Here is a 72,089-nt window from a genome sequence, read left to right on the forward strand (position 1 = left end):
ATTTCTTCCCTGCTCGACAATTATAAAATGATCAATTTTATAACACCACATTTTAAAAGCAAACCACTAAATTGTATTATTTAACTTACCCATAATCTCTTTTTGATGCAAAAACTGAATTGTATAACGACATTTCATCCTTCTTCACCTTGTCACTCATTCTAACAATCCTTTCAACAAAAGGTGATTTTCCATATACAGGTACCTTTTGATCTCTTTTTCCCCCTTTTTCCATTGACATCATCTTCCTCACATACCTCAACTGTTTCCAAGATTTTCTTTTCTCTTTTTTTTCTTTTTTATAACTTTCCAACACAGCCTCATCTGTCATTTTAATTGCTGTTGCCAACACTTCAGGATGCTCCAAGAATTGTGAACAGGTTAGATTATCTGTATTATCTACCTTATCCATATTAGGTGTACTGAATCCTCCACCATCATCCTTCTTTTCCCCATGAACTACCAATCATCTAACTGGAGAGAATCCTGCATCTTTACCACCATCTGCCTCTCCTTTGTTACTATGACCATCAAAACTAGCTTCATTATATTTCATTCCTCCAGTCTCTGCAGTATTCACTTCTTTGAACATTTTTTCATTTTTTTCACACCACTCCTTCAAGATCAAGCTGTCTGGCAATTTCTCAATTCCATGTTTTAGAGCTTTTTCAATATTCTTCTTTTCGGACAATATTACTCCATAGCTATGCTCGATAACAGCCACGTATGCCTGTAATTTTTATATTAACATATCATTATTAATATTCTAAAACCATTAATGTTCCACTTTCCAAATAACTCAATAACTATATATCAAATCATACAATTTAAATCAACCACGTATGCGTTTATGTTTCATATTAACTTATCATTTTTTACAATTCTGAAAGAAATAATATTCCATATTCTTAGTGAATTCATAGCTCACCTCCTCGTCACCATAATCCCTCATCATCCCGTCCAACATCTCATCTTCATCAACCATTCCATCATCATCACCAATATCTTCAAAGTTTTCCGGTAACTGCCTACCAAACCCCCCCAGCACTAATCTCCAACTTCTCTATTTTTTCAAGTAAAGCACCCGTAACATTTCTAACAAACGGTAACCTTTTCACTATCTTCAAACCTGTGAACTTCATACTATATACATACACCAGCTACATCAAAAAGATTAAAATTCATTAATTAATTCATTATACATATTCCTGTTGTAAAGTAAAGTAAATATTTAATATAGACAACAATATTACCGTCAAAACGAGTATAGGTCCACTGTAATAGCATGTCTTATCATCTCTTCTCCACAGTTGTTTTCTTCTTACCAAACAATCTAGAATATACTTGCACCAATCAATTTTAGAGAAGTCTTTTACCAAGACCAACTTATTCACAACATTAATTTGATTGGTACCACTCAAAGTTGATTCAGCAAATGTGTTAATGAAAAGGGTCAGGAAATTCAGCCTAAACACAAGACTGTCTTGCTTTGTGTTTTTGATCCTTTTCAGGTATTCTTCACCATTGAACCCTTTTTTATCATATTGTCCTTTCCATTCTTGCAGAACTTCATTATCTTTATCACAACTACTCATGCTCAGAAAGTCTTCCCCCACATTTGGTAAACCCAATATGTCATGCACTGTGTCTTTCGTAATTGTTATGACCATATTTTCCAGAACTAGACGGCTACTATCTGGATCATAGTGATCTAACAGATAGTAGTTAAGTAAACCCGGAGTAGTGTCTATGTCAATATGAAGAAGTGAACCAAATCCCATTGACACAATCCCATTTTTCTGTGCGGGTGACATTACTTTCACAGCTAAACTTATCCTTCCAGGAGTCATCCTAGTTGCAAGTCTTCTATAACCTTCTGGATGGTCCTTGCTTATTTTTCTGACCTTCCCCTCCATTGTTTTGATTTTATCATTTTCATGTTCTACTTTTCCTTTCTTTCTCTTTGGACTTTTCTTTGAATGTGCATCTTGCACTACCTTTTTCCTTTTTACAACCTTTTCCTTATCTTCCATATCCACACCAATTTTAGCATTTTCATTGTCTTTCTTTGCCCCACTAATACTCTCCATAAAAATCTCATTTAAACCTCTTGGTTTTTTCCTTTCACTACTTGCCTCCGTCGATTTCTTATTGTCCTTAACATATGTATTTCTAGCAGAACCTTTCCTTTTCAGCCTTCCTACACTTGTGCTGTCAATTTGTATTGTGTCTTTTTTTATCTTTGTTAACATTTGTTGTATCACACAAACACAATTACTAATCGTCTAATACAACTTCAATAGAATAATAAACTCTATATTAGCCATATCAGAATCATATAGTTGAACTCATTAATTACAAGCACTTATGATCTAACCTGACTTCCCAGATTCTACATTGTTCTTTCCATGTTCTGATCTTGAAGTTGTTTTCCTCTGTTTCTTTGTTTTGCTTGATCCAACAATATTCATATTATTTGGTCCACTTTCGACACCTTCTGCTTCATTAATTAACAAGAAATACATATTGGCTATCAACATTTTCTAAAATTTTTGTTATTTTCCTTCATCAACCAAAAAAATTAAATCTACATGTAGGTTGAGTACTGATATTCTCTTTAACGGGTGTTGATCTTGTACGGTAGTTCCTTCTCACATTTGTTTGGCTTGTAGTATCAACATTAATTGGGACTGGATCAGCTTCTGCAACAACTAATGAAATGAATGATTAAAGTCGATTAATAATAGTTTTCAAAGTAACCAGCCATACTTCATTACCTATAAAAACTAAAAGTATTATATAAGTGTTCATTCTGTAAGAATGAGACACAAATCCAAAACCTGTTTCTACCAGAATTAAAACCAAATAGTAAATACAAATAAATTAAATCATCAAAAATCACAGTAATAAAAACATATACATTTACTTAATAGCAATCTCCAGATTAACCACTCACAATCCAATCTATATGACCCCTATATACACTTAGTTCTGTTACAATTCAGTAAGCATGTACACACTTACCCTTACAATGATTCTATTAGAATTTTAATTCTTGGGCTCAAATTCTACCAGAATGCTAATAAGTATAATGTACACACATACACTTCTGTTACAATGATTCTATTAGAATTTTACTTCTTTTCATTCTGTAAGAATGCAACATACATAAGTATAATGTTTATATTACAATTAAAGCCACAGCTTTGCTACAAAAAAACTAAACCATCAAATATCACAGTAACAAACACAGAGAAACAAACACATATACAAATACTCAATATTAATCCCCATATGAACATTAATTTTTAAAGATTGTCTGAGAATTAGATTTATTTAACCACTACATCCCCTTCTCATGTTCCACATTCTTTACGAATTTAACACATTTAATTAAACTAATTATGTTAGAATTACATACACACTGTACATACAACTAAACTGCAACATCAAAATAATAGGAATAAAACTACAAATTATAAAAACAAAAAAACCAAATAAAATAAAACAATACAACATTATATTACAAAATTCTATCATAACATAAAGACCTTGAAAGATTTATGCATTTTTTTTAAAAAATATCTCAAAATACTAAAAAAAATTTCAGTAACAAACAAAACCTTCACACCCTAAATTACCACAACAGCAACTACATTGACTCCTTTTACATATTTAGTATTCTGGAAGAATGCATGTCATATAAAATCAACAAACAAATGTCACATAAAATCAACGAACAATCTTTTAGTTCTTACAGAATATCCTCATGACTGACTTATATCACAAATACAACAACATATTTCTAAGAAAAAAATGGACAGAAACAACATCGTTTTTGGCGGTTACAAGACACAAAAAAAAAATACACAATCACAGACCCTGTTCTTGAAGAATGACATTACCATATCTATAAAGTAAAAATTTTTACTTAGTTTGTAAATCCCCAATTTCAGAAAACCCTAATGAAAAAAATACTCCATTTTTACAGACTTTTGTTCTGTGTTACTTAAACGAACTTAACAACCACATGCATCTACTTCATTGTTCAAAAATTCCAAAAGAATGTTCTGTAATCAAACGATTACCTTAAAAAAACTAAACAAAAATTACCTCTAGGCGGAGTAACGAAATCATCATCGTCTTCATCTAGATTCAAAACTGTTGCTTGTGTGTTCTTAAATTTCGATTTGAAAGAAGTCGTCCTTGTATTCCTCATTGTACTGCAATTTCTTTTTTTTCGAACGATCACAGTGCAATTCTTTGAACAATTTTCAAGAATATAACACTTTATACTAAGAAAACAACAGAATCTACCGCTATTTTCGGTTGATTATAGAAGATATACATTGATTTCGTGTTCCGATACAGAGGGTAGTGGAATCCGGATTTATGCGAACTTGTAGGGATTATGCGGGAAGTTATGAAAATAGAGCAGTTTCCTATTTTAATGGAGATGACAAATGTACACATATACCCTTCCTGATCCCTTTTCTTTAAATGTGAAGACTTTTTCATTTATTAGATATCAATTTAATGATAATCATTTTCATTTAAAAATTAAATATTTCATTGGCCCACAATTAGTAATACAATAACACAATAAATAGTGTTAACAAAATAACCTAAGCCTATATATATATATATATATATATATATATATATATATATATATATATATATATATATATATATATATAGACACACACTTAAAGGCATATAAGCTTAGATACGCAAACTCACCATAATATGTCGTTTTGTTTTATATATTTATTAGAATGTTCTTAAACTTCAACACTTAACTTGATTAACTTTCAAGATTTTTGAAATTTCACTATTATCTTCCTCTTACATTATATATTTTTGCCGAACACCTACTAAGCTATATATATATATATATATATATATATATATATATATATATATATATATATATATATATATATGGGAGTGAATATACCCTTAAGCATATATTCACTTAGGTACCCAAACTCATCATACTACATCGTTTTGTATCTAAGTGAATATATATGCTTAAGGGTATATTCACTCCCATATATATATATATATATAATATATATATATATATATATATATATATATATATACTAGCCGTTTACCCGCGCCAAACGACGGGTGCGAATAGTTTTTTTTAGAAATTAGTGTACTCAGAAACATGTTATATTTTAAGTAACAAATCGTTGATTCATATTGTTATCGGTCTGTTTTGTAACAACAGATAGTTTTGAGACGACGATTAGAATCATTTCAACGAGAATAGTTTCAAACTCAAATGACTAAAGGAATGGTTGGTTTGATTACGCTTCAAATTTTTCCCCAGCAATGATTAACCTGAAAAACCAAGATTTTTTTATTTTTTTAATGCTGATGATTGAGAAATTTTACGATATATTAGGATTTTCAATACTAAAATATTTTTAAGATGTATAACTTTTTATTAAAAAAAATTATACATATTACAATAACATTTTATTTTGAAGTATGATAGTTTAATGAAAATAAAAACTATAAGTTATACAAATATACATATAAACCAAAAATAGTAACATACTTTCGTTTTGTCCTATTACATCATAGTAGTTTGAAAAAATCAACCCAAATATAGCAGTCTCATCCAATTACAAAGAAAATGAGTGGATTGTTCGAAATACAATGTTCTAATATTAAAAAATGAAAGTACTATGCTATAATTGGGTAAAAGTTTCACAGTATTATGCCAACGTGATAAGAAAATATAAAAAACTGGAAAAAGTAAAAAAAAAAAAAAAAAGACAATGTTAAAAGACGCTGAAAGTGCTATAATAAACAATGAAAATGTAAATACATTGTTATTTTTTACATTAAGTCGTGAAAGAATACAAGAAATAGCAATCTACTATCATTTACACTTGTTTATTGTAGCACTTACTTTGATTTCGTCCTATTACAGCATTGCAGATTATAAATCTACCCAAATTATAACAACATTATCCAAATACAAACTTACAAAGTAATTTTCATTATTATAAACTTATAATTGTGAATTTTCATAATACAATGTCCTAAAAAGAAGATATTGAAACTACAATGATGCAATAGGAAAAAAAAAAAGGAAAGTAAGATGCCATAATAAACAAAAAATGAAGTACATTGCTACTTCTTGAATTTACCCCTAAAACTAATAAAAATGGCCCAACTTCTATATTTTGCATGTGCTCCTTTTATGTACAACATACTCACTTCACCATAATGATCAAGAGACTACAATATTAAAAAAAACTATGTCACATGTAATACCCAGAAAAAAGAATTTAAAAATGAGGATATACAATCAGTAAATACCTGCTTACATTGCCAGATAAAGATGCCAGCTTCCAAAATTTCCATGACAACCTAGTTACCACAACCATGATCCCCTCCCTTCCATCAAATCAAAAACCAGTAGCAACAAACTATCCATATCTTCATTATAAAAAATATACAACACAGGCCTATTCGGTCATAGAATTCAATTCCAATACTACCTTGTTTGTTTAAGTAACTAAAATATCCTTCATAAACCCCAAAATAAAAAAAATAAAAAAATGATTAACAATTGTTAGTCTGAATAAAAAAAAACTTCAATATTCAACAAAAAGGCAGAAAAAAAAAGTAAAATATGACCCCTATGCCCTGACTATGATTCCTCATAATTAATAATGGGTATCTTCAATAATCCTTCATAAATCCCTATATTTCTCAACTATGAAAAGGGAGCATATAAAAGTGCATTTTTTACCAAAAGAGATAGCTAAAAACTTTGCTACCATTAATTTAACTTTAGAAGGTAAAATCATAAGATAAAGGTAATCAAAATAAATAAATTAGACCATTTTGCTTCTTTATCCATTGAGAACCACATCATCCTTGATCCTTTAAAAATCATATTACTCATCATCCTTTCCTCCATAAATGGATTTCAATTATGAATGGATGTTACCTGAACAATCAAGGCCCAAAAAAATTTGGTTAAAAAAGAAAAAAACTTAATAGTATACACAGATGCATCTTTGAAGGTGTACATACCAACCACAACATAAGATAGGAGCATCGGCACCCAATTTAATAAACATATGATACAACAAATATATGGTTTGTAGAGCTATTCAAACACATAAAATCACATAGTTCCATAGGTGACCCACTTGTAGAGCTAATATTCCCCAACAAACAATTACGTATACCTTAAATTTAATCTGATCTCTAGAGCTCTACCAATCACACAATCGCCTTATTTGACCCTTCATATGATGTAAGCATACTTCATACCGCATAACCTTAAAAAAAGAACCTTGTGATTAAACTCGAAGCCAAACAAGTTGGATTGCTATCAAAAATTGCATCAGGTTACCAATTAGACACCTAAGTTAGGATAAACATGCAACAACTACCACAATACCAACATAATGTCATGTATAGTTCTCCTTGCTTTCATTCATCAAATATAGTTTAATCCGGAGAAGGAGAAAGAGAAGGGGGACACATTTGCTTAATCAATTCCACCAATTGATCCATAATTCACCTACGCATGAATTAAGATCCTCTATCAGTGGGTCAATTTCAACATCAGAAGTCAACCTAATTCCATAGAGCATATAACCTTTTCACAATCCCTACATATAAATCCGACAATTTTGCTTTGGTAACTTGACCTACTCATAAATATGGTGGTGCAAAAATCAGAAAGATGTTGGAATGAAAATCATATGAAAACTCTATAACAGTCTACCTAGGTTTCAAATGGGGAACATAGAAAAGACAATGGTGCGATGATTGTTGTGGTTATCGTGCATCAACCCAGTTCGTAGTTCATCGTTAGGTATGGCGTAAACCACAGCCATTGCCCCAACTTTGAAAGTTGTTATATCAATTTTCCCCAACGCTCCTCGCAAATGCACGGTGGGTGGCTGTTGATGGGTTAACGTATGTTTGTAAACATGATGTATTTGAATTAAGAAATGGAAGATTTTGAACATAATAATAAATGTAACCTCAGTTCTTTTTCAAAAAAAAAAATAACAGGTGAAACTCTTCATCTTCAACTTTCTGTATATCTACCCTGCAATCAATTGAAACAAAAAAAATTCATTAGCAGAAACCCAAGAAGACAATATATCTGAATGACCACTGCATTTCATGGTGGTTGTGAAAGTAGAGGGTGGGACGGTGGCGGCAGTAGAGAGTGGTGAATAGTTGTGACGGTGGAGGCAGTAGAGAGTGGTGTGGATTTAACGATTAATAAAAAAAAACTACACAGAATCTCACAAAGAAAATATGGTTTAATTCTTAAAATCAATCGAGATTGTCATAAAGCTTACCAATGATATGAGAAACAAAATAAAAGCACATGAAAAAACTATTTAGCAAAACAGTTTACCCTCTCATAGAAAAAAACATAGAGGATAATGGAGGCGTTTCTGTTGCACACAATGTTTAAGATTAACACAATAACTCATAAGGAGGTAAATGGAAGAACCCAAAACGAAAGGAAAAGATAACTTCAGGAGGTAAATGGAAGAACCCATCGTATAGGTCTTATGGTCACTTTAAAATGTAGTGTCTGTATGATATGAAAACATGTGGTCGTATTATAAAATTGTGGCAAATGTGTACAGAAATTTTTTCCTTAAATATCCAATATTGTAGCGTTAAACCGTCAATAGACACATTTATTTAGTAACTGTGGTGACTGTATATCACCAACTTGCGACATTCATGATGTTTTAGTGTAGTTGTTTTTTTATATTGTCACACAGTTTAAATTTTGTTAAGACTATTGTGTATCTTTTGTAAACATGTAATTACGGTGAGCATGACCATGTTTGCTAAATGGCCACATGTAATTAATTCCATAAGTGGTGAATTGCTAATAATTAGTCACAAAAAACAATCAATTTTTGTGATTATAGCCTATCGTATAGAGACACACAATTAAGTGAAATACAATCATAAGTATTATAAAGACACACATTTTGTTAAAATTAAGGAGTATTCGGTATCGTAATAAGACTATTGGGTATATTTTAGATACATATAATTACAGTGAACATGACCATGTTCGGTAAATGGACACATATAATTAATTTTGTAAGTGACGATTTGCTAGTATTTAGTCACAACAACAATCAATTATGGTATTTATTTGCCACATAAATTGTTTTGATATTGTTATTGTTTAACTTAGTCACAAAAACTTTAGAATAAACATCATTTTAAAACAACTGTAGACTCATAATTCTTGTATATTATGGCTATTGTTAACCATTTAGCCACACGTTAAAAAATGATGTAAACTAACCATTGTATAATTTTAGAGACATTGAAAACCTATAAAACATGGCCAAATTTATATTAAAGCCACTTTAATTTAATATTTACTGTTACTTTTTCTACAATTTTAGACACATCAAAATAATTTAAATTAAAGTAACCAAACCCAACAATATGAAACAAAAGCAAAATTCATAATTTGATATTAGTAATAATTGAAATCCAAATCCATACATTAAATTCCTAATTAAAATACCAAAAAAAAATTGTTCTAATTTCAAGAATTTAAATAATGGTAAAAAAATCAAACACATCATAAACCAAAACCTAAACATAACTAGGTATTCTTCTTATTTGTATTGCTCCTTGTCTTCTTGAGAAGGGCATCAGATGATATGTAAGTTGGTTTCCTTTTCTTTGAGTTTTGATGTTGATGTTCTTGATGTGATATAATTTCTGGTACCTATAACAACAACATTGAAACAAAAAAAATGAGTTCATCAAAAACTTAGTATACTACTTTATGAAGAAAATAAAGTGTAATGCACAAAGTAGTGAACATAATTAAACAAACCTTTGACTCGGTTTGCACAAGGTATTTTGGCCATGGAACAAAACTTTTATATGCATCCTCAAATAATGTGAATTCTCCAGTTTTATGGGGTAGAAATGCTTGTTTTATTACCACTTCATCAATGGAAACTTTATAGCAATCATCTTGTAGAGGAACTCCATGAATGAATTGTCTTTCTGATGATAAGTGAATGGTACCACGAGCAACGATGTTCCTTTTATACAGATGTGATATACTACACTTGATTGGCTACAATGATAAGTAATAATATAATCAGAAAAAAAAAGGACAGAAATGTATATTCAACATGTAAAAAATACTTACCTGGTGAAGGGGTTTATTTGGTGAAACTGTTGGTATGTCAGGATTGATAGTGGAAGTCTTAGAGTCAACAGCTTTTCTGGTGGGTTTTGTATTTGCCTAATATAAAGTTTTAAGACATATATGTAAAATTATATTTTAATATAAAAAATAAATTAAAAGTGTTGAAAACTGTAAAGTTAGTATATACTACTGTTGCAGATTTCATGGAAATCAATTGTGTATCGGGAGTTGCAGTTGCAGAGTTGGATTGAACTTGTTTCTTGGTGGGTTTTGAAATAACCTAAATAAGTTAAAGTCCCAAGTGAAAAAACAGACATTAGTACCAAAAAAAGTATATCAATGATGATCTTATAAGATGATAACATACTGGTGTTATAGGTTCTGATGGTTCCTTGGTTTTGAGACTAACAGGAGTTGTTTCACTACTTTCAACAATCTTGTCACTTGAAATACCCTAGCAAATATAAAGAAACATGGAAAATGTCTAAAGGAAATGCAATTTACAAGTAACATTGAAAATACATGTTGTTAATAAGATTACTTACAACTGTATGAGACAGATTTGGAAAGTCAGCTCCTTTTGCATTAAGATGAGCCAAAACTAGCTTTAGTGTTTTATCTTGTTCATTAACCTTTGTAGACAAAGCCTTGAGTTCAGCATCTTTTTTCTCAAGCTCAAGTTTTCCATTATGCAGTGCAACTTTAAGATCTTTAATTTCTTCCTTAGATGATCCTTTGCTGCGAGGAACATTGAAATATCTGTTGTAAGTGACTCCTGTGCCGACACCCTTTAAAAATCCTCCCTTTTCCTTGCCAAAAACTAAGGTCATGGCATCCGTGCCTGGTTCAACATTTACTTGTCCTTCTTTTATCTGCTTTTCTTGTTCCATCTAGCACACAAAATATTAATAATTATTGTCCTAATAAAACTGATTAAAATCTTTACAGTAACAGTAATAAAAAAAGTTTATTGAAGTTACTAGTTTATCCGCCATGAGTTTAACATCTTCATCCTTAAAGTCTCCTTTACTTTCACGTCCTTTACACCACATAATTGACCTTGGGGGCATTTCTTCCTTTGAAATCACTTTCTCTTCGATCTTGATAAAAAAATTAAATTGTAAACAATATAAAGTAAAATTCTGTTAAGTACAATGCTATGAAGGTAATATAATGGATCATATTGCTAAAAACAAAGCTTACCAACTTCCGCCTAAGAGTAGTATACCCCCTCGTCCCATCCGATGAGCGTACTTTGACATCTTTCGCGCTTTGATAGTCTTTTGCGACACAGCCTGTCAAAAAAAAGATTTGTCAAGCACTTTTTGGTAATTTTATGATAAATAAATGAAGAAGTTTTGGGAAAAAGTTGTAACATTAAACTCTTCAGTATGCGTATATGTCACGAATTTGTTCCAATCATCTTTTTCAGTAATTATTGCACGATATCGAACAGGGATTTCTCCAAGATTTTTGGAATTGCCTAGATGTGGCTTGATGTAAGCTGCATACAATTTCCTTCTGAAGTTTCGTAGAAGGATACCAAGCCTATTCATCACAAATTGTTTTCCAGTTTCATCAACTTCAAAATAGCGCTAAAATGAAACAATAATGAATTTGTTAGTATTTAATACATGATTTGTAAATAAAATATGAGATGCAGTTAAAAAAGGTGAAAAAAATATTTACTGTAATCTCTTCCCAAAGTTTGTCCTTCACTTCCGGTTTTACTTTCTTCCAGCAAAGAGCACTTAATCCCACCTTCTCGCGGACAAGATCTCCCAAATAACTAACAAACACTGCATTATTCTTCCCTGTAAACTTACCGAATTCAACAAACTTGACACGTTTTTTTCTACCACCAAAATTGACATACTCGGTCTTCAGCTTTGGCAATCGAGTCAGGCCCCTCTTCCTAGGTGACCTTGTAGGAACTGTGCTTTGGATTTCTTCTTCCGAATCTGAATGGCTATTGTAGTCAATGTCCTTATTTTCACCATCTTCTGTGTCCGATTCATAAACTTGGGTTCCATCATCTTGCTCATATTCCATATCATAGTCGGGCATATCCTCATGTTGTTCCTAGTTCACCTCCATGATTCTTCTGTTGACATGAAACATATGAAATAAGTTTGATTAATTATTTGTTTAATAAAAAGGTATGACTAACTTATATTGCATACAAAATTTCATATACACATTTCATCGAACATTTGGTGTGCAACAAGCATAGTAATATGAAGAATCAAAAAAAATTTGTTTTATGTATAATCCCCTAATCAATACAATCAATAACATTGACACCTACTATAAACCCATTTCGGTCCTAAATCCGTACCAACACCCTTACATGACATTGTAACGATCAACCCGCACCACCAACCGACCACATAGGACCCATCCACCTACTATAAACCCATTTCGGTCCTAAACCCGTACCAACACCCATACATGACATTATAACGATCAACCCGTACCACCAACCGACCACATGGGACCCGTACACCTACTATAAACCCACTTCGGTCGTAAACCCGTACCAACACCCCTACATGACATTGTAACGATCAACGCGTACCACCAACCGACCACATGGGACCCGTCCACCTACTATAAACCCATTTCGGTCCTAAACCCGTACCAACACCTCCACCTGACATTGTAACGATCAACCCGTACCACCAACCGACCACATGGGACCCGTCCACCTACTATAAACCCATTTCGGTCCTAAACCCGTACCAACACCCCTACATGACATTGTAACGATCAACTCATACCACCAACCGACCACATGGGACCCGTACACCTACTATAAACCCATTTCGGTCCTAAACCCTGTACCAACACCCCTACATGACATTGTAACGATCAAACTGTACCACCAACCGACCACATGGGACCCGTCCACCTACTATAAACCCATTTCGGTCCTAAACCCGTACCAACACCGCTACATGACATTGTAACGATCAACCCGTACCACCAACCGACCATATGGGACCCGTCCAACTACTATAAACCCATTTTGGTCCTAAACCAGTACCAACGCCCCTACATGACATTGTAACGATCAACCCGTACCACCAACCGACCACATGGGACCCGTCCACCTACTATAAACCCATTTCGGTCCTAAACTCGTACCAACGCCCCTACATGACATTGTAAGGATCAACCCGTACCACCAACCGACCACATGGGACCCGTCCACCAACTATAAACACATTTCGGTCCTAAACCGGTACCAACACCCCTACATGACATTGTAACGATCAACCCGTACCACCAACCGACCACATGGGACCCGTACACCTACTATAAACCCATTTCGGTCCTAAATCCGTACCAACACCCCTACATGACATTGTAACGATCAACCCGTACCACCAACTGACCACATGGGACCTGTCCACCTACTATAAACCCATTTCGGTCCTAAACCCGTACCAACACCCCTACCTGACATTGTAACGATCATGTCGTACCACCAACCGACCACATGGGACCCTTCCACCAGGTATAAACCCATTTCGGTCCTAAACCCGTACCAACACCCCTACATGACATTGTAACGATCAACCCGTACCACCAACCCACCATATGGGACCCGTCCACCTACTATAAACCCATTTCGGTCGTAAACCCATACCAACGCCCCTACATGACATTGTAACGATCAACCTGTACCACCAACCGATCACATGGGATCCGTCCACCTACTATAAACCCAATTCGGTCCTAAACCCGTACTAACGCCCCTACATGACATTGTAACGATCAACCCGTACCACCAACCGACCACATGGGACCCGTCCACCTACTATAAAACCATTTCGGTCCTAAACCCGTACCAACACCCCTACATGACATTGTAATGATCAACCCGTACCACCAACCGACCATTTGGGACCCGTACACCTACTAAAAACCCATTTCGGTCCTAAACCCGTACCAACACCCCTACATGACATTGTAACGATCAACCCGTACCACCAACGGACACATGGGCCCCGTCCACCTACTATAAACCCATTTCGGTCCTAAACTCGTACCAACACCCCTACCTGACATTGTAAAGATCAACCCGAACCACCAACCGACCACATGGGACCCGTCCTCCTACTATAAACCCATTTCGGTCCTAAACCCGTACCAACACTGTCATACCCCGAAACCGATGGCGGAAACGTTCCGGGGCGGAGTGACGTCATGTAGAGTATCACAACCAATGTACATAGCAAGCATAATAAACACAACCATTACATTACATGAGAAAGTTTTACATTTGTTTGAAAATAAAGTACTACAAGTTTTTCTTAGATACATTTGTTAGAACAAAAGTGAAGACGAGTCTTCTATATGCTCCGTCTTCTCCAAAAGTTAGTGGGAGTACCTGTCTATGGATGCCCTGAGAATACAAGCAGTTTTAAAATATCAGCAAAAAGTTGGTGAGTTCATAAGCGGTTTGTTTTCTGAAAAAGAAGATTTAGTTTCTTTTAGTTTCATGAACAGTTGATATCCAAGAAAATCTCATATTTTCTTATATGTAAGTTAATTTGAATAGGCTATGAAAACCATAAGTTATGACCCTGGAATTACTATCCAGTACGAAAGTAGGCAGTTTTAATACATAAAACTGTATATTAGATCCCTGGAATACCATCCAGTACGAAAGTAGGTAGTTTTAATACCTAAAACTATTAGATTAGATCCCTGGAATATCATCCAGTACGAAAGTAGGTAGTTTTAATACATGAAACTATTAGATTAGATCCCTGGAATACCATCCAGTGTGAAAGTAGGTAGTTTTAATACATAAAACTATAGTTGGAATAAAGTAAGAAAAATCCGTAACCAAGTTGGTTTGTTAAATACGTATTGTGAGCCGTATAACCATACTGATATGACCCGTGACCTCCTTGACGTTCTTCAGGCGTCGATCGATTTACAAAATTTGTCACCCCAGGCGTGCCCGCCTAACTGTAGCTAACAGTTTAGGTGTGGGATTGTCAGTCCCGAATAGATCTATCCACAAATTTCACGTTCTCCCTCCAGGAGACTCTGGTTATACTTCCGGTGAGGGTTTATTGGTATCCCGAAGGATATAACGAAGATAAGTCTCACAAGCTAGTATTTACAGATTTTCAGATGATTCAATCGTTTTCGAGTTTCGAATTAGTTTGGAACATAGTAGAGTATGAATAATTAAATACAACATAATTATTTAGCATGATACTCTAGATTAGACATAGATAAACTAAATCAAACATAGTTTATATTTTTGACTTTGCATGAAATCGAAATTCGTATAACAAGTGGTAAAGATCCCCAAATTATTCCCATAATAATTTGCACATTTTGATAAGTTTTTCCCCATTTAGATTGGAAAGGTTTGATAAGTTCCATACAGTTTTAAGAAAACTATGTAATTATATTTAGAAAATATCCCTTATGCTCTGCCTATTACAAGAGGGATAATGTAACATAAGTTCATCGGAGAATCGTATAATTACATCAGTTTCTTTCAAGTTATGGAAACCTTTATGATTTTTCTTGTATTCCCCCCATGAAAACATGAAAAACTTGGAAAAGGTGTAGGGGTATGAACTCACCTGACGAGAATGTACCGAGTAGGATGCTAGAAGGCAACTTAGGACTTGAACACGCGTGAGGTTCCTATGTAACATGAAGAGATACATAATTGTATCTAATTAGACTTTGATTTACTAAGATAGCAGGATAATACACTCCGAGGCATGAAAACACTTCAATTCAAGTGTTAGGGATGGTACAGGTTGTATCTAAGGAGTATAGGGCCTAGATAAGGTGTTTACTCTTCAAGTGTAAACCCTTAGGGGAGTTTACGGTCCAAAGACCACATCCCCCATGAGTTTACGGCCGTAAACTCATGAGTGGTGTGTTCTTGGTTGATCAATGACCTTATCTTGCACACGGGAAGGTTCTAAGGTTGATTCCATGGCTTAGGAAGTGATCGGGACATGAAATGGCCTAGGAATTAGGGTTTACGGTCCTTGGACCACCCTTGGGGAGTTTACGGTCGTAAACTCATGGGTTTACGGTCCTTGGACCACCCTTGGGGAGTTTACGGTCGTAAACTCATGGGTTTACGGCCGTAAACCCACCCTTGTCCATGTTTGTCCATTTTCCATGTGTTTTGGTGGTTTGTAGGCCATTCATGCAAGTTCTAGACTCAAATACAAGCCATGCAAAGTGTTTGGAGCATTATAACACCCTTGGAAGGTGTTTACGGTTTTGGGAGACGTTCCCAAACCGTAAACTCAAGTTTATGCTCATTTGGACATGTTTTAGGGTTCTAAGATCATCTAAGCAAGTTTTGAGGCCATTAGTCATGCATTGGAAGGGTTAAGGAGCATCAAAACCCCATGAAAGGGTGTTTACGGTTCGTGAACATTCAAGAATCGTAAACTCATGTTCATGGCCAAAAATTCATGATCTTGTGGTTCTAACTCCATGCATGTAAGGATCTAAGCATTAGAAGAGGTTTGGAAGGGTTTTGGGGCTTCAAAAACCCCCATTGAAGGAGTTTACGGTTTTTGGGAGGCTCCCCAAACCGTAAACACGAGTTTTTGATGCATTTGAGAGTTTAAGACATGGATTTGCATGCATGTTAGGATAAGCAACTAGTTAGGAAGGATCACTTACCAATTTGGAGCTTGAAAGTGAAGATTCTTGAGAGAGTTCGATTTCTAGAGAGAGAGTAGAGAGAGAAAGTTGAAGTGTGGGAAAAGCTCAAATGGTGGTCACTCCACCCTTTTATGTGTCTAGAGTTAGTGACCCGGTGGGAATACACCCAATACGGACATTAAACGGAGCTTAATATTTTACCCGGGTAAATGACCATTACCCGTATTAGTCGTAGTCTAGAAATTTTCAAAAGATTATTTAGAGTGTTTTCACTCAAATAAATATTTTGTTTCAATACATAGGAAATAATAATAATAATTCTAAATGAATTATTTAATTTGAAAGTGAACGGAAAAACCCAAAATAAAATAAATTTTATTAACGGCATGGGTTATGTTAACGGAATATCTTTCGGGTTGTCACAAACACCCCTACATGACATTGTAACGATCAACCTGTACCACCAACCGACCACATGGGACCCGTACACCTACTATAACCCCATTTCGGTCCTAAACCCTGTACCAACACCCCAACATGACATTGTAACGATCAACCCGTACCACCAACCGACCACATGGGACCCATCCACCTACTATAAACCCATTTCGGTCCTAGACCCGTACCAACGCCACTACATGACATTGTAACGATAAACCTGTACCACCAACCGACCACATGGGACTCATCCGCCGACTATAAACCCATTTCAGTCCTAAACCCTTACCAACGCCCCTACATGACATTGTAACGATCAACCCGTACCACCAACCGACCACATGGGACCCGTCCACCTATTATAAACCCATTTCGGTCCTAAACCCGTACCAACGCCCCTACATCACATTGTAACGATCAACCTGTACCACGAACCGACCACATGGGACCCGTCCACCTAGTATAAACCCATTTCAGTCCTAAACCCGTACCAACGCCCCTACATGACATTGTAACGATCAACCCGTACCACCAACCGACTACATGGGACCCGTCCACCTACTATAAACCCATTTCGGCCCTAAACCCGTACAAACACCCCTACATGACATTGTAACGATCAACTCGTACCACCAACCGACCACATGGGACCCGTACACCTACTATAAACCCATTTCGGTCCTAAACCCGTACCAACACCCCTACATGACATTGTAACGATCAACCTGTACCACCAACCGACCACATGGGACCCGTACACCTACTATAAACCCATTTCGATCGTAAACCCATACCAACACCCCTACATGACATTGTAACGATCAATGCGTACCACCAACCGACCACATGGGACCCGTCCACCTACTATAAACCCATTTCGGTCCTAAACCCGTACCAACACCCCCACCTGACATTGTAACGATCAACCCGTACCACCAACCGACCACATGGGACCCGTCCACCTACTATAAACCCATTTCGGTCCTAAACCCGTACCAACAACCCTACATGACATTGTAACAACCAACTCGTACCACCAACCGACCACATGGGACCCGTACACATACTATAAACCCATTTCGGTCCTAAACCCTGTACCAACACCACTACATGACATTGTAACGATCAAAATGTACCACCAACCGACCACATGGGACACGTCCACCTACTATAAACCCATTTCGGTCCTAAACCCGTACCAACACCACTATATGACATTGTAACGATCAACCCGTACCACCAACCGACCACATGGGACCCGTCGAACTACTATAAACCCATTTTGGTCCTAAACCAGTACCAACGCCCCTACATGACATTGTAACGATCAACCCGTACCACCAACCGACCACATGGGACCCGTCCACCTACTATAAAACCATTTCGGTCCTAAACCCGTACCAACACCCCTACATGACATTGTAACGATCAACCCGTACCACCAACCGATCACTTGGGACCCGTCCACCTACTATAAACCCATTTCGGTCCTAAACCCGTACCAACACCCCTACATGACATTAGACCATTTTGCTTCTTTATCCATTGAGAACCACATCATCCTTGATCCTTTAAAAATCATATTACTCATCATCCTTTCCTCCATAAATGGATTTCAATTATGAATGGATGTTACCTGAACAATCAAGGCCCAAAAAAATTTGGTTAAAAAAGAAAAAAACTTAATAGTATACACAGATGCATCTTTGAAGGTGTACATACCAACCACAACATAAGATAGGAGCATCGGCACCCAATTTAATAAACATATGATACAACAAATATATGGTTTGTAGAGCTATTCAAACACATAAAATCACATAGTTCCATAGGTGACCCACTTGTAGAGCTAATATTCCCCAACAAACAATTACGTATACCTTAAATTTAATCTGATCTCTAGAGCTCTACCAATCACACAATCGCCTTATTTGACCCTTCATATGATGTAAGCATACTTCATACCGCATAACCTTAAAAAAAGAACCTTGTGATTAAACTCGAAGCCAAACAAGTTGGATTGCTATCAAAAATTGCATCAGGTTACCAATTAGACACCTAAGTTAGGATAAACATGCAACAACTACCACAATACCAACATAATGTCATGTATAGTTCTCCTTGCTTTCATTCATCAAATATAGTTTAATCCGGAGAAGGAGAAAGAGAAGGGGGACACATTTGCTTAATCAATTCCACCAATTGATCCATAATTCACCTACGCATGAATTAAGATCCTCTATCAGTGGGTCAATTTCAACATCAGAAGTCAACCTAATTCCATAGAGCATATAACCTTTTCACAATCCCTACATATAAATCCGACAATTTTGCTTTGGTAACTTGACCTACTCATAAATATGGTGGTGCAAAAATCAGAAAGATGTTGGAATGAAAATCATATGAAAACTCTATAACAGTCTACCTAGGTTTCAAATGGGGAACATAGAAAAGACAATGGTGCGATGATTGTTGTGGTTATCGTGCATCAACCCAGTTCGTAGTTCATCGTTAGGTATGGCGTAAACCACAGCCATTGCCCCAACTTTGAAAGTTGTTATATCAATTTTCCCCAACGCTCCTCGCAAATGCACGGTGGGTGGCTGTTGATGGGTTAACGTATGTTTGTAAACATGATGTATTTGAATTAAGAAATGGAAGATTTTGAACATAATAATAAATGTAACCTCAGTTCTTTTTCAAAAAAAAAAATAACAGGTGAAACTCTTCGTCTTCAACTTTCTGTATATCTACCCTGCAATCAATTGAAACAAAAAAAATTCATTAGCAGAAACCCAAGAAGACAATATATCTGAATGACCACTGCATTTCATGGTGGTTGTGAAAGTAGAGGGTGGGACGGTGGCGGCAGTAGAGAGTGGTGAATAGTTGTGACGGTGGAGGCAGTAGAGAGTGGTGTGGATTTAACGATTAATAAAAAAAAACTACACAGAATCTCACAAAGAAAATATGGTTAATTCTTAAAATCAATCGAGATTGTCATAAAGCTTACCAATGATATGAGAAACAAAATAAAAGCACATGAAAAAACTATTTAGCAAAACAGTTTACCCTCTCATAGAAAAAAACATAGAGGATAATGGAGGCGTTTCTGTTGCACACAATGTTTAAGATTAACACAATAAACTCATAAGGAGGTAAATGGAAGAACCCAAAACGAAAGGAAAAGATAACTTCAGGAGGTAAATGGAAGAACCCATCGTATAGGTCTTATGGTCACTTTAAAATGTAGTGTCTGTATGATATGAAAACATGTGGTCGTATTATAAAATTGTGGCAAATGTGTACGGAAATTTTTTCCTTAAATATCCAATATTGTAGCGTTAAACCGTCAATAGACACATTTATTTAGTAACTGTGGTGACTGTATATCACCAACTTGCGACATTCATGATGTTTTAGTGTAGTTGTTTTTTTATATTGTCACACAGTTTAAATTTTGTTAAGACTATTGTGTATCTTTTGTAAACATGTAATTACGGTGAGCATGACCATGTTTGCTAAATGGCCACATGTAATTAATTCCATAAGTGGTGAATTGCTAATAATTAGTCACAAAAAACAATCAATTTTTGTGATTATAGCCTATCGTATAGAGACACACAATTAAGTGAAATACAATCATAAGTATTATAAAGACACACATTTTGTTAAAATTAAGGAGTATTCGGTATCGTAATAAGACTATTGGGTATATTTTAGATACATATAATTACAGTGAACATGACCATGTTCGGTAAATGGACACATATAATTAATTTTGTAAGTGACGATTTGCTAGTATTTAGTCACAACAACAATCAATTATGGTATTTATTTGCCACATAAATTGTTTTGATATTGTTATTGTTTAACTTAGTCACAAAAACTTTAGAATAAACATCATTTTAAAACAACTGTAGACTCATAATTCTTGTATATTATGGCTATTGTTAACCATTTAGCCACACGTTAAAAAATGATGTAAACTAACCATTGTATAATTTTAGAGACATTGAAAACCTATAAAACATGGCCAAATTTATATTAAAGCCACTTTAATTTAATATTTACTGTTACTTTTTCTACAATTTTAGACACATCAAAATAATTTAAATTAAAGTAACCAAACCCAACAATATGAAACAAAAGCAAAATTCATAATTTGATATTAGTAATAATTGAAATCCAAATCCATACATTAAATTCCTAATTAAAATACCAAAAAAAAATTGTTCTAATTTCAAGAATTTAAATAATGGTAAAAAAATCAAACACATCATAAACCAAAACCTAAACATAACTAGGTATTCTTCTTATTTGTATTGCTCCTTGTCTTCTTGAGAAGGGCATCAGATGATATGTAAGTTGGTTTCCTTTTCTTTGAGTTTTGATGTTGATGTTCTTGATGTGATATAATTTCTGGTACCTATAACAACAACATTGAAACAAAAAAAATGAGTTCATCAAAAACTTAGTATACTACTTTATGAAGAAAATAAAGTGTAATGCACAAAGTAGTGAACATAATTAAACAAACCTTTGACTCGGTTTGCACAAGGTATTTTGGCCATGGAACAAAACTTTTATATGCATCCTCAAATAATGTGAATTCTCCAGTTTTATGGGGTAGAAATGCTTGTTTTATTACCACTTCATCAATGGAAACTTTATAGCAATCATCTTGTAGAGGAACTCCATGAATGAATTGTCTTTCTGATGATAAGTGAATGGTACCACGAGCAACGATGTTCCTTTTATACAGATGTGATATACTACACTTGATTGGCTACAATGATAAGTAATAATATAATCAGAAAAAAAAAGGACAGAAATGTATATTCAACATGTAAAAAATACTTACCTGGTGAAGGGGTTTATTTGGTGAAACTGTTGGTATGTCAGGATTGATAGTGGAAGTCTTAGAGTCAACAGCTTTTCTGGTGGGTTTTGTATTTGCCTAATATAAAGTTTTAAGACATATATGTAAAATTATATTTTAATATAAAAAATAAATTAAAAGTGTTGAAAACTGTAAAGTTAGTATATACTACTGTTGCAGATTTCATGGAAATCAATTGTGTATCGGGAGTTGCAGTTGCAGAGTTGGATTGAACTTGTTTCTTGGTGGGTTTTGAAATAACCTAAATAAGTTAAAGTCCCAAGTGAAAAAACAGACATTAGTACCAAAAAAAGTATATCAATGATGATCTTATAAGATGATAACATACTGGTGTTATAGGTTCTGATGGTTCCTTGGTTTTGAGACTAACAGGAGTTGTTTCACTACTTTCAACAATCTTGTCACTTGAAATACCCTAGCAAATATAAAGAAACATGGAAAATGTCTAAAGGAAATGCAATTTACAAGTAACATTGAAAATACATGTTGTTAATAAGATTACTTACAACTGTATGAGACAGATTTGGAAAGTCAGCTCCTTTTGCATTAAGATGAGCCAAAACTAGCTTTAGTGTTTTATCTTGTTCATTAACCTTTGTAGACAAAGCCTTGAGTTCAGCATCTTTTTTCTCAAGCTCAAGTTTTCCATTATGCAGTGCAACTTTAAGATCTTTAATTTCTTCCTTAGATGATCCTTTGCTGCGAGGAACATTGAAATATCTGTTGTAAGTGACTCCTGTGCCGACACCCTTTAAAAATCCTCCCTTTTCCTTGCCAAAAACTAAGGTCATGGCATCCGTGCCTGGTTCAACATTTACTTGTCCTTCTTTTATCTGCTTTTCTTGTTCCATCTAGCACACAAAATATTAATAATTATTGTCCTAATAAAACTGATTAAAATCTTTACAGTAACAGTAATAAAAAAAGTTTATTGAAGTTACTAGTTTATCCGCCATGAGTTTAACATCTTCATCCTTAAAGTCTCCTTTACTTTCACGTCCTTTACACCACATAATTGACCTTGGGGGCATTTCTTCCTTTGAAATCACTTTCTCTTCGATCTTGATAAAAAAATTAAATTGTAAACAATATAAAGTAAAATTCTGTTAAGTACAATGCTATGAAGGTAATATAATGGATCATATTGCTAAAAACAAAGCTTACCAACTTCCGCCTAAGAGTAGTATACCCCCTCGTCCCATCCGATGAGCGTACTTTGACATCTTTCGCGCTTTGATAGTCTTTTGCGACACAGCCTGTCAAAAAAAAGATTTGTCAAGCACTTTTTGGTAATTTTATGATAAATAAATGAAGAAGTTTTGGGAAAAAGTTGTAACATTAAACTCTTCAGTATGCGTATATGTCACGAATTTGTTCCAATCATCTTTTTCAGTAATTATTGCACGATATCGAACAGGGATTTCTCCAAGATTTTTGGAATTGCCTAGATGTGGCTTGATGTAAGCTGCATACAATTTCCTTCTGAAGTTTCGTAGAAGGATACCAAGCCTATTCATCACAAATTGTTTTCCAGTTTCATCAACTTCAAAATAGCGCTAAAATGAAACAATAATGAATTTGTTAGTATTTAATACATGATTTGTAAATAAAATATGAGATGCAGTTAAAAAAGGTGAAAAAAATATTTACTGTAATCTCTTCCCAAAGTTTGTCCTTCACTTCCGGTTTTACTTTCTTCCAGCAAAGAGCACTTAATCCCACCTTCTCGCGGACAAGATCTCCCAAATAACTAACAAACACTGCATTATTCTTCCCTGTAAACTTACCGAATTCAACAAACTTGACACGTTTTTTTCTACCACCAAAATTGACATACTCGGTCTTCAGCTTTGGCAATCGAGTCAGGCCCCTCTTCCTAGGTGACCTTGTAGGAACTGTGCTTTGGATTTCTTCTTCCGAATCTGAATGGCTATTGTAGTCAATGTCCTTATTTTCACCATCTTCTGTGTCCGATTCATAAACTTGGGTTCCATCATCTTGCTCATATTCCATATCATAGTCGGGCATATCCTCATGTTGTTCCTAGTTCACCTCCATGATTCTTCTGTTGACATGAAACATATGAAATAAGTTTGATTAATTATTTGTTTAATAAAAAGGTATGACTAACTTATATTGCATACAAAATTTCATATACACATTTCATCGAACATTTGGTGTGCAACAAGCATAGTAATATGAAGAATCAAAAAAAATTTGTTTTATGTATAATCCCCTAATCAATACAATCAATAACATTGACACCTACTATAAACCCATTTCGGTCCTAAATCCGTACCAACACCCTTACATGACATTGTAACGATCAACCCGCACCACCAACCGACCACATAGGACCCATCCACCTACTATAAACCCATTTCGGTCCTAAACCCGTACCAACACCCATACATGACATTATAACGATCAACCCGTACCACCAACCGACCACATGGGACCCGTACACCTACTATAAACCCACTTCGGTCGTAAACCCGTACCAACACCCCTACATGACATTGTAACGATCAACGCGTACCACCAACCGACCACATGGGACCCGTCCACCTACTATAAACCCATTTCGGTCCTAAACCCGTACCAACACCTCCACCTGACATTGTAACGATCAACCCGTACCACCAACCGACCACATGGGACCCGTCCACCTACTATAAACCCATTTCGGTCCTAAACCCGTACCAACACCCCTACATGACATTGTAACGATCAACTCATACCACCAACCGACCACATGGGACCCGTACACCTACTATAAACCCATTTCGGTCCTAAACCCTGTACCAACACCCCTACATGACATTGTAACGATCAAACTGTACCACCAACCGACCACATGGGACCCGTCCACCTACTATAAACCCATTTCGGTCCTAAACCCGTACCAACACCGCTACATGACATTGTAACGATCAACCCGTACCACCAACCGACCATATGGGACCCGTCCAACTACTATAAACCCATTTTGGTCCTAAACCAGTACCAACGCCCCTACATGACATTGTAACGATCAACCCGTACCACCAACCGACCATATGGGACCCGTCCACCTACTATAAACCCATTTCGGTCCTAAACTCGTACCAACGCCCCTACATGACATTGTAAGGATCAACCCGTACCACCAACCGACCACATGGGACCCGTCCACCAACTATAAACACATTTCGGTCCTAAACCGGTACCAACACCCCTACATGACATTGTAACGATCAACCCGTACCACCAACCGACCACATGGGACCCGTACACCTACTATAAACCCATTTCGGTCCTAAATCCGTACCAACACCCCTACATGACATTGTAACGATCAACCCGTACCACCAACTGACCACATGGGACCTGTCCACCTACTATAAACCCATTTCGGTCCTAAACCCGTACCAACACCCCTACCTGACATTGTAACGATCATGTCGTACCACCAACCGACCACATGGGACCCTTCCACCAGGTATAAACCCATTTCGGTCCTAAACCCGTACCAACACCCCTACATGACATTGTAACGATCAACCCGTACCACCAACCCACCATATGGGACCCGTCCACCTACTATAAACCCATTTCGGTCGTAAACCCATACCAACGCCCCTACATGACATTGTAACGATCAACCTGTACCACCAACCGATCACATGGGATCCGTCCACCTACTATAAACCCAATTCGGTCCTAAACCCGTACTAACGCCCCTACATGACATTGTAACGATCAACCCGTACCACCAACCGACCACATGGGACCCGTCCACCTACTATAAAACCATTTCGGTCCTAAACCCGTACCAACACCCCTACATGACATTGTAATGATCAACCCGTACCACCAACCGACCATTTGGGACCCGTACACCTACTAAAAACCCATTTCGGTCCTAAACCCGTACCAACACCCCTACATGACATTGTAACGATCAACCCGTACCACCAACGGACACATGGGCCCCGTCCACCTACTATAAACCCATTTCGGTCCTAAACTCGTACCAACACCCCTACCTGACATTGTAAAGATCAACCCGAACCACCAACCGACCACATGGGACCCGTCCTCCTACTATAAACCCATTTCGGTCCTAAACCCGTACCAACACTGTCATACCCCGAAACCGATGGCGGAAACGTTCCGGGGCGGAGTGACGTCATGTAGAGTATCACAACCAATGTACATAGCAAGCATAATAAACACAACCATTACATTACATGAGAAAGTTTTACATTTGTTTGAAAATAAAGTACTACAAGTTTTTCTTAGATACATTTGTTAGAACAAAAGTGAAGACGAGTCTTCTATATGCTCCGTCTTCTCCAAAAGTTAGTGGGAGTACCTGTCTATGGATGCCCTGAGAATACAAGCAGTTTTAAAATATCAGCAAAAAGTTGGTGAGTTCATAAGCGGTTTGTTTTCTGAAAAAGAAGATTTAGTTTCTTTTAGTTTCATGAACAGTTGATATCCAAGAAAATCTCATATTTTCTTATATGTAAGTTAATTTGAATAGGCTATGAAAACCATAAGTTATGACCCTGGAATTACTATCCAGTACGAAAGTAGGCAGTTTTAATACATAAAACTGTATATTAGATCCCTGGAATACCATCCAGTACGAAAGTAGGTAGTTTTAATACCTAAAACTATTAGATTAGATCCCTGGAATATCATCCAGTACGAAAGTAGGTAGTTTTAATACATGAAACTATTAGATTAGATCCCTGGAATACCATCCAGTGTGAAAGTAGGTAGTTTTAATACATAAAACTATAGTTGGAATAAAGTAAGAAAAATCCGTAACCAAGTTGGTTTGTTAAATACGTATTGTGAGCCGTATAACCATACTGATATGACCCGTGACCTCCTTGACGTTCTTCAGGCGTCGATCGATTTACAAAATTTGTCACCCCAGGCGTGCCCGCCTAACTGTAGCTAACAGTTTAGGTGTGGGATTGTCAGTCCCGAATAGATCTATCCACAAATTTCACGTTCTCCCTCCAGGAGACTCTGGTTATACTTCCGGTGAGGGTTTATTGGTATCCCGAAGGATATAACGAAGATAAGTCTCACAAGCTAGTATTTACAGATTTTCAGATGATTCAATCGTTTTCGAGTTTCGAATTAGTTTGGAACATAGTAGAGTATGAATAATTAAATACAACATAATTATTTAGCATGATACTCTAGATTAGACATAGATAAACTAAATCAAACATAGTTTATATTTTTGACTTTGCATGAAATCGAAATTCGTATAACAAGTGGTAAAGATCCCCAAATTATTCCCATAATAATTTGCACATTTTGATAAGTTTTTCCCCATTTAGATTGGAAAGGTTTGATAAGTTCCATACAGTTTTAAGAAAACTATGTAATTATATTTAGAAAATATCCCTTATGCTCTGCCTATTACAAGAGGGATAATGTAACATAAGTTCATCGGAGAATCGTATAATTACATCAGTTTCTTTCAAGTTATGGAAACCTTTATGATTTTTCTTGTATTCCCCCCATGAAAACATGAAAAACTTGGAAAAGGTGTAGGGGTATGAACTCACCTGACGAGAATGTACCGAGTAGGATGCTAGAAGGCAACTTAGGACTTGAACACGCGTGAGGTTCCTATGTAACATGAAGAGATACATAATTGTATCTAATTAGACTTTGATTTACTAAGATAGCAGGATAATACACTCCGAGGCATGAAAACACTTCAATTCAAGTGTTAGGGATGGTACAGGTTGTATCTAAGGAGTATAGGGCCTAGATAAGGTGTTTACTCTTCAAGTGTAAACCCTTAGGGGAGTTTACGGTCCAAAGACCACATCCCCCATGAGTTTACGGCCGTAAACTCATGAGTGGTGTGTTCTTGGTTGATCAATGACCTTATCTTGCACACGGGAAGGTTCTAAGGTTGATTCCATGGCTTAGGAAGTGATCGGGACATGAAATGGCCTAGGAATTAGGGTTTACGGTCCTTGGACCACCCTTGGGGAGTTTACGGTCGTAAACTCATGGGTTTACGGTCCTTGGACCACCCTTGGGGAGTTTACGGTCGTAAACTCATGGGTTTACGGCCGTAAACCCACCCTTGTCCATGTTTGTCCATTTTCCATGTGTTTTGGTGGTTTGTAGGCCATTCATGCAAGTTCTAGACTCAAATACAAGCCATGCAAAGTGTTTGGAGCATTATAACACCCTTGGAAGGTGTTTACGGTTTTGGGAGACGTTCCCAAACCGTAAACTCAAGTTTATGCTCATTTGGACATGTTTTAGGGTTCTAAGATCATCTAAGCAAGTTTTGAGGCCATTAGTCATGCATTGGAAGGGTTAAGGAGCATCAAAACCCCATGAAAGGGTGTTTACGGTTCGTGAACATTCAAGAATCGTAAACTCATGTTCATGGCCAAAAATTCATGATCTTGTGGTTCTAACTCCATGCATGTAAGGATCTAAGCATTAGAAGAGGTTTGGAAGGGTTTTGGGGCTTCAAAAACCCCCATTGAAGGAGTTTACGGTTTTTGGGAGGCTCCCCAAACCGTAAACACGAGTTTTTGATGCATTTGAGAGTTTAAGACATGGATTTGCATGCATGTTAGGATAAGCAACTAGTTAGGAAGGATCACTTACCAATTTGGAGCTTGAAAGTGAAGATTCTTGAGAGAGTTCGATTTCTAGAGAGAGAGTAGAGAGAGAAAGTTGAAGTGTGGGAAAAGCTCAAATGGTGGTCACTCCACCCTTTTATGTGTCTAGAGTTAGTGACCCGGTGGGAATACACCCAATACGGACATTAAACGGAGCTTAATATTTTACCCGGGTAAATGACCATTACCCGTATTAGTCGTAGTCTAGAAATTTTCAAAAGATTATTTAGAGTGTTTTCACTCAAATAAATATTTTCTTTCAATACATAGGAAATAATAATAATAATTCTAAATGAATTATTTAATTTGAAAGTGAACGGAAAAACCCAAAATAAAATAAATTTTATTAACGGCATGGGTTATGTTAACGGAATATCTTTCGGGTTGTCACAAACACCCCTACATGACATTGTAACGATCAACCTGTACCACCAACCGACCACATGGGACCCGTACACCTACTATAACCCCATTTCGGTCCTAAACCCTGTACCAACACCCCAACATGACATTGTAACGATCAACCCGTACCACCAACCGACCACATGGGACCCATCCACCTACTATAAACCCATTTCGGTCCTAGACCCGTACCAACGCCACTACATGACATTGTAACGATAAACCTGTACCACCAACCGACCACATGGGACTCATCCGCCGACTATAAACCCATTTCAGTCCTAAACCCTTACCAACGCCCCTACATGACATTGTAACAATCAACCCGTACCACCAACCGACCACATGGGACCCGTCCACCTATTATAAACCCATTTCGGTCCTAAACCCGTACCAACGCCCCTACATGACATTGTAACGATCAACCTGTACCACGAACCGACCACATGGGACCCGTCCACCTAGTATAAACCCATTTCAGTCCTAAACCCGTACCAACGCCCCTACATGACATTGTAACGATCAACCCGTACCACCAACCGACTACATGGGACCCGTCCACCTACTATAAACCCATTTCGGCCCTAAACCCGTACAAACACCCCTACATGACATTGTAACGATCAACTCGTACCACCAACCGACCACATGGGACCCGTACACCTACTATAAACCCATTTCGGTCCTAAACCCGTACCAACACCCCTACATGACATTGTAACGATCAACCTGTACCACCAACCGACCACATGGGACCCGTACACCTACTATAAACCCATTTCGATCGTAAACCCATACCAACACCCCTACATGACATTGTAACGATCAATGCGTACCACCAACCGACCACATGGGACCCGTCCACCTACTATAAACCCATTTCGGTCCTAAACCCGTACCAACACCCCCACCTGACATTGTAACGATCAACCCGTACCACCAACCGACCACATGGGACCCGTCCACCTACTATAAACCCATTTCGGTCCTAAACCCGTACCAACAACCCTACATGACATTGTAACAACCAACTCGTACCACCAACCGACCACATGGGACCCGTACACATACTATAAACCCATTTCGGTCCTAAACCCTGTACCAACACCACTACATGACATTGTAACGATCAAAATGTACCACCAACCGACCACATGGGACACGTCCACCTACTATAAACCCATTTCGGTCCTAAACCCGTACCAACACCACTATATGACATTGTAACGATCAACCCGTACCACCAACCGACCACATGGGACCCGTCGAACTACTATAAACCCATTTTGGTCCTAAACCAGTACCAACGCCCCTACATGACATTGTAACGATCAACCCGTACCACCAACCGACCACATGGGACCCGTCCACCTACTATAAAACCATTTCGGTCCTAAACCCGTACCAACACCCCTACATGACATTGTAACGATCAACCCGTACCACCAACCGATCACTTGGGACCCGTCCACCTACTATAAACCCATTTCGGTCCTAAACCCGTACCAACACCCCTACATGACATTGTAACGATCAACCCGTACCACCAACCGACCACATGGGCCCCGTCCACCTACTATAAACCCATTTCGATCCTAAACCCGTACCAACACCCCTACCTGACATTGTAAAGATCAACCCGAACCACCAACCGACCACATGGGACCTGTCCACCTACTATAAACCCATTTCAGTCCTAAACCCGTACCAACACCCCTACATGACATTGTAACGATCAACCCGTACCACCAACCGACCACATGGGACCCGTACACCTACTATAACCCCATTTCGGTCCTAAACCCTGTACCAACACCCCAACATGACATTGTAACGATCAACCCGTACCACAAACCGACCACATGGGACCCGTCCACCTACTATAAACGCATTTCGGTCCTAAACCCGTACCAACGCCCCTACATGACATTGTAACGATCAACCCGTACCACCAATCGACCACATGGGACCCGTCCACCTACTATCAACCCATTTCGGTCCTAAACCCGTACAAACACCCCTACATGACATTGTAACGATCAACTCGTACCACCAACCGACCACATGGGACCCGTCAACCTACTATATACCCATTTTGGTCCTAAACCCGTACCAACACCCCTACATGACATTGTAACGATCAACCCGTACCACCAACCGACAACATGGGACCCGTCCACCTACTATAAACCCAATTCGGTCCTAAACCCGTACCAACACCACTACATGACATTGTAACGATCAACCCGTACCACCAACCGACCACATGGGACCCGTCAACCTACTATAAACTCATTTCGGTCCTAAACACATACCAACACCCCTACATGACATTGTAAGGATCAACCCGTACCACCAACCGACCACATGGGACCCGTCCACCTACTATAAACCCATTTCGGTCCTAAACCCGTCCCAACACCACTACATGATATTGTAACAATCAACCCATACCACCAACCGACCACATGGGACCCGTCCACCTACTATAAACCCATTTCGGTCCTAAACCCATACCAACGCCCCTACATGACATTGTAACGATCAACCCGTACCACCAACCGACCACATGGGACCCGTCCACCTACTATAAAACCATTTCGGTCCTAAACCAATACCAACGCCCCCACATGACATTGTAACGATCAACCCGCACCACCAATCGACCACATGGGACCCCGTCCACCTACTATAAACCCATTTCGGTCCTAAACTCGTACCAACACCCCTACATGACATTGTAACGATCAACCCGTACCACCAACCGACCACATGGTACCCGTACACCTACTATAAACCCATTTCGGTCCTAAACCCGTAACAACACCCCTACATGACATTGTAACGATCACCCGTACCACCAACCGACCACATGGGACCCGCCCACCTACAATAAACCCATTTCGGTCCTAAACCCGTACCAACAGCCCTACATGACATTGTAACGATCAACATGTACCACCAACCGACCACATGGGCCCCGTCCACTTACTATAAACCCATTTCGGTCCTAAACCCGTACCAACACCCCTACATGACATTGTAACGATCGACCTGTACCACCAACCGACCACATGGGACCCGTATACCTACTATAAACCCATTTCGGTCCTAAACTCGTACCAATACCCCTACATGACATTGTAACGATCAACCCGTTCCACCAACCGACCACATGGGACCTGTACACCTACTATTAACCATTTCGGTCCTAAACTCGTACCAACACCCCTACCTGACATTGTAACGATCAACCCGTACCACCAACCGACCACATGGGACCCGTACCCTATTAATTAAAAATATGATTTTATATATTTCTAATTAATTTATATATTAATATATATTTTGTATGGTATTAATAAAAACAAAGCAAGTATGGATATTACACTTAATTAATATTATATATATTAATGTAAATATTATATTAATGTATAACACTATATCGGTAATCATTATCACAGTCGTCGTTCAAGTTGCACCTCCCTTGTAACCCCCTAGTAATCGGAAGTGATGGCATGCGTCGATGTCCCTTCAGTTCCGAATGATAATCCATTTAAACCATCCCCTTGTATCAAAATCGTCATTCTTACATCTTCATTACCAACATACGATAAGTTCGATTTGCTCCTCCTCTGTGAAAAAAATCTGACGATCAATGGAAACAAAGATGAATGCTGATCCATGGGCAAATCCGAGGTTCCAACTCTAGAGTGTAAGAAGTGAACCACCAAAAACCACACCATTAGTAGAGTATAGGAAAGCAAATGATAGGAGATTCACCATTAGAGTTGTTCATGGCGGGTATTTTACAGACTATCCAGGTAAATCGTATGAAAAGACAAAAGTTCACGTTATTACTTTTGTCAACATCGATTTGCTCAACATGGAAATGCTTGGTCGTTTTTCCAAAAGCTTGGGTTATACAACCATGGGTAATTGGTATCATATGCCAACTGAAGAAAATTGTGGTTTGACCATGATTCCAATTTTGAACGATGACTGTTTGGGAACTTTCAAAATGATCGTTAGGGCACACCAATTCCGAGAGATTGAACATTTGTATGTTGAACATAGGCCTGTATATGTTCCAATCAATTTCCCCCACTTCTTGATGAACTCACTATCCAAAAGAGTTGAGAAGCTTATTCATATGTTTGTAACAGAACACCCAATGGCAACAGTTGATGATGGAATAGCATACATCAAGCATATGCTAAACATGACCATTCCGAGAGAAAATATGGAAGATGCAATGGACATGGCCAAGGAGAATGTCATTGCATGGCAAAACTTAGTGTAGGCAACCTTTATCTCTTTTTTTTGATGAAGTAATATATTTCATGTTTAAGACAAAGTATATATGTTGTGTATATTGGATGGAATAGAACATCCTATTTTGTAAGCACTTTGAAAGTATTTTTTTGTTTAATGTTATATATAATATGTCTATATGCTTTATGTTAATGGTTGTGTTGATTCTAACTGTCAAAGGGGCAAAATGGGAATTAATCAAAAAATATGAATTTTCCATTGTAATATTGAGTGTATTTCATATGTATCAGAAAATTATTATCGTAAATTGCATTTTTATAGTAGAAACTTTGAAACTTTGTTTTTTTTTAAGTTATATATAAAGCAATGTACTTTCAATATTATGGATCATCTGAATCCTTTTCGTCAAATGTAATTTATTTGTAATTTCAATCATTTATTATGTGGAAGCAGGGGTATTTTCGTCAAATGTAATTTATTTGTAATTTCAATCATTTCTTATGTGGAAGTAGGGGTATTTTCGTCTAGTGTTTATCTTTTGAAAAGCTGGATTTTTTACAGTAGTATATTCACAGTTTCATATGTTTCATTTGATTTGACAAAACAACCATTTGTCTTTTTTTTCTTATTCAAACATTGTACTTTACCTTCTATTGAAAAGCACATGTTGGGCTTTAAAAGACTCTTGAAACACAAGATTAATGACACTAGGTTTGACTTTAAATTACACTGGGTCTGAATTGAAAATGACCCCTCTGCCCTTGGTTTCATTTTTTATGCTTATAATTGTGTTGGTTTAACAACCCACTTTATAGTTACTCCAATTTTATAGATAAATTCTATCACTGTATTGTAATTTCAATTTGTAAGTTAGGAAATTAATTTCATGTACACCTTGTACTTTATATATTGGCAAGGGTATTTTTTTCAAAATTTTCACTTTATTATTGCTTTATTACTAAGAATATTATTTATTTGTAATTTCAATCATATCTTATGTGGAAGCAGGGGTATTTTCGTCAATTATTTGGTATTATCATAAAACAAAGAAAATGTTATAATTTTCCATTTGAGGATGCTTTTGTGTCTGTAGGGGTATAGTATCTTTAATTATGTTAATGGAAAAGTTATACCACTCCAAACTACTGTTAGAAATTAATGAATACTGTTAAAACTGTGTTTGAGATGTAAGGGTAAAATGGTCATTCAGTATAGAAAATGAAAAGAAAAAGGAAACAGCACCTAAGGGTATGCATCATCAAACACATAAAAATGATAAAAAAAAATAAGTTAATCTTGGATACATATATGATATTCATAACTAAAATTAAACAAAATGAATGTGAGAGGAATCAGGGGTATTTTTGTCATTTGTTTTTATTTCCAATTGTGAAGGCTAATTAAAAACAATGTGCAACCACAATTACATTTATTTTATCAAATGAAGAAAGTATGAATGATTCTACATGTGTTTGTGTTAGATCGGTTCATTAAGAAGCAGATGTATTTTCGTCAAATGTTTCTCTTTTAAATCATTGTTTTGTTTTTTAGTAACCTAATAACTTACAAAGAACCAGTCACCTTAGTTGGTCAGTGTACACGTAGTTAATAGTATATTTTGAAATAGCATGGGTTCGAACCCCACTAGTAACAATTTTTTTTAAATGTACATAACTTTTTAAATATGTCAGACGGTAAAACAATCATTAAGCAAATATCTCTTTTTTTTGTTTCTCGATATCTCCTTGATCATCCACACCCATTACGTAAATATGAATTTTGAGACAATATGAATTCTCATCGTAACATTATCTGCTTACTACAAATGCATTGCAACTACGTTTACACTTCAACCAGAAATTGATACTTCAACCTGAAATTCACACAGGTACACATACAACATTAAATTGTACAGGGACATAAAAAACAATTATCCTCATAATATGAATCTTTGCTATTTCGTTTGGTCATGATGTGTATCATTATATATTCTAGAATTAACAAGTATTTGGTTTCCATTTATTGGATTTATTTGTAATGTGATCTTTTCCGTTTATGCACACCAACTGTTTGTTAAAATACTTCAATGAACAGGAAACATATATTACTTGTTGATGTTGTTGTAATTAAACTGAATATGGATAAGTCTTGGATGGGAGCCTACAGAACATCAGAAACGTATGTAAAGGGTGTTGCAGAATTTTGAAATTTGCAGTACACAATTACAAGATTTCTAAGAATATGAATCCTGTAGATACCAAAAAAAAGATAAGAATTCCATGTCCGTGTGTCAAGTGTGTAAACCACATATCTCACGGTGGATGTGGTAGATGATCACCTATTCAGGAATGGAATTGATCAAACATACACGAATTGGAATAAGCATGGAGGAACAGAGGAACCACCCAGAAACTATATATATGAACAGAATTTTGACATGGACACATCATACGTTGTTCATTCCACGAACATGAATACAGAAATGCCAGCAGATGCTGCAGAAACAGTAGAGATGGTTGAAGCTGTAGTAGAAAATTTTATGGGGAACCATGAGAAATTTAGAGAACTGATAGAAGATGCCGAGAAGCCCCTATATAAAGGGTGTCCTAATTACACAAAGTTATCTGCAATCATACAACTACTCAACTTGAAGAGTAAGTATGGAGTATCAGATAAGTGCTATACAAAATTATTAGTTTTGATCAAAAATATGTTACCAGAAGGAAACGAAATGTACAGTAGTACATACGAGGCCAAATAAGCATTCAAAGCAATGGGTTCAGGGTATACGAAGATACATGCATGTGTCAACAACTGTATACTTTACAGAAACGAATACACAGACATGGCAGCATGTCCTACTTGTGGTAAATCAAGATGGAAGGTCGATGAACAAAAAAATAAAATGTAAGAGAATATTCCTGCAAAAGTTTTGTGGTACTTTCCAATTATTCCACGTATGAAACGACTTTTTCAGTCTAAGACTACTGCAAAAGATTTAACATGGCACGCAACAGACAGAAAGGTGGATATTGGTGTTTTACGTCACCCAGCTGATTCACCAGCATGGGCTTCCATTGAAGACAAATATCCTGACTTTGCTAGCGAACCAAGAAATTTACGGCTAGGCATTTCGGCTGACGGGGTCGATGTGAATAGAGGAAATATGAATCATAATGTGTGGCCTATTTTAACTGTCATTTACAACCTTCCACCATGGTTGTGTATGAAGATAAAGTTCATCATTCTTTCGTTATTGATTTCGGGAACACCAGGAAACGATATTGATGTGTTCCTAGCACCTTTGATTGATGATCTGCAATTATTATTTGATATTGGAGTTGAAACATACGATGCATATGCACAAGAGCAGTTTAATCTACGTGCAGTTGTGTTATGGACTATTAATGATTATCATGCTCTAGGTACATTAAGTGGTTGTCCTTACAGCAGATTTCAAGGTTGTGTTGTGTGTGGCGAACAAACACGCTGCATTAGACTCCCTGAATCGAATAAGCAAAGTTATGCTGGTCATAAACGATTTCTACCGTATGATCACCCGTTCTGAAGACAAAAAAAGGCATTCAATGGACAACAAGAGTTCTCACCCTCTCCAGAACCTATGAATGGGGAGGAAATATATAACAGGGTCAAATTTATAATTAATAAATGGGGAAAGGTGTCTAAGGGCAAGGAGGTAGAAATCCAACAATCTACAACTGGAAGAGGTGGGAAGATTAATAAAAAAAAGAGGAAATCAAACCAAGTGGGTACTTCAGATGTGGGCCAGCAAAATAATATGTACTAGAAGAAATTTAATATATGGTATAGACAGCTAAGGTATTGGCGCGACAATTTGATTCCACATTGTATAGATTTTATGCATGTCGAAAAAAACGTGGGCAAGAGTTTAACCGGAACTGTGTTGAACGTTCCTGGGAAGACGAAAGATGGTTATAAAGCTCGATTGGATTTGGTTCATTATGGTTTAAAACCAGAGCTGCATCCTAAGATAGAAGGGAACAACGCAACACTTCCCGCAGCAGGTTGTACATTGACAAAAGAGGAAAAAGACAAATTATGTGAGACTTTATACAACTTAAGGGTTCCTCAAGGGTATTGTTCTAATTTTTCTAGTTTGGTGAGTCTGAAGGATAGGAAGTTGATCGGACTAAAATCACATGACTATCACATGCTCATGCAACAATTTTTGCCCATAACAATTCGATCTATTATGCATCCACCCACCAGAGTTGCTATTACAAGGTTTTGTTTCTTTTTCAAAACAATATGTAGCAAAGAAATCAAACTGGATGAGCTCGATAAGTTGCAAGAGGAGTTATGTGTAACCTTATGCCTTCTTGAGAAACACTTTCCACCATCATTTTTTGATGTGATGATTCATTTAACCGTTCATCTAACTAGGGAAGTAAAATTATGCGGTCCAATATTCTTTAGATGGATGTACCCGTTCGAAAGGTTTATGAAGGTTAGTAAGGGGCATGTGCGAAACAAAAATAGACCATAAGGATGCATTGCAGAAGAGAATGTTGCAGAAGAGACAATTGAGTTTTTTAGTGAATTCCTCAAAAAGATGGATATTGTTGGTATTCCACCTGAAAATAATAACATATGTGGAATTCAGAAAGGTGTAGATAGTAGTTCTATTATGGACGGTACTCCTCTATCAACTGCTAAATCGGTAGAAGTCTCTGCAGAACTATTCAGCAAAGCACATTTCTTTGTATTGCAAAATACAAATGAAGTACTCCCGTATATCAAGTAAGTTTTTTTTACATGTATGTTTTTTTTGTTATAATATTAACATTAACGTATTGACAGACGACACATGGAATTTTTGCAACATCAACACCCTACTAAACGAAAGGCACAACTAGAGCAAGAGCACAGTAATACATTTGGTCATTGGTTACGAAAGGAGGTATATTGTTTTCATATATGTAGTGTTCTTTGTTATGTATTTCCTTATATCTTATATTCATAATCTAATTACTATTTAGGTAGAGAGAGAGTTAGGGGTTTGTAGAGAAAGTATAACAGAGACAATGAGATGAATTTCACATGGACCCAATAAGAACATTATTAAATACGATGTATATGCTATTAATGGATATACTTTTCGTACAAAAGCTCGTGAAGGTAAAGTTTACCAAAACAGTGGGGTTAGTGTCGTTGCAACTGACACACACATCAGTAAAGAAGTTGTAACATATGCCAAAAATACTTATTATGGTGTTTTACAAGAGATATGGGTACTAGATTATCATTTTAAACAAATTCCAATTTTCACGTGTGACTGGGTTGGCAGTAGAAATGGGGTAAAAAAGGATAAATTGGGATACACACTAGTTGAACTAAAAAGATTAGGCCATAAAGGTGATCCCTTCATATTGGCCTCACAAGCACAACAATTATTTTACGTGACAGACCCGCTCGATCAAAAAATGTCTATTGTCTTCAACACACCTCCCAAAAATTACAGAGATACATATGAGGATGTACATGAAGAATTTAGTACTGTAGTTCCTCATAATGACAATATATTGCCACGTGTAGACACAATTGACTTGCAGAAGGAAAATGATTATTTTCGTACTGATTGTCATGGTATTCTTATACGTACGGTATGTGTTTCTTAATGTCATGAATTACATTTGTAGCGATACTATTTTTCCTTCTTTTAACATATAATGATCTTAATTTATTTTTGTTTGTAGAAGGAAAGGCCAAACCTTGATCCTAGCGTTACGTGGAGAATAAGAAAATGACAAAAAATGACGATGTACTTTCCTTAATATCTTTTTACCATATTATACCATCAAACTTTTCTGGTGCAATATTGTTATAACACAAAGTTAATTTTTTCAGTTTTTTACTATAATGGTGTATGACATGTTATAACATAAACTGCATATTATAGCAATGTACTTTCATTATGCAATATTAGACAAAGTTGTATTCTTTTCATTTATTTATCATACTTTTCTGTTAAAGAAACTTGTATTCTTTTCATTTTTTAATGGTGTATGATCTGCTACGATTAAAAGAATAGATGACAAAAAGGGCAATTTGGTCCTTTCTTATAGCTCTTATTCAATACAACTATTGTTATTTGTTTTTGTTTTTATTATTATTATTTTTTTGGTTTTTTCAGAAATTGTTTCTGTTGAGATAACTTTAGAAAACTACCATTCAATTTTTTTCATTAATTTATACAACCCATTAATTGCAAAAAAAAACAATGTACTTTTTTAAAATGGCATGATTGACCTTTTTGTTCATTTTTTATTCTGCCAAATGATATCAAAGAAAAAAATGGTCAAATTTATGAGTCTTCCAAAAAGTCTAAAATTGTCATTTTGTTGTATAATAACTTAACCAGAAAACAATTTCAGTTTAACAGCAACAAATTTTCATTTTATGAAGACTATTCTTTAAACTTACAAATACAATAGTACAACCAGAATGAACATTACATAATTATAGCAACATATTCAATGAACGACCCCTAATTATACCGATAAGACATTATTATTCTTTTATAACTATATTTACATAAGACACATATAATAGCTGTAATCATAACTAAATGCTACCTACACTCACAATATTTGTTTCTTCTCAAAGCCAATTCATCATATTTTGACACACATAAAAAAAGGTACATGACCATAAACAACCAATACTAACTTGTTTTCTTTTCTTGCGTTAACTAAGTACAACTAGTACTGAACCGCCCTATAGACACATAAATATTTAGTGTGACCATATGTATCACCTTTTAGCTACTTTGTCTGTTATGTGTCTAAAAAGGCACCAGGTTATAGAGACACATACAACTGCCTCATGTCACAATACGTTTATCTATTGTCTCTTATAAAAAAAAGTATGACAATCTTAATCGATACCTGTGGCTGATTGTGACCTATGGCCTCAATGTTCGAGTGTGACTAATATTTGTCACATTTGGTATAATTAAGTGTGGTTAAAGTTTTGATTATATATACAATGACCACACAAACTAATTTAAATGTATCCAAAAACAGTTTGTAAATTTTTTTAATGAACTTTGGCCACACTTTTAATAAAAAGTGTGACATGCAGTTTTTCGGAAAGTGTGACCGTAGGTCATTTTTGTATTAGTGAGATATGGAATACAGAAACACACACACACACACACCATTAATGGCGGTGTAGTGTAGGGTTTATGGAGAACATGAGAGTATATGGATAGTGATACACTACATATAGGAGAACGATACGGGATGCGAGAGACATGCATGATGACACTGCAGGATTGAGTGGTAGTAGCGGTGGAGTGTAGGGTTTTTGAAGAACAGGGGGGTTATAAGGGAGGTGAGATGCGTCTTTAAGGGTGAGTTTGTTGGACAGATGGAATTGGATATAGGGAACACTTGGTCAAACTTTGACTCATTCAAAATCTTATCATCTTATTTGATTTTTTTTGACCAGATAAAAACTCATTTTGCTGGAATGCATAAAATTATTATACATCTTGCATAAACCCTTGTACCTCTTAAAATTCAACATTTTACCAAGTTTGTATAATAAGGAGTATATATATATATATATATATATATATATATATATATATATATCACGAAACATGATTGATAAAAAAAATTAGGGATGTTGGATTATGATTTGCATACAAATTTGTGGGAAGAGCAATCAAAAGTCGATCCTGAAGAGACGTTACCGAGATGGAGGAATAATATTGTTGTTGTAAAGAATCCTAAACTAAGGGTTCGTTTCACTGCTAATCTCCCCAAACTCAACGAGGCTTCTTTTGTTCCCACGAATCAGGTCAATAATCTTACTTTACATCCTCTCTTTCACTCTTTGGGACATTTCCACAAACACTTGGGATCCTTATCCAAGCATACCCCTCATGAACAATTAATCACTTAATTCTACGATTTCTTTAGTTTATCAATGTGTCAGATTAAAACTAAATACAAAATTAAACAAAGTATCTATGCGAAAATAGAAAATCATGTTATACGTACATAAATAACTACCTGCATTACATTAGTTTTTAACACTTGGGATCCTTATCCAAGCATACCCCTCATGAACAATTAATCACTTAATTCTACGATTTCTTTAGTTTATCAATGTGTCAGATTAAAACTAAATACAAAATTAAACAAAGTATCTATGCGAAAATAGAAAATCATGTTATACGTACATAAATAACTACCTGCATTACATTAGTTTTTAACGCTTGGGATCCTTATCCAAGCATACCCCTCATGAACAATTAATCACTTAATTCTACGATTTCTTTAGTTTATCAATGTGTCATATTAAAACTAAATACAAAATTAAACAAAGTATCTATGCGAAAATAGAAAATCATGTTATACGTACATAAATAACTACCTGCATTACATTAGTTTTTACCACAGATGAATCGATGTATATCGGAATTAGCTATAACATATGTATATGTATTTAAAGAAAAAAAAGAATATATAAAATTCATATCATGATATCTTTTTTTTTTATGTAGATAATAGATTTGCTGTATCTAACCAACTTTCAGTTTTCACATTTCACCGAGTGTTAGAATTGGTGATGAGAGAGAAATGATAGAAAGAGAATGAACATTTTTCATTTCATTACTTTGGAAAATGATACAAGAGAGATATATAAAGATACATAATGTACTAATCTTCTAACTTGTTTGTTAACTTAACTAACTTTTGATTAACTCTAACATCGAGTGAGATTGCAAGTAAAAATCCAAGACCACGTAGAAAAGTATTTAAGCCGGATGGCCAAGCTCTAAGTAGGTTTCACCTTCTTAACATTGTAAAAATGTTGTTCTTTATTATTTCATAATGACTAAATGCAAGAAATTGTTAAGTTGTGGAGATTGATTCACTTTTTGACCCTATAGCCACTATAGGCATACCAAACATGGGGTCCCTGAATTTGTGAACATGTGAATGTTATTAGTTATAATTTATGAATGATGAAATAATTAGAATTAATATTAGGTATATTACTTATATATTTGTATGTTAATAAATCACGAAATGTAATAAAATTTTGATGCACTAGTTATCTACATTTGAATAATCTAAGAGGTGTGATGACAGAGTCTATTTCTAGAAAAAATAAAATAATCTTTTTAATATGTTTGTTTTTTTTCCGATAAAATGACCTTGTTAATATTGTTGTTGCAAAAGACCCTAAACGAAGGGTTAATTTCAGTCCTAATCTCCCCAAGCTCAACGAGGCTGCTGTTATACTGCATACCAATCAGGTCAATAATCTTATTTCACACAGTCTCTTTCACTCTTTGGGGGCATTTCCACAAATAGTTGGGATCCTCATTGAAGCATATCGCTCATGAACAATTAATCATTTAAGCCTATGGTTTCTTTAGTATATCAATGTGTTTGGACTTGATGCTTTCCAAATTAAATCAAAATACAAAAAATTTGGTGTAATTTTTTATTTTATTTTTTTGAAAAATATTGTGTAGTAGAAAAGTTCTTAATTTATTAAGGTTTTTAAGTTCTCATTTGATTTTAATCATGTATGTGTCAGTATATATATATATATATATATATATATATATATATATATATATATATATATATATATATATATATACTCACACATAAAGGATTAAAATCAAATGAGTACTTAAAAACCTTAATAAATTAAGAACTTTTCTACTACACAATATTTTTCAAAAAAATAAAATAAAAAATTACATCAAATTTTTTGTATTTTGATTTAATTTGGAAAGCATCAAGTCCAAACATATTGATATACTAAAGAAACCATATATTGTGTTTAGAATTGTTGAATATTAATTATTCTAGATTATGTTTCAGTGAAGCAGCCAAAGGACCTTAAAATACCATTTCATGTCATAAAAGATTGTACCCAAGACTTTAACGAAAGGAATTTCATCAGAAAGGGTGGTTACGGAAGGGTCTACAAGGGAATCCTTACCTGTGCGGATCATGTAAAACAACTAGTTGCTGTAAAACGGCTAGATATCATCGGATTTCAAGGTAACAAAGAGTTCCACACAGAGGTTACAATGCTTTCAGAGTATCAACACAAAAACATTATCAGACTTATAGGCTTTTGTGATGATAACAAGGAGATGATCGTTGTTTATGAATACGCAGTCAATGGAAGCCTTGACAAATATTTAAGTGGCACTACCATGTTGGTTGGACTACCATGGCACCTACTTCTTAAAATATGTATTGGTGTTGCTTCTGCATTGGACTATCTTCATAACCAAGTGGCCGAAAAACATAGAATAATACATCACGATGTGAAAAGCACAAATGTGTTATTGGATGAGAATTGGAATGCAAAACTTTCTGATTTTGGGCTGGCTAGAATAGGTTTAGCAAATCAACTTAACACCTTTGTGATCACTAACCCTGCTGGTACATATGGGTATACTGACCCACAATATGAAAGAACGGGTTTTTTAACAAAATAGTCAGACGTTTATTCGTTTGGTGTGGTTTTGTTTGAAGTTTTGTGTGGAAGGTTGGCGTGTGTTTTTAGTTACCATGATGAGCGACGGTTCCTACATCATTTGGCTCGAATCCGCTACAAAAATGGCGAGTTTGATAAGATTATTGATCACAACATTAAGAAACACATCAAGACAAGATCATTAAGCAAGTTCTCATCTATTGCATATCAATGCTTGCATAAAACTCGGGAAGAACGACCTACAATTTCTGAGATTGCTTTCCAACTTAAGGAAGCCTGGAAAATCCAAGTAAGTTTGAATATCCTTTTTATTTTTCCCTGATTTGAACTGTGTGGACTTGATGTTATAATATCTAGTATTGGATTTGGTTGGATATTTGATGTTCTTATTTGTGTAAACTGAGACGAACTCATTCCATCTGTATATGCTGCAGATGAACCATGTATAAGCAACCAGATGAACAAGCTAGGGAGACATGGGTGAATAAAATCTAAAGTACAACTTTGGTTTTCTAGTTATGTAGAGAAACAATGAGACAACACAACACCACAGGTTGGTCTTCTACATAAAGAAAAAAACACTGTAAGATATGTGAGTGTAAACCTACTTGGGTGTGAACCTGCCATGAGTAGCTGTACCACCCTCTTTTGTTGACAAATGAATGCCTCCTTTGTTGACAATAAGAACTCAAATGGCAACTTCGTATGTTCACATAATGAACACAATAAATGGTAGCAGTAGTAATTGTAGGCTTGTTTAAGTATAAATAGAGGCTCTAACCTCAGTTGTAAGACACCACAAACAGAGAGTGTAGTGTGTAATACTTAGAGTGAGTATTAGAGGGTTGTTTCTTTTTCTTGTAATATTGAGCGTGTAAGCTCTTCTCTTTTGTTCTAGTTCTGAATAAAAGTGTGTTTCAACCCCAACAAGATAAACAAATATTTTTTTTTGTTTGAATATATTTAATACGTCTTTATGTGAAAGGCCTGTAATCTTTGTTCTACGAACTTTCATCAACTCCACAATCCTCAATATAGTGGTTAATTGATGCTTCCATACAAGGTCTTTTTCATGTGTGATATTTGTCACTAGAAGTGGATAAAAGGAATTCAGACAGTTGCCCTTGAACACAACAATCTGTATCTAGATATCAATTCATAAGAAGAATTAAATCACATATCTGCCCTGTGTTATGTGCAAAATTTGTTTCCAGAGGTAATCTTGTTTCTTTTCTACTACCCTACACTGCCCTCCCGTGTTGTATATATAAATTGTCGTAGATGGCCTACTAGGCAGTGGAGAGGCTATAGCTTTTAGGTACCTATAATAAAATAATTTAGTAACAATGTATATAAAATTAATTAGGACCTATCTTAAATATTTTAAATATTTGAGATGACCTGTCTTAATGTTTTTCTCAAAAAGATCTATATAAAAATCAAGATTTTTAAAGTGATTATTTTTATTTCAATAGCCAAAAATCCCAAATGTCCAGTTTACTTAAGATATAATACAATAAAAGATAACCAATACAACTAAACATTAGAAACGTTGTCCCTTCAAATTTGAACCACATTGTTTTGTATTCTAGACTCGACATTGCTATTAGGTGGCACCTAGGCCGCGGCGGAGCCGGACAGAATTGTAAGGGGTATCAATTATATATTTATATAATTAATAAAATAAATTAGTAAGACAATAGCATTACAACCTTGCATTTGGAATATGTTTAGCCAATTCTATACTTCACTGCATCACTTACCTCCTTTAGACCATCTTAGACTTCTTATTGTATATTTGTATATGTAGATGAACATGGAGGGGCTCAAAAGAATGAATATGTAAATAGGTATAAACATTTAAGCTATATTTCCATTGTTCTAGTAAAATAATCATACTATTAATAAATACTAAATCTCCATTAACTATCCCAACTGATTAACAACGATTAACAATTAAAAGTTAAAACAAACAAGCTTTAAAAAAATAAAATAAAATAAAATAAAAAAAACTGGCGGCAGTGGTCTTCATCCAAAGAAAACTACAAACATGTTTCTAATATAAATTGTAGCAAACAATTTCATATCTTGTAAAAGACATTATACCTAAAAAAAAAAAGCAAATACAAAAAATCTAATCATAAATTTTGAAAGACACTTTGCCCAACAAAGTCCTATTTTAAAATCGTTGTCAACTACAAGGTGGAAAATTATTATTGAAAATATGAAAGCAATAATGGCTCAAGCTCCTGAAATCAGTGACGGAGCTTGAACTTTTGATTTGGGGGACCGAAATAAAATAATAGAAGCTTTGTATAAACTTGTTCATATATATATATATATATATATATATATATATATATATATATATATATATATATATATCAAAAGTGAAGTTACTTGGCTAGAAGAATATGAACTTGGCATATTTGATTTTATAATTGGTATGGTTATATGGTATTATATTTTGGCTAAAGTAAATAACTTGAGCAAACAGCTTCAATTTGAGACAATGCGTAGTTCTATAACTTATGATTTAGGAAATGATCCGGTGTTTGTTGAGAAAAATAATAAAAGAAGAATTAAAAAAATAACGAGAGTGACGTTGGGTCATCTGAACTAAATAACTATATAAACTTTCACCTCATGAGTCATTAATGATTCAACATTGGAGTGAAAGTTTGAACAACACAAACAATATGAAGATATTTTTTGTTTCTTATTAACAACAAAACAGTTAAAGTCACTAAAATATTAATAAGTTTGCAAAAATCTTGAAAAGTGGTCATATCTCATACATCAGTGTTGATGATTTATCCAACGAATTGGAATGTTAGAAAAAAAAAAGATTTACCAGTTGAAAATAATATAACTAATGGAATACTAAATTTCTTAAAAATGATAAAGACTTATCATATTTCTTGTCTAACATACAAAATATTGTTAATTGTTCTCATTGCAGTTGCATCAACGGAAATAAGCATTTCAAAACTAAAGTTTTTAAAATATTATTTGCACTTGACCATGTCTCAAGAGATATTTAACGCTTTGGCTTTAATTTAATTGAGAATGAATATCTTTATAATATTGGTTATGAAAGTGTAATACATGAATTTATTTTAAAAAATGTTAAAGGTCGATGTTTAGAAAAGAATAACCCATTGAATGTTTATATTTTTTCTAAAAGTTTCTGGTCACAATTACAACTTATTACTAATGAGTGAAAACATGATGTTATGGTAGTGAAATGACTAGATGTTTGTGAGCAACTTTATGTTTTGAATTTAATGATAACAAAATTACTTATAATATTTTACAAAAAAAAAATTATGGGGTCTCATTTTGATTTTTGCATAAGGCCTCGAAAATGTCAGGACCGAGCATGGTGGCCAATGCTCACTCCGACAACGACATCATGGGGAACAAGGCCGTGGTTGTGGTGGTGAATAGGGCAAGAAAACTTCTTGTGTGGCTAGGTTAGAAAAGGGAGACAAAATGGGAGTAAACTAGAATAGATAAGAGGGTGAAGAGAGCTAATGTTTTTTTGAAAAATCCAAATTACTGGGTGCCAAAATGAATTGAGTGGGGATATACTCTCTTTCAATATGTAAAAAAAAAATTAATATATTAATTATTATATATATTAAAGTTATGAAAAGTTTTAACAGTAAAGTGGTACCTTTTTTGTCAATTTTGGTCCTCCAACTTACAACATTGACCCTTCATCTTTATGCTTTTGTTCACAAACAACCCTTTCACTTTGGTTTGAATTTTTCATAACCCTCGCCTTTTATTACATATTATTAGTATTTAGTCTTTTGGCAGAAATGGTCCCTCATCATTATTATTATTATTGTTAGACAAAATTACACGATTGGTCCTGTGCTTTACCAGATTTAACATTCTCTTTTTGGTTTTAAATTAATGTTTTATTTATTAGAAAATACTCACCCAATACCATAAACTCACTCACCATCTGCCATCACCACCACCACCACCACCGCCAAAATTACGTAAATGGTCCATATGGTTTACCCATGGTAACAAATTCAGTCCCTACTACCTGAAAAGACCAAATTACCCTCACATTAACGGACAAAAAGCAACCAACATGCTACTTTACTTTAGAAAGCAATACATTCCGACCCCGGCAACGCCGGGGAATCTTTTCTAGTATACATATATGGTGGGACAAACATCTAAATGGGGTTCATGCACTTCTTCTAGATTTGCCACTCTACCTAGGCGGTAACTCACTACTACGAAAAGGGCATTATCGATGGCTAGTAATCCGTCCCTAATGGGTTTTACCAACGGAATTGCAACAAATCCAAAGAAATTGGTATATTTTTTATGGTATTTATTTGCGACGTATTTTGAGATGTACACGCCAAATTTTAGCGTCATATTTTTCCTTTGGAAATTAATAACGGATTACTGACTGGATATGTATTTACAAGGATTATTGATGGAACGTGTTTGTAACGCACTAACGATGGAATATCCAAGTAATGGATTATCGACAAAATCTTATAAGGGATTACTCAGAGATTCAAAAGAGAAAAATCTAAAACTAACATTAAATCTATATTTTAAAGGCAATAACCATAAAAAGCAAAAAACTTCAAATCTCTAAATATTATTAAAAGAGAACCTTAAATTCTAATATTAAGAAATCAACCATCGGTTACATTTCAATCCTTAATTTCTACATCATCTTACTGTTCATAAACCTTTACACGGTTATCTTTTCTTTCCTTCGTCATCTACCCTCTTTCTCTCTTTTTCAATTGTAACCTAATTTTACTTCAATCATGCCAGAATCGCCATCATCTTCCTGCTTTTCTCCCTCCCTTTTTCTCTAAACCTAATCGCTTCCTTCAATCAACATCAGAAAAGGTCACCCCATCGATTCACAAATATCACAACGCCAACAACAGGAGGCCCAAGTTTCCAAAGCTTTGACAGCAGCTAAGGTCTTGATTGATATAATTAAAAAAATGATATTGTGAAGGCTCTCTAACATGAGTTTATTATGTATGCGTAGGATTTAGTGTCAGCAATTGAAGAGAGAGGATTGAAGATTGGAAAGTCAATGTTCCAAGAATTAACAGGACTGAAAAAGCCGATATTAGATAAAGATGGTATACTCCACTGGCCTGTTCTTCTTCTTTATGCAGAGGTTATGTCTAGCGACTTCATTGAGGATTTTTGTGAGACTGATATGTTTTCACCTCACCTTGACCTCATACGTCATATCCTTTTCCTTTCTTAGTTGCTACAATTTCACCAAATAATAAATTTAATAATTCTGTTAAGTGGAATCCTTAGCGCTTGAAAACATGTTCTCAGATAGTATTAGTGGTGCACCATTGCCATGGGATAAAGAGAATGCTTAAACTCGTGATGCCATTGAGTTGTACTATGAGGTTAGAGAATGCTTACATGTTCTCAGATAGTATTAGTTGTCCTGCGTACTATGATTTTGTTGTTTAACATTTTTTTCAACCTTTGGTTTGGTTTGGTGTGTAGGCGGGATCAGAGGTAGGTTTGTCCAACAAGGAAATTATTAGCAATTTCTTACAGGGTACAGCTGCTTCTCATCTTGAGACATTTGGTGATGATGATGAAACAGATGCAATTAAACCTTCACCTTCAGTTGGTATTTTTTTATTTATTTTGACTGAAAGATATAATCACAACTGCTTTCTGTTTGGATGAACTTTTCTTTTGTAATTATTATTCAACTTTAGGGGGAGAAGGTGCTTCAAAATGGGTGAAAGTTAACGAAAGAAGAACCCTTTATTCGGTTCTCAAAGAAGACAAATTTGTTATCCCTGGGATTCCGGGTTTGTCACCATCAAAAATCAACTTCCTTTTGTGTTCTTCCATATTTTATTTTTAATTTTTTTTGTTTGGTAATGGTGGGTGCAGTGTTTTTTGCTGTTTCAAAAAGATCCAAGAGCTTCTATAAGAAATTCAAATCTGGAATTGGTCCCTTCCATCCTGAACCAAGTCAAGTCACATTTGATCAAAAACAAAATCATACCCCACCCTCCTTATAAATTAGTTTTGTATTAAAAGTATTATTTATTGTTGAATGATTGACTATCTGGAGTCGTAATTAATCTCATATCTACTATGCATTTTATTTTGAATAGTGTGTATAAACTATAAAGTTTGTCTTTTTAACCTTCATAAAGCTCCAATATCTTGATTACAGTTGGGATGAATGGGTTGGAGTTGACAGATTAATGAAGTATACAGAAGAAAACATTTTAAAGCAACAAGCACTTGACAAAAAACACGGTGTACACAAAAACTCAAAAGGAAGATCAACGCAAACTAAACCCAAAATATCAAATGGTAAGTAATTTGACTATTTTACCCCCTTCTTAACAATCTATTTTTATCTGCTATGAATTTCAATGATTTATTTATTTTATTTTTTTTTTGTGTTTTTTGCATCTTTCAGATGTAAAGGTGGAAAAAGAAGATGTGAAGAGTAGTGGTATATTACTATATTACTATTATCTGAACTCAAATAAATAATTTATTTATACATATATTGAGAAATTGTAACTATCTATTTCTGTGTTACTTACTCAGGGGCAAAAGGGAAAAAGAGAAAGAGTGATTTAAGTATAGAGGTATGTTTATGTTCAAATTCAAACATCTCATATTATATTATAAAATTTTTGTTCCCAAAATAACCCTATGCTTATGGTGTTAGAAAGAGAATGCATCTGTTGAAAAACCTGTAAATATTCAAATTCCATCAGCTATAAAAAATGCTTATGTTCATGAGTTCAACCTGTGATGATTATAATCTTATCAAACTTACTGATGTGAATTACTCTTCATTAAAATTTTAATGCTATATCTTCTGTATGGATATATGCTCTACAGGCATTTAACGTAACTCTGCATTAGCAACACTTGATGGAATTGATGTGATCGGAAGCAGATTAGCAGATGAGGTGAGTATCTTTCCTTTTTTCCATTTTCCTCCTTTTTTAGGGTTAAATGCAAGACCTAGAAATATTTATAATTTATTTGTAGATTCATTTTCTGCTATGACAGCATTGTAGTTTGAAGTAAAAGTGGTGTTTTTGCATGCAGGTGATATCTGTCATAGAATGCAATCCTAATGTTGAAAACATTTCAATTATAGGCCACTCACTTGGTTGCCTAATATCAAGATATGATATTGCCAACCTGTACACACAGAATCAATCATACCATTTGACTGGAAACTATAGATCTGTGACATGTAATGGAAAAATTGCTGGAATTGAGGCTATTAATTTTATTACAGTTGCCACTCTCCATACCTTGGTTCAAGAGGACATAGACAGGTAATAATAATTTTAATAAGCAAGTGGGACAAAATCAGAATCCTGTGAATGATGATTATAGATGGTTGGATGGGTATCAGTTGCAATCATCAATGAAGGCAGGGGAGGGGTACAACCAGTAAACTTCGGGACCCACTATATGAATATGAATGAATCCGTTGCTACTACTTCAAGTTTTCCGTTTCCCGGGAAACAAGTTCAAGTTCAGTTTGAATGCGCAAGGCAACAAAATTGGCCGGAAACCGCCACTCTTGGAAGCTCAGATCACCGTGAAACACTTCTTCAACAGCAGTATGTTCCCCTTCCTCGATTGGACCAACAAGGGGGGCAGTCTACATGGAAAGGCAATCAGTTTGTGTGATTTCTCTGAGCAGTGCACGGCATTTTTTATTTTTTTTTGACCCTTCTACTTTCAAGTTTTTACATTCTTTACCCTTGTATTTGTATGAACTTTGTTCTTCTGTGTTGTGTTGTGTTGTGTGAAGGTCATTCGTGATTGTTCTGATGTGGCATTTGATCCTCTTCTTTATCATCATGACATGAAGTTACACACTCCAACTTGAACCAAATCAATTTCCTTAAATTTTATTTTGGAGTGTGGTGGTGCTGGCAATCTCGGCATGCTTGCAGCCAAAAAAGTGAGCATCAACTCTTACTACTATCACTTAAATTGTTAATAGGATTATATGGAAAGGGTAAATGGGTCATTTGGGTTATTATTAATATGTTTTTAAGGTTTTATCTTATTATGGTTATTATTTAGAGAGACTGTGAGTGGCTTTCCCAGTGGAGTCGGAAACAACCTGGTACTATTGAGTTCTACATTTGTGGTTATTTGGGTTGGGGAGGGATGTGGTCCATGTGATGTCAGCATATCCATATCCATATCTGCCTAAAATTTGTATAAATGTCTCATTTGCTTAATAGATTGTTACTTGATAAAATCGATCGTCTTTTTTTTTCTTTTTTTTTTAAAAATTTTCGTCACTTTATATGATCAAATTGTCTTTTTCTGTCTTTCACTTTTCACATGTTATTGCTTTTTGCAGCAAATTCATATTTAAGTTTGTTTTTTGTTACTGTTTTCTGTAATACTTTTATTTCTTTGATTTTGTGTGTTATGATAATGATAATGATTAAGGTGTTTGTTTTAGTATGGACCAAAAGTATGGAAAGAAATTTTAAATCCTATTTGCATCAAATTTAACAAACCTTAGAAGGAATCTGTTAGTAATTGGGAAAATTGTTAAACAAAACTTCAACTCCTTAGCTGAAGAATACCTTTCACCTAAATGAGGTCTAACTTTCTTCCATTTTGTACTTGGGTCCTCTAAGTATTCAAAATCTATTTTTTTATACTGCATATATTCCCTCCATATGCATATAAGCAGACTTTATTTTTTTATCTAATTTAAACCCAACTAATAATCAATTCCTTTATTTAAGTATATACAAAATTTATTTTTACCTAATTTAAAACCTTTTAATATACATCGTTTGCATATGTTTTTACGTTATGTAGTAAGATTTTTGTTTTATGGTTTTACGTTAACATATTAAAAAATAAAACTATTTAGGAATTTATGTGTTACTTCCTGGAGTCTGAGTGCATAAAGATTTTGTTGGACCTGCTATTCCACATGACAGGTCAGCATCACATGTATTAAAGGATGTTAAGTAAAAATAAGTTGGCACCAATCTCAAAGCCAAATTTTATGTTCAGCAGTAATAAAAAAAATTTAAATTTTATATAATTAAATGTAAATAAGATCTGCCAAGCCAATCAATGAAAAATAATACTATGATATTGTAGACGGAAATTAACATACAAAGTTTCTAGATTGATTCCATCAAAAGAAGACAACAGGGTTACTAATGTTTCTAGATGAAGCAAACAATAAATAAATTATTTATATGTTTAATTTTTTTATAACGAAATTTATCCATCTGTTCTGAAGATACTATTGGAAAAAAAGATGGCGTTCAAAATTCAAATTAAACATGACAATTTGAAGAACACAAAACAGAAAGTTATGTTATCTCAAGGATCACGCCTAACAATACAATCATTGAAGAATTGAAAAAAATATTTAAAATGGATCGGGTAAAATTCTTTACCGTCAATACTACAAACATTATACTTATTATTAATTTAATTCGTATGTCATGAAAGATTAAATTTTAAGTTTTTCTAATATTATTATCTTATTATTTCTTTCTTTGCAGTTATCGTTATTGACTTCTGAACTAATTATTGAAATTCTTTCACGAACATCATTACAAACATTTGCTACCATACGTTGTACAAATAAATATTATGGAAATCTAACATACAATAACTATGTTCTTCATAACTACAACCGTAGAAATAATGTGGTTTGTAGAATTATCGTTCAACAAAATAAACCATGGAGAAATATAGAACGTCAGTTTGTTCCGTCTTCTGCTAGCAACAATCTCGACATTGATTGGCTACCACATACTTGTACTATTTTAGCATCATCATTGTGTGGACTCCTTCTTGCTGAATCCTATGATCCAAATGAATACGTTTCAAAGATTTTATTTGTTATCAAACCAACAACTACAGATGCCAAATGGACACCTTTTCCGACCTCTGAATACTGCGACAAAGTTTGCTTTGGTAGTTATCAGTTCGAACCTGTTACATTTCAAGGTCATTCGATTGTCATACACAAAGCCATCGTAAGAGTTTATATGTAGTGTATTTTATGTTATTAGTTTACTTTATTATTTACTTATATGTTATTTTATTTGTAGTGATATGCCTAAGGAAAAAGTTGACTACGATTACTACAACATAGAATTGTTTTCATCTACTACATGGCAATGGAGGGAGTTTCAAAATATCCAGTTACCATCATCTGTTTATCCTGTTTCTATGAGGCAGTTACAAGTGGCGGTGTCGTATATTTCTTATTATCTAATGATACCATATTGCGATTTGATATTTATTCAGAAGAACATATACTCATATTTGCACCTTCTACTATTAATGACTTCAAACCGTATGCATCGAGACTGATCAAGTTTCACGGAAAATTGGGATATTTCTCTGTAAGTGGAGAACGTTTTTGGGCTATTTGGGTTTTCATTCACAATCAGTGGGTTAAAGTAGATGTTAGTACTTACAATGAAGGTGCACATGAATGGTGGGATTATAGAAACAATACCCTATATTTCTTTAAAGGACATACGATTGAGTATGTGGTTCCGGCACATCCTTCTCAACAAGTTTTTTCAATCCTTTCTGATTTTGATACAGTGATTATGCCAAGTAGATATTAGTGATTATATATATTTTAATTTGCATTCGAACATAGTTGTTTTTTTGTAATGAACTATTTTAATATTTTATATTACTCTATATTTATTCTTTTAATTTTTATGAGGTTAAAATAGCTATTGTAATGTATGTTAATGAATTTAAAATAGCTTTGGTAATGTACTTTTAATTGTCATGATTCCTATGATGTAATATATGTTTACAATTCTATGTTTTTTTATATGCTCCCCGCGTTTAACGCGGGTCATAATCTAGTATTTGATAAAAGTTAAATATGTAAATTTCAAATACATATTCAACAGTAAAAACATAATACTAAAAAGTTTCAAATACAATTTCGATAGTAAAAACATAATACTAAAAAGTTTCAAATACATATTCGACAATAAAAGTGTTAGGACTAGGTGGTTTAGCCAACCTCTTTTCGTCAATTGTTTAACTAGTTCAAGCATTTGTCCATGAAGACGAACTTCCATCTCATCTCGTAAATTCACCTCTCTTTCAAGACGAGCTTGCATCTCCTTGTGTTCCTTCACTTCCCTTTCTAGCATACTCTCAAATTCATTTACCTAAATTTTTTTCCAACAAACATATATATATATATATATATATATATATATATATATATATATATATATATATATATATATATATATATATATATATATATATAGAAAAGTTTAATAGAGAACCATTATTAATCAATGAACCAATGAACCAATCAAAGCGTTGAAATTTAAAGCGATCAACGGCAAAAGGAAGGGTTGTAGACTTTTACAATGGACGCACATGCACCGGATTATAACAAAACTCACTTCCTTTTTTTCGTTTAAAATTTTTTTTAGGTCATGTTTTTATCGAAAAAAAACCGAGTATACCGTTTTTCACGATTTTTCGTCCTCTTTCCAAAGAGATCCATGATTATATATAAAAAACGAACTTTTTTTTTTCGAAAAAAAACCACTTCATTTTCTTTGTTGAAAAGTTAAGGTCTATTTTTTATAGAAAAAAATAATAAATATATCAAAATTCATGTTTTTTTATACTTTTTAAACATAGATTCATATTCGGGTAAAAAAAACCATGTTTCAGTTCAGATTCACATTGTGAACCTGTTCAAATTCATATTGTGAACCTGTTCAGATTCACATTGTGAACCTTCTCAGATTCATAGTGTGCATAATAGTAAGTCAGATTCACAGTGTGAATCTGAACTGATCGAGCTTTTTCATATTGTGAATGTTAAAATTTGAAATATTTACAGTTTAGATTCACAGTGTGAATCTACACTGATCGACGTTTTTTTTTAACTTTCTCAGATTCATAGTGTGTATAATAGTAAGTCAGATTCACAATATTCACAATGTGAATCTGATCTGATCGAGCTTTTTCACATTGTGAATGTTGAAAATCGAATTATTTACAGTTTAGATTCACAGTCTGAATCTACACTGTTGGAGGATTATTATTATTATTATTATTTTGTCGGTGTTGATGTTTATTAATAGAGTACAAAAAATTAATATTTTTGGTATAATTAGTTTTTTTTTTTATAAAAACAAACTTAAATATTGAAAAAACTAACAAAATGAAGTGGGTTTTTTTCGAAAAAAAAAATTCGTTTTTTATATTTCAATATGGATCTCTATGGAAAAAAGACGAAAAATCGAGAACAACGGTATATTCGGGTTTTTTTTTTTTTTGATAAAAAATGTGGCCTAAAAAAATTTTAAATGAAAAAAAGAGGTGAGTTTTTTGATAAAGAGGTGGATTTTTTGGTATAATCTGGTGTATGCGTCCAATATAAAAGTGTACATCCATTTCCTTGACCGTTGATCATTATGATTTCCGACGTTCACGATTGGTTCTTTGGTTCCTTGTTAATTATGGTTCTCTATTGAACCTCATCCTATATATATATAGGTAGAGGTTCATTTGAGACCACCTATATTTTGTGAGACATGGGGACCAAATCTTAGCATTTGATCAAAACTGATCTTGTGGCTCATAAAAAAAACATGATTAACCCTAATTAATCTAATTGATTAGTTAATGAGGGGTAGATTAGTCACTAGGTTAAATTTTAGATGATCAGATCTGATTCAATGTTAGCGTTATCGTCATGTCATCAAGAAATCACCGGCTTCGACTCTTCTACCAAGATATTCGTTGGATCAACATTCATTGTTCTTGAATTCACTCCGATCAATCTTCTATCTCCTTAAATCTTCTATTATTTCAACCGATAATCAATTTGATTTGGACATTGATCGAACAATGCTAAATAATAGCTATTAAACTTTCGATTTTTGTGCTTTTTGAGTTCATGTTCTTCATTCTTCTACATCTGCAATTGATAATCTGAGTGATTGAGGTTTATTTTCATCTATCGACACCAATAATTCGTTACAAGATTGTTATCGATTTTAGCTCTGTAATCATCGATTTCATTCAAGGTAGAGGTTCAAGTGTTCAATCGATTTCTACTTATCTTCATCTTCAAAAATTGCTAACGATCTTTCAAACTGTGATTTTTACTCTACATCACGATTTCATCAATTGATCAAGGTTTGAGTTTTCTTCTCTGTGTTTTCATTGCTTTCATTGTTACTTGCATATAACATGTTCAATTGTTAACCTTGTAACATGAACTGGTTGACTCATCAAGATACTAGTCATTTCTCCAATTAATATATGTATAATTAATGATTTCAGCAATCAAACATCATATTGATTGATTGAAATCAATTATTGTTCTTGAGAAAATTCTCTTAAACTATACATGCATTCTACATGTTTGATGAAATTCCTGAATGAATAAAGATTCTGATGTATCACCCTCTCCTTTCCATAAATAAAGTCCTCTTTAAGAATGAGTATACTTTCAAAATATGAGTTAGGATTGGAGTAAAATAATTAAGTATTGACTAATCTTATTAAATTTACCTTAGTTTTGATAAAATATGTCATTTTCTTTAAACACAGATGATTAGAGATGTATTTTACCACACTTTTTTTCAATATGCTCTTGTTAACCTGTAGGAAATGGGTTGTACTAAAAAAATATTAGATGCTATTAAATAAATTATTGTTCTTCTAAAGCTAGTATATGTTAACAATGTGTTATTTTATGATTAATTTTTATAAGAATGTATATTGTTCTGATTATATCCATTGGATACATACCATCAGTGATATGTTATTACATGATGTGATTCTCTACTAGTGTATATTATTCTGATTAGACTAACTTAATTCTATCATTGAAATGTTATGAATATAATTTTGTAAATCTTAATCCATCTGAAGTTTGAATCACTTATAAAAACATAGTATTTATTTTAATCCATATCTATTCTAAAAATTCATTCATTTTTGTTGCAGAGAAATTTAGTTAATGAAGCTCAGCTCGAAAAAAAACTTTAATGTTTCAAATTAGAAGTTCTTACGACATATGTTGAGATTAAAGAACATGTAATATCTTAGTGAAAGGTTCAGGTTAGTCATAGTCCTCCTTGTCAGTTGCATGTTAAGTAAAAGATGCATTGACTAGTTTTGCATGAAGTAGAACAGGTTCAGGTTAGTCATAATCCTCCTTGTCATGTAATTTTTTACTCTATTCATTAAAACCTGACTGAACTATAATGTTGACATTATACCATATGTTAAATATATCTTATAGTATTAACCATAACTAGAATATTATGCTACAAACTAGAACATTACACCACGAAGTAGAATTTATGACTTTGTTTCAATAATAATTGACATCGTTACTGTGTTTAATGTTATACATTTTTCTTTTATCTGGTTTTCTATAGAAACCAACTCTTTAATACAATGAAATGGTTTTTTTTTATTTCAAACAAAAAAAGATTGAAGATGTTTTTTTAGCATAAATTTGTTTAAATATATATAGCACTACATATTTTCATAATTAGAACAATACTATGTTTAGTGTTTTATGTTAAGTATTGGTGATTCAGATATTCTCCATCATGAGGAAAATCAATCGGAAACCCAAGGTAATTTTGTTACCAATATCAATTATTCTTATAGAATATTGATCATAGATTTATTAATTCCAATTATCAACATCGTGTTGCTGATTAGTTCGTGTTGCTGATTAGTTTCTTATAGAATATTGAACATGCATTTATGATTAAAGTCATATGAATGCACATTATTTTTATTATATGTTAATGTGGTGGTATATTGTTTTTTGTAGTTCTAAGTGACAAGGTTGCAGCACAATATGGCTCTTGCAAACAAATCATTTGACCTGATGGTTATTTCTTTTGGATTCCAGAAGTTGAATTGAACTTGAATGTTTGAAGCTAGACTCTTTCAACTATAAGTATCGAGATTAATGGATATGTAATAGATTTAATATGTCACAAACATGTAATAGATTTTTTATGGTTTTTGGTGCATTGTTATCTGACTATAACTTGATAAGACTTTTTGAGATTCATATTCATCCTTTTGTCTAACAAGGTAACCAGATGATGAAGATTTATGATACTATCTTGAAATGTTGTTTTCAAATTATCAATGGTTTTCTAATCATTGAGATTCTTTGTTTTAGTTTCATTGACTTTTGGCTTTTGATTTTTCCATTTATTCAATTCATGTACATAAACAAAATTAATACAGATACTCAAGATTCAACAATATTATAAAATTAGATATTCTAAAATTATAATATGACACATAATTTTAGAATATGACACATTACCTCAGTATTAATAAAGTGCTATCACAATACTTTCCAAAGAGGTTCAAAACAAATTGTTTCCAAAGAAAAGAAAAATGTATAAAATCATATATTACATATTATTTAACAAAATGTTCGAATACATAACACAAATTGAATATCAACATTTATAGATCTTATATACTAAAATTACAACTATATTGTCATATATACTTGTTTCGTATTCTGTTAATCCGTTTTCGATCGGTTGACGATCTATCAAACGAGGTACCGTGAACTAAGACTTTTTTCCTTATCTATTTTTGATGATAAAAATTGTTGTACATTCTTTCCTTTAGGACAAAAACTCATTTTCCCTTAAATTTGGTAATTTCTTCATTTCCCTGCATCAAAAAATAAAACATGCTTTTGTTAAAACAATAAAACTATGATATAAAGAAGAAATTTATTCTCAAACAAAAATTATGTTCCGAACCTATTATAAAATAAAATGTAATAATACAATATTTCTAAAATCCTAAGAATTTAAAAGAATGAAAAATCATTTAACAAGCAATTTACAATTAAGGAATTGCATGTTGTTATTTCCAGGTACAATCACAATATGATAAAATATTTCACAAAAGGTTCAAAACATGTTATTTCCAAAAAAAATGTAAAGTCTAAAATCATATATTACACAATAGTTAACAAAAAGGTTGAAAGCAGGTGGTTTCCAACAAAATCAGAATGTTTAAAATTAGAATACGACACACAATTTTAGAATATTTCACATAAGTTGATACTATATCAAATATTATCATAATATTACACATTACTTCACTAAAAGGTTCAAAGAAAGTAGTTTTTAACAAAATATTAATGTCTAGAGTACTTTATCCATACTTGGTTTGTTTATTAATACTGAATTTATCCGTCGAGCCTTACAATTATCTTTTCGTTAAGTCTTTGGCTATACCTGAATCATTCCTGGTTTCTAACAAGATCAAAATGTCTAGAATATTTATACATCAATACCTATATCACAATATTTTTACGACATCATTTAATTAAACAACAAAATGTCTCGAAAATTTAGTAAATAATATCATAATCTTACAAAACCAGAATACATAATGCCTAGATTTTTCTGATAATACTTATCAACATGATACTATTGTGTTAAAGTTTGTACATTTTCCTTGAAGTTGGTGTTCTAATGACATGCTAGATTTAGAAGTTAACTCCTTCTTCTTTGTTGGCTTTTTTTTGCTTTTAATTTCTTCATTATTTTACTTTTATCTGCATCAATAAATTATCGTTAATGTAAATAATTCCATAATATTAAGAATATAGATTCATATTAAAAGTTACAATTGCACGTCAATGAAAAATAAAACAAACTAATATACTATGTTGCTAAATCAATTAAAACTAAAGTAAAATATCTGAATACTAACGTAAATTGATTACTTATGTCAAACGTTATTAATACTCTAAGAGTAATTAGGATTATAGACCAAAATAGAATATCAGAATACTAGTGTTGTTATAAACCTGGACATATATTGAAACTTAACATTGTATAACATCAATGATATCCAATTAGTCTTGTTCTAGATTTTGTTCTAGAATATCTGATACATAATTTGATGTTATTCTTCAACAATTATATATAAATGTTTGGTTTAAAATTTTCTGGAATACTAACTCTAATTTCAAGGAATCAAAATAATAACTTTAAAATTTAATGAAATGATGAATAATTAGTTAGATTATCATAACAATTTTGTTGATTTTGAGTTTTCATAAGAACTCAAAATCTTTAATTAGAACACTTTTAAGTTACCTGGAGAGTTAAAATCTAAATGTAAATTTCTCAGGATTTCATATATTATATATGTAAATCTCTTTACGATTTCATATTTCTACATAAATATTCTATAAATATTTATAAGCATAAAAATTGAATATATAACAAGTAATATACTATGTTGTTAAATCAATCATATCTGAAAACAAACAAACTTAACTTAATTACAAACATCAAACATTAGTAAAATTTACAACTTTACAACATACAAGAGATTCCATTAGCTACCAAATCAAAAAAATAAAACCAATAATCAATGGATTAATAGGATTCAGAATCATATAACAATGTCTAGAATACTATATCAACCCCTATTTTACTAATTTAGCACTAGATCATGTCATTAATTAACATATTAGCATCTCAAATTAAAATTACAGTTCATCAATAAACAAATTGAAGACTATTAAGAAATTAAAAAAAGATAAAACCTAATTTATCAATTACTGAAACCTAAAATACCTACAATAGTTTTAACTTCTTCATGTTTTGGATTTTTTAATTTATCAACATCAAACATTCTCCTAATAACGTATAAAGAGTTGTTTTTTGAATAATACATAAAGTTATGATAAAAGAAAATGTAAAATATTAGAATGTTCTATATATATACATTAACTTTACACAATAAAGTCATTGGTGTATGAATTAGTTTTACTTATCAAAGTAAGCAGTAACATCTAGTTAATCAATAAAATAACATCTGAAATCAAATTAATGAAGTAACACCTAGCTTAACAAATAAAAATACCAAGAATATTAAGTTATCAAAGACTATTTTACTAATATTTTTACTAGATCATCTAACTAATCAAACAAAATAGCATTCTAATCAAACAAAGTAGCATTTGAATTATCAAACCAGAATACTCAGAATATAAAGTTATCCAACAATATTTCACTAAATTTTTACTAGATAATCCAATTACTCAAACAAAATAAAATTTAAAATCAATTTAAGAAGTAAGTTATGTCTTATCAAATTAAATTCATATAGAGATAAATTCGACGATTGCAACACATTAACTCAAAATCACACATTAAGATAAAACTGTGAAGAGATTATAGTATTATACATTACCTAGAATAACTCTAGATGCAAAATCTAAATCCAATTATCCAGAATAAGCCATTTGCTGGAATAACAAGCTTTAATTTCTTTTATTTAGGAATGGTTGATGATCCAAAACTTTATATGGTTTCAGAATCAGAATCACAAGGTTGAAAATCCAAATGAGAAGGAATCATAAATTGTGTTAAATCAAAATGCCTAGAATAGTTATGTATTTAACCTTATTTCAATGTATGTGCACTGCATTATCTAATAAATCAACAAAATAACATAAGAACTTAAATTTCACTAATCATAATACTTAGAATATTACATATTTTAAATTAGAATATGATATATAGTTTTAGAATATATGTCATTACTTCATTATTTTGACTAAAAACTATTCTATAATCAGAACACAGAGTTTTATAGAATATTTTATAGATGGATACATTAACTCAAAATCATACAGAGAGACAAATTTGCCGATTATATCATAGTAACTCAAAATCACACACGTAGATAAAACCGTGAAGAGATTAGAGTATTATATGTCACCTAGAATAACTTTAGATGCAAAATTTGAATCTAATTGTGTAGAATAAGCCATTTGTTGGAATAACAAACTTTAGTTTCTTTTATTTAGGAATGGTTGATGATCTGAAACTTGATATGGTTTCAGAATCAGAATCACAATGTTGAAAATCCGAATGATAAGGAATTAGAAATTATGTTACATCATTTTACCTATAATATTAATGTATTAAATCTTATTTCCATGTATGTACTGCATTATCTAATTAATCAACAAAATAACATTAGAACTCAAATTGTACTAATAATAATACTTAGAATATTACATACTTTAAATCAGAACATGACATAGAATTTCAGAATATATGACATTGCTTCATTATTAATCAAGAACTATCACAATACTTCACAAAAAGGTTCAAAGAAAAGTTGTTTCAAACAAAAGAAGAATGTCTAAAATCAGATATTACACATCATTTAACAAAAAGGTTCAAATCAAGTTGTTTCCAACAAAATCATAATGTCTAAAGTCATAATATGACACATAATTTCAGAATATTTCACATTAATTCATAGTAAAAGGTTTAAAAAAAGTAGTTTCTAACAAAATAACATCTAAAATCAACATAGGAAGCAAGACCTCACTTATCAAATCAAAATATGTATAATATCAAGTTAGCTAGCACAAATTTACTTATCTTTCACCAGATCATCTAATTAATCAAACAAAATAACTTCTAAAATCAAATTATATTTAAAATACCTGCAATCTGAAATGTACGATTTGGTTCAATCTTCTCCCCAAAATATGATTCAGTTGAACCATCGATAATATATGATGAATGTGAGAATTCTGATGTTCTTCATTGCTAAAACTTGAATAAAAGGCTAGGGTTTTTCAATCCTATGGTTTTGTTGATGCTAGGGGTTTTTTGAATACTAGTCCATTCGTTTTCTTGATGATGAGTGCGATTATTAGGGGATTTGGTGGAAAAACTATTGGATGAAGATTGACGAATGATTTTGATCGAGAAGAATTTGAAGGGGGAGAAGGATATGAATGAACTCAAAGAAATTAGGGAGAAGAACGATGTGAACGCTGAAGTGATCAGATCTAATCTATTGATGCTCGAGCGATTTCACAATCAAAAACAAAATGAAAGGTTGATAAAACCAGAGCTTTCAAATCTGAATCTGAAAGAAACAGAAGATATTGATGATTGAGATTGAATCAAACGAGTTTTAGTGTTTGTCTCGAGGGTTTTTAGGGTTTTATGAATCAAAATAAAGAAGATTTAGAAGAATACTGAGTGTTTTTGCGATCTGAATGAAATAGAATGTAAAATTCCATTACTGCCCCTCCATGCCTTATTCTAATCTCAAAGTTTCATTTAATTACAAAAATATCACCGCCTACTTTTGGTTCCTTGTGGTTTAATATGAGTAAATTACAGCCTTTGATTATTCAAGATGAGTGGTCAAGATTTGGTCCCCTTGTCTCACAAAATACTATTGTCTCATATGAACCTAACCCTATATATATATATATATATATATATATATATATATATATATATATATATATATATATATATATATATATATATATATATATATAAGAACATATATAATTAAAAGAATAGTTTGACGTCTAAATCGATAAATAATAATGATTAAACCATTTTATAATTATATCATTTAGCCATTTAACTATAATGATTAAACCATTACATTTTCTTCACAGGTTAAAAAACAACTTTTTGGGTACCATAATTTTAAAAGAGGAAAAGTGGAAAACATAAAAAAACACGAATTTTAAAAGAGGAAAACACAAAAAGTACAACGAGCTTTCATCGTTTCATCGATCTAAACATTGAACTATTATATTTTTAAATGGTTAATTATAATAATCATTCTTAATAAATGAATGTTTTTTTGTCACATGTCAATCTTTTATAAGCTTTGACACTTGTCATTTTATAGTATTTTTGAATAAATATTATCTATTTGTCAAATTTTTGGTTTGTTTCAATTTTTAAAATTAAAGTCATATACTTATATATGTAAGGTAGTGTTTGTTTTTTCTCTGCAGATCTGCGTGTCATCTTCTGTCTGCGCGGCACAGACCACGCGCAGACATTAACATTCGCAGACTGTTTGTTTTTTTGAAGGCTGCAGACCTAAAAATGTCTGCGCGCCCTCTTCTTAGTGCAGACGTGGACCAGAGTCTTCTAACATCTTCAGACATATTCTAGCCTAAAAAAACATATATATCTTTATTTTTTTTAAGTTTTTTTTTAATTTATATTTTTTCCAACTTTATTAATGATAAACAATTTGAAATTTTTTTTTTACAAAACTTAAAAAATAAAAAAACTTTCGACGATACAAACATGATATTTTTGACAAATTTATAAATAAAGATTTATTACAATAATAGTCGTTGAAGTTGTTTATATAAATATGAAAAAAAAATCATAATATATTCTTATATTTTTTTGCCAAATTTTGTAAAACATTATTTAATACAGTATCGTCAATTTCTCGAGAAAATATTTATGGTACGTTTTTAATGGATTTAATTGAAAAAACCAAAGTTTATTTCCATCCATTTATATATCAAATTCTTTGATCACTAGTTATAATGTTTAGTTATAACTTTGCAACCAAAGTTGTTGGTTTTTATCAAATATATACGTTAATTCATACCATTTTTATTTTTATTTTTTATACAATAATACATAAAAGTTGATCTAGATTCATTAATTATTTATAACAAAGTCATAAAAATATTAAAAAATCACTTTGAAGTTTAAAAAAATCAGTTTATTTAGATTTCAGTTTATTTTATTAGCCCGCAGATGTTAAAAAAACAAACAGTCTTTTTTTTTTCAGACTGCAGACGTTTGGTCCACCTCTTCTACTGCAGAGGTCTACAGATGTGGTCCGCAGACTGCAGACATTTTGCCTTAGAAAAAACAAACAGCACCTAAGTATTATATATATATATATATATATATATATATATATATATATATATATATATATATATTAAATTGCAATAAATACGTTTCTTCATTTCTTATTTTAAAGTTGTACATTAAAAAATATTTTCTGTTTACACTTTAGTGTTTAATTTTTTTTAAATCAAACCGTCTAATGTACGGGTTTGACACCTAGTAATCAATAAAATGGTGAAAGTATGGCGTGTTATTTTGTAGTTCACACTCTGATAAACAAGATTATAGAAGTACCACTTCATGAATTGCATGATAAGGAACTCATTTTGAGAAAATATTAAATAGGTTAACATAAAACCCTTATCCTTAATTTTAGCGTAATCCTACAAAAGCGTGTTAAATCACTAAAATTAAAATTGGATATCATTTTCATTAATAAAACTAGGTGTAAGACTCATGTATTACATGAGTTCATTTTAAAAAAAAATATGAAAATTCTAAACATTTGAAAAAGTTTGAATTTATAAGAAAAATTAGAAAAATATTGAATTATTAAAATTAAAGTGTTTTTTCTCTTTTAAAATTAAACAAATAATTTAGATAAATAAACAAATGAAACTAATGAAGTTATAATTTAGAAATATTGAAATTAAAGGAAAGTTAATTATTAAAATAGATATGCATTTATTATTACATTTATTGCAATTATTACATTTAAATATTATGTGAAATTTAATAAAATAGAAAAAACCACAAAATGACATGTGGAAAAAATTTAATTGAAAATAACCACAAAATGACATGTGGCCAAATCAATAAGAATATAACATGTCGCAAAAAAAATTTCATTTATTAGAGTAGATTGAGAGCCAGAAGCGTAACGATGATTGTGATTTAAGCAAGGATAATATGCTCTTTAGAATGTAGCCAACTCTTTATCCAAATTACCTTTAGCAATAGAATTCAACATTATTTAAAAAAAGTGTTTAATAGCAAACAATTTTTTCAATATTTGTAAGCCAAAAATGAATAATTTGACACCACAAGCATGAACATACCTAATGGACTTAAAGGCTTAAACACTTAATCTGAACACATATACATGGTTTTTTTCCTTTTTAATTAATCTAGGGACTTAATTGGTTAAACCAAAAACCTAAATTAATGTGTTAAGACATTAGTCCTTCTATCTTTTTGCCTTTTTTTCTCTCATGCTAAAATTGATCAATATCGATTGGAATATAAGGGTAGAGCGGTCATTTAGTCCCATTTAGAAGGTTCATTCAACCTATAAAAAAACAAATGTAACACCTATAAAAACCATGTCAAATTTAAACTTTTAAAAACATTTCAAAACCATTAACCATTACAAAACTTGTTTTCAAATTGTATCATATCAGAGTGTCCAAGAAACAAGGTCATAAAAAGTGAGGAGCTGTACGATCATGCCTTTGCCTTGCCGTGATCCCCTGATGTACCTGAAACAATAAACTGAAACTGTAAGCCCGAGAGCTTAGTGAGTTCCCCCAAAATACCCATGCCCACAACAATACACATATACTCATAAACAACATACTATGGGTCCAGTCAATCATCGGGTTGGAATACCCCATGCCCTCACCCATCCGGTTGGAATGCCAACATACTATGGGTCCAATCAACCTCGGGATGGAATACCCCAGGCCCACAACCAGCATGTTGGAATGCCCACATACTGTGAGTCCAATCATCCTCAGGATAGAATACTCACGGCCTACAACCAACAGGTTGGAATGCCCAGGTCTATTGGCTTCCGCACAAAGCAGGTAAGCCTCAACCGCCAAAAAAACATGTGCACATATAGCAGATAATCACATAACAGTCTATAGACAACAACTGATCTAACGGATCATACCAAATAACACGTAATACCATCCTATCTACCAGGATACCGATCTAATAGATCATACTAACATAGCATATCCAGATAACAATCCAAAGGGCCAACCTTGGTGCCTTAGACCCTTGAGTATAGTGAGGATAACTCACCTCTCAACTGTCGACTTGAAAGATAAGATCAAACTCTCGGATCACCGCCACAAACTCCACCACCTATATTTACCATGGAAACATATTCATAAATTTCCAATTTCCCAAAATGCCCCAGAAATCAATTAGTCAACCCTTGGTCAAAGTCAAAGTCAACGGTCAAGGTCAACAGTCCATGTTGACCCGACTCGTGGAGTGCAGTCACTGACTCATCGAGTCCTCCCATAACTCGAGTAGTTATGAAATCCCCCCACCGACTCGTCGAGTTTCCCTGCAACTCGCCGAGTTCATGCGTGTCCAAATGTCGGGAAAACCCTAGTTGACTCGCCGAGTCACCCCACTGACTCGTCGAGTCCATGCAGAAGTCCTTACACGACAATCTTCATCAGACTCGCCGAGTTGACCAAGCAACTCGCCGAGTCCCTTCAGTCCTTTATCTATTCAAATGCTTTTTAAGCCATTTTAAGGTCCCATATTGCACATCAAGATTCCCAAGGCATGTTTATCACGTAAAGTTGCAAACTTTACGTGCATGCAAGGCTCTAAAGGCTTAGAGTGCCAAATCCAAGCTTGTAATGGAGTTTTACACCTAAGGAGAGGTTTACACTTGCTAAATCAAGAAACTTTATGGACTTAGAGACCAAAGAGAGTTCAGATCTGAAGTTGCAACTTCAGATCTTAGCTCTTACCCAAGAATAGCTTCCTAACATGCTAAAAAAGCCCTAATCTTTAACCAAATGAGATCTAGAAGGAAATGAGGTCAAGGTAACGACTTGATACCTTCAAATGATACTACACTGAGGTAGACTTCAGATCCACACACGTTCCTTGCTGCTAGTTACTAGATCTTCAAGCTCCTCTCACTAAGATCCACCTTCCAAAGCTTAAAACATACAAGAATGGAGCACATACACAGATTAAGGTTTGTTGGACTCTCAAGAGGCTGTAAGTGTCACACCCCCAAACCAGAATGGCGGAAACATTCGGGGGCGGATGACTTCACGTAGTATCATAACAGTTGAATATTGTAAAGAAAGTAAACACAACCATCATAAATATAATAAAAACTTACATTGTTGCGAGTAATACATGTTTCAAAAGAATATTACAAATATGATGATTTAAAATGTTTTGATAATAAACGCCTTAGCGTTCCTTCTCCAAAAGCTGATGGTTACCTGTATTACTGATTCCCTGAGAAATACAAGTAGTTTTGAAAGAGTGTCAACAATTAAGTTGGTGAGTTCATAAGCGCTTTTGTACTGAAATTTGTATGTCCTTGAGTAAAAATAACTGAACGTGTTTTCCATAAAATCCGATATTTTCTACATATAGTTTGAAAAGTTCCAAAGGCTGGAGTACAATCGTGTCTTTCGTGCTCGAATATATTAGTGTATTTATACTCAAATAATGTATTTACTGAATGTATCAAAAGTCTCGTAAATCAAACTTATTTTAATACTTCCGTGTGAGTTTTATAACCATGCTATTGACCCAGACTGCCTGTAACAACGTTCTTCAGGCGTTGTAGTGTTATGACGTTTGTCATCCCAGACCTGCCGGTCTAACTGTAGATAACAGTTTAGGTGCGGGATTGTCAATCCCGTATAGATCTATACACAAGTATCACGCTCTCCCTCCAAGAGATTATGGTTTATAATACAGGACTTGAAATACATACTTGAGAGTACGTTGAAGTTGAATGTCTCACAACTCTTAGTATTTAATAGATTTACGAAAAGAAAAGTCTATATTTCGTGTAGATGAAAGTATTTCATTTTCACAATGTTTACGTAAAGATGTAATGAATAACCGCAAACTATACCCATTATAGTTTTTCCGAAAGTGTGTTCCATTTGGCGATAAAAACTCGATGTAATACTAACTTTGCATGTAAAGTATAACGTTGATATCAAAGTTATTTTAACATTTATAAAAATGTAGGTGATGTATGTGAATCCGTATAAAACGATAAGTTTTTCTCGTATTGCACTTGTATTCCCCCCCTAAAACATGAAAAGACGTGAAAAAGTAGGGGTATGAACTCACCTGGAAAGTGTGATGATTCGAAGAAAATGAGATTTTTCACGGGCGGCACTTCGATCGGAACGTGGTGAGATTCTCGGGAATCTCGGGGATTCAGACCTTCGTCGGGGCTGAGGTATGAAAACCGGGGCTTCGGGATATTTCTTGCACGCAAAACGGAGTAAAAACGCAAGAGAAAGAGAGGAAATGAGCACTTATGCCCGGAACCCTCGCATTCCTTTTATAGGGGTTGAAGACCCTCGGTACGCTGGGCGTACGAGGTTACGCGGGGCGTACCCGTGCGTCATCGCTTACCACATCCTCGTCTGGCGGACTTCGGATGGGACGGGCATAGAGGCATAGAGGGGCGACGTGGACGATCCGGAGCCTAGCATCCGAGTACGCTGGGCGTACGAGGGTACGCTGGGCGTAAATCGTCTCGGTTTGTGCACCTCGAACTTGTAAAATCCGTAACTTTCGCATACGAACTCCATTTTTGACGTTCTTTATATGCACGCGTAGGTGAAAATATACTCTACAACTTTCATTTAGACTTCGTCAGCTAGTTTTGAATTTATTTTTAATTATATTTTATTTAATGGGCCGGGACACGATAATTCCGTTAAAAATCCATAACTTCTATATCCGATGTCCGTTTTCGTCTGTCTTTTTACCATTGAGCTACTATTGTGGAGACCTTCAACTCTTGTTTAGGTTGCGTTGGCTAAAAATCGCTCGGTCTTTATTTCGAGTTTTTAGCTGTCTACCGTTGTTCCGAAACTTAGAAAAATCATAACTTCCTCATACGAAGTCAGATTTGGGCGTTCTTTTTATGTATGCTCACAGTTTAATGAAATCTACGACTTTCGTTTAGATACCTAAGGCTAAAACGTATTTTATCGAAGTTTCACTTTTTACGTTTAGCAGTGTTTTACCGGGTGTGTCGTGGATTTTCGATTGGTCATAACTCCTTCGTTATAACTCAGATTTGAGTGTTCTTTACGTTTTTGGAAACCTTGGCACGATATCTAACACTTTATGCATCCCAATTAAGATTTTAGAACACTTCTTTTTTTGACGCTAATTTCGTTGATTCCAAATAGTTCATTATATTTGACTTTTTGAATGTTACATTGATTTGAAAAATATCGGGTTGTTACATCATCCCCCTGTTAGAGGGAATTTCGTCCCGAAATTTAATCTAAGACAGAGTTTATGGATTAGGAAAAATATGTGGGTACTTTTGTCTCATCTGATCCTCGCGTTCCCAGGTGTATTCAGGTCCTCGCTTGGCGTTCCAACAGACCTTCACAATGGGTATGCGGCTTTGTTTAGTCTTTTTAATTTCCCGATCCATGATCTCTACTGGTTCTTTTACGAATTGGAGATTCTCGTTGATTTCAATTTCGTCCAGAGGGATAACGAGGGTCTCATCGGACAAGCATTTCTTTAGGTTTGATACGTGAAACGTAGGGTGCACGTTATTGAGTTCCTGCGGTAATCGAAGTTTGTATGCCACTGGGCCGATCCTGGCAAGGATCTCGAATGGTCCGATATACCTTGGGTTTAGTTTCCCACACTTTCCGAAACGTATTAATCCCTTCCAGGGTGAGACTTTTAGTAGTACCCGGTCCCCAACCTGGAATTCTAAGGGTTTCCTTCTTTTATCCGCATAACTCTTTTGTCTGTCTCTTGAAGTCTTCAATCGCTCCCGGATTTGAACAATCTTCTCCGTAGTTTCCCTTATGATTTCTGGTCCAGTGAGAGTGCTGTCGGTTGCTTGTCCTCTTGCTAGTTGTGTGTCACCCACTTCAGCCCAGCACAGAGGTGATCTGTACTTACGGCCGTAGAGGGCTTCGAATGGGGCAAATTTGATGCTAGTGTGATAGATATTGTTGTACGAGAATTCTACCAATGGTAAAAGGGTGTCCCACGCCTTACCAAAATCGATCACACAAGCTCTTAGCATATCTTCTAAGGTTTGTATGGTTCTCTCACTCTGGCCGTCGGTCTGTGGGTGACAAGCGGTACTCATGTCTAACCTTGTTCCTAGAGATTTTTGTAGCGACTGCCAGAACCTCGAGGTGAATCTGCTATCTCGGTCTGAGATAATGGATATTGGTATACCATGCAGTCGTACAATCTCTCTGATGTATGTTCTGGTTAGCTTTTCC

General features: G+C 34.0%; 2 protein-coding genes and 1 pseudogene across 3 annotated transcripts; all 3 read left to right on the forward strand.

Annotated features, from left to right (window-relative positions):
* The first annotated feature begins 36,026 nt into the window (after positions 1 to 36,026).
* Positions 36,027 to 39,345, forward strand: LOC145164737 (uncharacterized). Its single transcript, XM_079083430.1, has 10 exons — positions 36,027 to 36,289; positions 36,386 to 36,440; positions 36,534 to 36,981; positions 37,432 to 37,672; positions 37,853 to 38,045; positions 38,151 to 38,338; positions 38,399 to 38,498; positions 38,578 to 38,608; positions 38,708 to 39,201; positions 39,295 to 39,345. Exons 1-10 carry the CDS (start codon positions 36,027 to 36,029, stop codon positions 39,343 to 39,345), a joined length of 2,064 nt encoding a protein of 687 aa, XP_078939556.1.
* Positions 39,346 to 49,422: 10,077 nt separating this feature from the next.
* On the forward strand, positions 49,423 to 51,996 carry LOC145164738 (uncharacterized; annotated as a pseudogene). Its single transcript, XR_013739862.1, has 8 exons — positions 49,423 to 49,509; positions 49,613 to 49,742; positions 49,834 to 49,929; positions 50,015 to 50,446; positions 50,556 to 50,591; positions 50,690 to 50,730; positions 50,990 to 51,060; positions 51,203 to 51,996. The product of XR_013739862.1 is annotated as an uncharacterized LOC145164738 (transcript).
* A 1,239-nt stretch (positions 51,997 to 53,235) lies between these two features.
* LOC145163063 (uncharacterized) lies at positions 53,236 to 54,741 on the forward strand. Its single transcript, XM_079081969.1, has 3 exons — positions 53,236 to 53,542; positions 53,665 to 54,144; positions 54,220 to 54,741. The coding sequence occupies exons 1-3, from the start codon at positions 53,534 to 53,536 to the stop codon at positions 54,220 to 54,222; spliced, it is 492 nt and encodes a 163-aa protein (XP_078938095.1). The 5' UTR covers positions 53,236 to 53,533; the 3' UTR covers positions 54,223 to 54,741.
* Positions 54,742 to 72,089: the final 17,348 nt, after the last annotated feature.

The sequence above is a fragment of the Lactuca virosa genome, chromosome 3 (genome assembly GCF_052849685.1).
Source record: "Lactuca virosa cultivar CGN04683 chromosome 3, Lactuca_virosa_CGN04683_v6, whole genome shotgun sequence".
NCBI classification, from domain to species: domain Eukaryota; kingdom Viridiplantae; phylum Streptophyta; class Magnoliopsida; order Asterales; family Asteraceae; genus Lactuca; species Lactuca virosa.

Bases quoted from the DNA above. Each gene is read 5' to 3' on its own strand.
- LOC145164737 (XM_079083430.1), top strand. From the start codon at position 36,027: ATGAATACAGAAATGCCAGCAGATGCTGCAGAAACAGTAGAGATGGTT. The intron at 38,499-38,577 runs GTATATTGTTTT...ATTACTATTTAG, and splicing joins GTCATTGGTTACGAAAGGAG to GTAGAGAGAGAGTTAGGGGT. The intron at 39,202-39,294 runs GTATGTGTTTCT...TTTTGTTTGTAG, and splicing joins ATGGTATTCTTATACGTACG to AAGGAAAGGCCAAACCTTGA.